Here is a 72089-nt window from a genome sequence, read left to right as displayed (position 1 = left end):
TGGAAAGTGTGCTGTGATAGAACTGTTTTGAAAGAGATTGGTAAGTGGTTTGGAAAACTGGATAAATAGATCAGATAATTGGATGAGCGTGTTCAAGGTCCCGTAACGGCCAGGAAGATAGCGTGAGAGGCGAAGTGTTTGTGCACCCTATTTTAACCACTAGTCCAGTGTGACAGAGACGTAGCTCATCTCTGAGTTCCAAAAATTTGGGATGGCAGATGGAGTCCTCTTATGGAGATAGCCTGATTAGCTGTCTCACCAGGGATCATCCAATACTTTCATATCTGAGCGAGATTTGTATGGTTCCCGTAATGGAACAAATGGTTTTGGTTCCCCGTAACGGGACAGATGGTTTTATGGTTCCTGTAATAGAATGGAAGATTTGGAAATGAAAATAGCATGCTAAAATTAAACTCTGGTATTTACACAACATAATTAATGAAATGTTTTATAGAGCATGCTAGTTATTGATATCCAGTTTTCACCAGTTTTACTTGTTTTCTATAAACGAGTTATGATTTCGATTCCCACAATTGTTAATTGTAAACTATTTTGATTATTATTCATATAGCGGTACTGCTGAGTGATTGATCCCTGACTCTTGCAAATATTTTGTATATTCTCAAATTACAGATGCTTAGGAGATTGGGTTGTCATAGAATTGGCCAGTTTCCAGTTCCTCCTATGTTATGCTCCTCTGAGTGTGTCGTGTCGGACCAGGTGTGGTCTGTGAGTTGCTGTAGAAAGTTAAAAATGTCAGATTGTTTTAAATAAGTTGGTTTGTAATATGTGTGTAACCTAAATTATACTTGAACCTGGAATAGATCTTGTGAAGGGGTTGTTTATATTGAAATAAAAGTGAGTTGATTACATTATATTTGTAGTTTAATATTGTTAGTGACGTCAACTCCTGACCCCGGGGTTGAGGCCGTCACAGTTTCCAATGGAATATGGGAGTTGGTTGATCTCTCTCTCTTGGGTGTTCTACTATCGGGTTCAAGCGGGTCTTTAAAATGAAGTGGAACCCTAACATCTCAATAGATAAGTACAAATCTAGACTGGAAGCTAAGGGTTTTAAGCAAAAGGAAGGAATTGATTACTTTGATATACATTCTCCGGTTGCAAGGATGGTAACAATCTGAATGGTTATACCATTGGCTTCCGTCGATGGTCTTATGATCGATCAGATGGATGTAGAGGTAGCTCTTCTTCATGGTGAACTTGAAGAAGAGATTTATATGGAACATCCTGAGGGATTTGTTGCATTTGGAAATGAAAAGAAGGTATGTAAGTTGATTAAGTCCATCTATTGCTTGAAACAATATCCCAGGGATTGGCATAAAAAGTTTGATGAAACTGTATTTCCTATCAGTTATATAATTAATGAAAGTGACAAGTGTGTGTACACCAAAATTAAAGGTGGTGAGTGTGTTATCTTGTGCCCATATGTGGATGACATCTTATTGTTTGGAACCAATATTGATATTATTAATGAGACAAAAGTTTATTTGAAAATGCACTTTGAAATGAAGGATATGGGTGAGGCTAGTGTGATTCTTAGAATCAAACTGATTCAGTCGACTGAAGGAAAAACTTTGACTCAATCTCATTATATAGAAAAATCTATACTTGAGATATATGCTTATTCACAGTGTAGAATCGCTAGTACACCCTATGATCCTAAATTTGCCCTTATCAAGAATACTTCAGGAGAGTCTATGTCTCAGTTAAGGAGTTTTCAGATTATTAGGATCTTGCAGTGTCTTGCTAACTGTACTAGCCCATATATTTTATATTCTATGTCTAAGTTGGCTAGATATACAAGTTGTTCAAACAGAACTCATTAAGATGCTCTTGATAGAGTACTTAGATATTTAAAAGGCAAAATGTACCTTCGTTTATACTATAGGAGATTTCCTGGTATACTTGAAGGGTACAGTGATTCAAGTTGGATAGCTAAGAAGTCTGTTTCTAATGGAGTCACTGGATATGTGTTCATCTTGGCAGGTGGAGCAATTTCATGGAGGTGAAGCAGACAGACTATAGTGACTTGGTATACATTTAAGGATGAGTTGTGTGAACTTGATGCCACGGGGACGGAGGATGAATGGTTACACAGACCTATGTCTGTGATACTTGTAGTAAACAAATAGCTTCCTGCTATTTCAATTTATTATGATAGTCGAACAACTATTGACAAGATTAACAGTAAAAAGCATAATGCTAAAACAAAGAGACACATATTAGGTAGACTCAAGTCTATGAGGGGTTTAGTGTCTGATAGGATTATATCTATAGAGTTCATAAGAACTTAGAATAATATAGCTGATCATTTGACTAAAGGACCGGAACTTGCAGTGGTCCTAAAGTCAAGGTTGGGGATGGGAATGTCAACCCATCATAATACATCAATAGTGGGAACCCAATACACATGAGAGGAGATCCTTCGAAGTGTATTTAATATGGTAATAATAAGATTTAAGGGTGAATTGGTAGTACCTTTGCTACATAGAAGATACTGTTGTATATGAGTCTATCCCCTGTAAACCTAGAAGGTATTGACCCTACTAGAAAAGCAAGAGTGTTAAAACTCTGAATGAGATCAAGTTATTCGACGAGATAGAAACAATATATCTCTGGAGATGTCCAGCTAAGAGAATTTAATTGTTTGGTCGCAATTAGAGGAAATTGTTATTCCTTGAAGCATTCGACAAACATGTTCGAGACAAGACCATTAATGTCTCAAAGCCATAGATTGGAACCATAGTCCTTGACTTTTCACCGTCTATGAAACATGGTTACACTAAATGGATTAAGATTCAAGGTAAAACATTTCATATGAATCCGGTAGCCATTGAAGTAGAGGATTTAGGAGGATTCAAACCCGGAAGGGTACTGACTCTGAAATTAAGTCATGATGAGAAACCCGAACGCATTTCTGTATGGATTTATGGGGGGTTGTTAGAATAATGGAATTTTAAATCATAAGTTTTATTATGTTCTTGATGTTAATTCCGAAATCTAATGATTAGAAGTTGTTCCTTGATATGGGAACTTAAAATTTTATGTATAAGTTTAAGATTTTTCTTAATGAAATTCATAAAGAAATTGAGTTAAAGCGGGGAACCTGAAAGAGTTATGAGATTTGTTTAATAATTAATTTATATTAATAATTAATTTAATATTATTTTAACTGGAAAAATAAGTTTATTGATATGTGGGCTACACTCAACTGGGCTTGTATGGGCTAAGCTGGTCAACTCTAATTTAATTAAACTGATCTAATATATATAATATTCTGTAACATCTGAGAATTTAATATTTTATTCTGTAACGGCTGAGAATGAAATATATATATTCTGTAATGACTGATAATTTAATAAATATATATATTTATTCCTTAACGGCTCAGAATTAAATATTATATTCTTTAACATCTGAGAATTAAAAAAATATATTTTGTAATGGCTGGGAACTTAATATATATATATACATAATGTAACAGCCGAGAATTAAATATTATATTTTGTAACGGTTAAGTTAATACAATTTTCAAGTTTGTCGATTACACTTTAATTTCTTGTACTATAAATAACGAAAGAAAATAGAAGGTGTAGATACAGAGAAAACACATCTCAAAAACTCTCTATTTTCTCTCTTCTACCTCTCTACTTTCTCTGCTGTCATAAACACAGTTAGTGGTTTTTTCAGCGACCGAGGTGATGGTTGAAGTTGAGTTTGTTGTTGCTGTGAACACCATGTTTGGAGCTATTCTATCCCAGAGGAGGCGTTGCAAGTATCCCAACACATCAAGTTGGGGCAATTATCTCTTCAAGAGCAGTCAGGGCTTTAAGCAAGGCCTGGCGACTCAGCTGTTTAGTTATTTCATTTGATTGTACCTGTTGATGGCCTCTGCTTTTTTATTTCTATATCACTTTGATAAAGCTATGGTTACTGGTATAATTTCTGTACTTTCTTTGATCTTATAGTTACTGATATGAATGCTTTTTACCTACATATTTTGTTTCGTTAATTATTTTCTTGACTTATCGTTAATTATTTTCCTGGCTTTGGCTTGTTAAATATTATATATAACTGCCTCTATGTTGCTGTAATAGTTATTATTTCCAACAGGATGAAGCTTTGGTCGACTTTCTTTAGTCTGTTTTGTTAAGTAACCAGTCCGTCTAAAACATTAAGGTGGTAGAGGAAGACCTGAACATGATCTTATACTATTTTAACACCCCCTCAATCGTACGATACTTTTCGTACCGATTTACAACAACAAATATAATCAATACCAATAACAAATATTTAAATTAGACAAATGGGGGTGGGAGGATTCGAACTTGAGTCATTTTCTAAACCGAGCTCTGATACCATGTTAAGTAACTAGTCCGACTAAAATCTTATGGTGGTAGAGGAAGATCCGAACAAGATCTTATACTCTTTTAAAAAGTTTTATGTTAAAACCGGCTATCACCTGTAACAGTCGGGTTTAGTTCTTGACTTCAGACCGCCACAGAAAATAATTTTTTTGAAATTATAGGAATATATGTACTTGTTCTGATACAACCGTTGTTTTGAGAAATCGGGTTTTGATGCGACCAATGAAAATCATTATCATCAAATCAAAACCATGAAAATTCGGCTGATTTATAATCCCGAACAAGAAAGCACAAAAATTCACCAAAATAAACCAAACTAATTATGGAGAAACTAAATAAAATCCAAGTAAATTGGAAGATTATTGAAGGCAAATAAAAGCTTAATTAATAAAAAGAAGAAATAAAGGATTTGACATGGAAGCTCCTCAATTTTTTTTGAGAAAGCTACTCAATGAAGAGAGAGAGAATTGCAAGTCTTACTATTACTTTTATATTTTTTTTCACATAATCGTGCAACCACAAAATATTTTATTATTCTTCAAAAATTAGTAGGGTTAAATATTTTGAAAATGAATGTACAGTATAGTAAAAAATAAGCTATTTACTCTTATAAAATTTGTAGATAGTGATAAAGAGTTAACAAATTGGACTGGAGCCACTCTTTTTAAAATACGGTAACAAAAGTGTAATGTGTGATCACAACTATATTGTTTACTTATTATATATTTTTTAGTTTAGGATAAGATTTACATATATATTGAATTCAATAAAGAAAGTTTAACGAATAAATTTGGCCGAGTATATAGTATGATGGTTCATGAGCACAATTGTAAGACTGTGATGGAAGAAGAATTTCATGGGTTTGCAAACATAAATGAGGTAGAGGAATATGAAGGAGGGGGAACGAAAGTTAGAAGAGAGGGTAAGTGACAGAGGTATATATAATGTTGTTGGTGTTTTTCATGTTTGATTAAAGTAATACTTTTTAAATTAGATTTTAGAACATAATATCATAATTTTGCAACATAAGAGATATAAACAAGATATTTTTATTTATATCAAACTGCTAATAGTTCATGCTGTAATATAACATTAATATAGATAGAATTACAGTTCCCTTTGACTCTTATGTTTGGCTTAATTATAAAAGTAACACTAGTAGCACAATAGCTCACTTTGACTCATATATTTGGCTTAAATAATAAATGCAAGACTAGTTATAATACTGATCGAGTAATAAAACCCTTTGTAAAACACAAAGATCTCCCTAAAACATTTCATCTACTTTCAACTTGTTTTCTTCTTTCTTATTTGTCCACGTTTGAACGGTCCACTCACATTATATCAACAAAGAGATCTGTCCTCTCCATACACCATATATGCCCTGTATAACGGTAAAAAAAGTGTTGTTGAAGGCCAAAAAGTGTAGTTGTACATAAAAAATTTACACCTTTTCCAAAAATCAGTTGGTCACCAATGTAGTTATAGTTTTAATTTTTAGGTTATACTGTCAAAAGTGAGTGTCTATGCTTACAATTCCCATTTATAGTAACATATGTAATACTGTAACCATGGACCTACACTCACACCACTATAATTTTTGCTACAACAAATTTGTGTTGTCAAAATATTTTTTCTGAACTCTTTTCTCATTGGTTACACTATATATATATATATATATATATATATATATATATGGTAACACTTTTTTATAAATATTATGTACATTTCCTAACAGCTTTATAAGCTTTACCAACACTTTTTAAAGGTTTTCCAACAAATATTATTTTACCATTTACATTATTGCGTACACTTTAAAGGGCTATACCAACACTTAATTAAAACAAAGAACAATATAACATTTGAAAATATCATTTCCCATTACATAATTTTCCAATATTTGCAATCATCCACAATTACAATTCAAGAATCTAAACATTCAAAATAACTATTGCCAACAGTACAAAGCAATCCAAAATAACTTAAAACCTTCTAATACGGAAAATAAATAGTTAAGTACCACGAAGTACAATTTTCAAGTTATACTACTACTACATAAAATCAAAATTATAACCGTGAAAAGTACTTCTCCAACATATCAAAATCTTCTGTCGATTTATCCAACACATCGAGCTTGATATTCAAATTTGGATTTATTTGACTCATCAAGGGTTTGCAGCTGAAACTGATCTTTTGTACCTTTTTGAAGCTGCGTATTTTATAATAATATATAATTAGAAAAATAAATAGTTGTCAATTCACTTGGAATCAATACATTACAGGAGAAGAAAGATCGATAAAGATACAAGTGATACCTTTTATGTATCCTCGTGTGTGCTGAATGAGTTCATTAGAAGCAGGGTAATATTGCATCCATACTTAGCATTAAGTGTATATGCCCACATAAAAAGGTCAATACCGCGAATAGTTAATTACAAAACAAGAACAAGGTGGAATATTTCAATAATCAGCATTAAAGACACACCTTGTAGGTGTGCCACTATCCACTACAAGAAAAAAGAGTAAAAGTGACCAAAAAAAGCGACCAACTATAAATTCTACCGAAAACGGTGGCTTTTAAGGTCAATCTCACATGACCAAAAACCGCGCATAAAATCGACCGATATCGGTGGATTTTGTTAGCGGTCGCTTTTAGTCGGTGGAATTTATAGCCGGTGACTTTTAGTCGGTGGCTTTTATTAACAAAAGCAACCGCCTATTTTTCAGCGATCGATTTTAAGGTTTAGAGATTTGGTGGGAAAATTGCTGCCAAATGAATCCTGAAATTATAAAACAAAAGCGACCGGATTTTGAGACTAATAATTTATGACGGATTCTGTCGTAAATTAGCACAAGATTTTTGATAAATTTCAATTTTTATAAAATATTATTTCATGATCCAGCCATATTAATGTCAACATTTATTTGTTTGGGTGATATTTCAAGAATTTCACTAATATATATATATATATATATATATATATAGATTGTCATCCATACGGTTGGATCGATGAAAAATATTTTTAAAATAATCGAAACACAAATTCAGAACTAAACAGTAGTTAGTTGTACTAGTCGAACCGATACTTGACTGTTAAAATGACAAACCAATTAATTTAGTTTGATATGAAATTTTGGTTATATCACTAATATATATATATATATATATATATATATATATATATATATTAACATTCATACGGTTGGATCATTGAAAAATATTTTTAAACTAATCGAAACAGCAATTTAGGATTAAACACTAGTTAGTTGTATTAGTCAAACTAACGTTTGACTGTTAAAATGGCAAACCAAATAAAACTGTTTTAATATAAAATTTTGGTTACATCACTAATATAAATATCAGTTGACATCCATATCGTTGGATCGTTAAAAAATATTTTTAAAATAATCGAAACACCAATTTATGATTGAATACTAGTTAGATATACTCGTCAAACATCTGTTTGACTGTTAAAATGGCAAAGCAAATAAAATTATTTTGATATGAAATTTTGGTTGTATCACTAATATATATATCTGGTGACATCCACATGGTTGGATCGTTGAAAAATATTTTTAAAATAATCGAAATAATAATTCAGAATTAAACACTACTTAGATGGACTAGTCAAACTGATGTTTGACTATTAAAATGGCAAACCAAGTAAAAATATTTTGATATGAAATTTTGGTTATATCACTAATATATATATATGTTGACATCCATACGGTTGGAACGTTGAGAAATATTTTTAAAATAATGTAAACATAAATTCAGGATTAAACACTAGTTAGCTACACTAGTCAAATTGAAGCCTGACTATTTAAATGACTAACTAAATAAAAATTATTAATATATATATATCTACTGACATCCATTCAGTTCGATCGCTAAAAAATATTTTTAAAAAAATCGAAACACCATTTAAGAAAGAAACAGTAGTTAGTTGTACTAGTCAAACTGAAGTTTGACTGTCAAAATGGCAAATCAAATAAAATTATTTTGATATGAAAGTTTGATAATATCATTATTATATATACATATATATATATATATATATATATTAAGACTAGTAAGTACTACTAGTCAAAGTAGTGTTTGACTGTTAAAACATCATACCAAATAAATCGATTTTTTTCTGAATTTTTTTCATATAATTATTATATATGAATCTTGACATCCGTATGGTTGGATCATTCATAAATATTTTTTAAAATTGAAACATAGATATGGGACTTAACACTAGTAAATAGTATTAGTCAAGAATTCCACGTTTATATACTTCTAGTACGCTATAATGTTTTTGAAAAATATTTATTAAACTAATAATAAAGTTGTTCTTAAGCTAATATTTATTAAACATAATTATATAGTGGTGAACTTCATAATTAACCTGATTTTATAGAGAAAATTATCATTTTTAATATATTACTTAGTCAATCGGAAGTACAAATAAAATTAAGGCCCGGTCCAATACAAAAAACCCTAGAAATTTAGGGTCTTAGTATAAAATCATCCCAACCACAGATACAGGCTTAAAGCCACCTCCCCGCCTCACATCCTACATCTCTCAGTCACCTCTCTTCACTCACATATCTAAACAATAGCCCCCTCCTCTCAGTTTTGTCTTGGCTATTTAATCGGGAGCTCGCGGCGCTACTACTAAAAAATGAAGCTCAGTTTCCATCAATAAGAAGATTCCAGAAGAAGTGGCAATCATCCCATCCATGCTTCTCGACAAAAAAATCTCCCGGTGGTGGCAAAATAATGAATGAGAATTCTATATTTTATTTTATTTATGAATTATACGATTAGTATATATTTGTTTTGTGATTGATTTATGTTTATTTTAGGATTTGGGGCTTAGTTGCTTTAGCCGGTGGTTGTGGAGTTTTTAGGTGTTGTTCATGTGTTTTTTACGGAGAAAATGTGTAAATCGCCAGTCCGTTGTTCTCCAGTGGGGTATGAATTGTTTTATTTACTGATGTATTTTCCGATGTATTTTCCAGTGAAAGAGAGCAGTGGTTTTAGTTACTTGGAATGAAACGCCCCTATGCATATTTGAGTTTGTACCAACTATTGGGCCTTGTATTTTGTGACGGCCCTAGTTATATTATCTTCTCCCTAACTGGACCAAGTAGTAGTTTTGATTGAGAATTCTACAATTGATAATTTGTTGTCTGTTTTTTTTTATTTGGATGCTTTCGTTTTTAAAATAGTTATTTCAACAATTTGATCGCAATTGTGGAACCTCATCCGATTCCTCGACGAGGTTTTTTTTTAAAATCGGTGTTTGTTAATTCGTAAGGATGAGATCGCATTTAATATCTTATATTTGACTCAATTACGATGATTTCAGTTCAAAAAAACCGTCGTAAATGGCCAGATTTGTTGTAGTGAATTGAGAATAAATGGCATGCTCTTGGGAATTTTTGGTTATAATATTTGACCATATAAAAGCCACCGATTTTGGTGTCTTTAATCTAGAAGCGGAAAGTTTAAATTTCAACGAAAATTAAAAGCGGGAGGTTCAAATTTTCACCAAAATGTTGAAGGGAAAAGCTGGAAAGTTGACCTGGAATAAAAGCAACCGACAATGCGGTCACTTTTATATAAATTCCACCACTGAAAATAATTCCGACTAGGTTAAAAGCCACCGAGAGGGAACGGTGGATTTTATAGCAAAATCCACCGATTTCGGTCGTTTATAACTAAAAGCAACCGATTTTTGACCGGTGGCTTTTAGCCTTTTTTTTGTAGTGATCATTTTCTTTGTCACTTCATTCTTTCTTACAGTACCTATATGTGAACACATTTATATTAATTCATCTTATCAATTGACTGCTTAAATCATAAAGAGAACCGAAGGATTGACACTTTACATAGTAATATGCATATTACAGAGTTCACTCAAACTAATCAATTTTTGTGCCGGGACAGAAGTTTTATTATCACTAACTACTCCTCCAAGCTGCAAGTAAAAATATAAACATTACAACATAAAGTAGATGGACAAGTGATATCAATCGAAAGATGATCACTATATTTGTATAAACACTACGGTTGTATTCAAATCAATTGCACGTAAATAAAAGTAATTGACCATAACTAAAATTGATGTCCTGGGTGTAAAAACCCGAATTTTTGACATCGGTAAAATACCCTTATAAATAGTAACCTTGTGGTTTAATAAAAACTTTTTCGACCACACCATATACAAGTTTTTAATTTAAGATTCCGAGTTGATATTGTGATTATACGTACCAAATAAGTGTATGTAAACGGTATTAGTTTTCGAAGAAAATGAACTTTGAAAAATGACCATATCTACAAACCGACAAAGAATATGAGAATCACGATACAATTATAAATCTAAAATACTACAAATTCAAACCCAAGTACGGGGCTTCAAAACGTAAAGGACATATAAGAATGGATTTACCCCTCGAACCACTTACAAAGATTTATTACAAAAGCGAATAAGCAACTAAGCAAACGTGTAAGTGAATAAATAAACATATCGAGCCAAGCTAATCAAAAAAGCTAGCTAGCCTAGTAGGAATAGTAACCTAGCTAGTACATAGTAACCTTGCTTGTGAATAGTGGCATGAATAGTAGTAAAAGTACTACCTAGCAAGTAGCCTTGATCATAAGCTATCCTAGGAAGATTTTGGAAGATTTAAAAATCCCAGGAGATATATACAAAGAATAAATATCATCATTTCATAATAAGTATCAAAGAAGCCAAGCAAATTCTCTCCCTCTCTTCAAGAAAAACATCATGCTGATTTTCAAGAACACCAAGGAAAGAAAATTCTAATCTCATGTTCTACTCATTCAAAAATCACCAAAATTTTAACCGAAGCTTCCTCAGATCATATACAAGGTACGTTCAAAATTTCATGGCTATTGAATTAGTATAGCATAGTCAAATCCTTGCAAAAAATTGTTCTTGAATAGTAACTCCGAAAATCTCTTTTTGTTTTCTTGATTTTCATGGCATGATCTAGGTTTCTTAAGCACAACCAAGCCCTACCAAGGTTCAACCATCAAGAAGATCACAGTCCAAGATTTCAAGAAAGGTATAAATCCGTACCCAAACTTTTTTCAAGGTTTAAGTTTCAAGAATATTAAAGATCTTAGTTGTAAACCTGGTATTTGTGGTTGATTTGTTATTTTCTTGATGATTAGTTAGTTAGTTATTAAGGTTAAGATTGTGGCCTCAAGATAATTATGTTCTTGAGAGGAGTAAGTTTGAAAATGATGGTATGGTGATTGATGATGGTTGATTAATGAATTAGAGCGAAAACGAAACCGGAGCCGCGAGCGTAATGTTGTTAAAACGAGAGAATCGTAATCATAAGTTTTCTGCAGAAATACAGAATGTATAAACTGTAAATTCTTGAAAAGTAAGACTTGAAAATGATATATCTTGTTTTAAGTATCGTTTAGGGGCTTGAATCTCTTATTTTCTATTTACAGTTCAAAATATAGGTCTATTTTAGTGAAAATAATTTACAAGACAAAAACTGCAATGAATTATGAATTTCGAAAATAGAAATGATCGACTTCAGAATAATCAAAAATTGAGAAATTTTTATAAAAAAGTTAGAAATAGAGTTTGTTAACTACCATAAAAATTTAAAGTAAAAATATTGATTTTTCAATTTTATAAAAATATCGGAGCCGAGGTCGCGCGGAGTAAAAACACCAAACACAACCCACTGCTAGAAAATCGGGGCTTCGGGATTTTCACCCCTGTTACCAGAAAACCATTTTAAAATAATCTATTCTAATTTTTTTCTAGATTGCGCCCACAAAAATGGTGCATCACTTTAGTTTACGGTTTCAGAGAAATTAATATTTTAGTAAAAGTGATATAAATAGTAAAACTCCATAGTTGACCAAACTTTTAAAATGCTTTTCATCTATTTAAATTCATTTTATCAAATTTAAAGTTTTATGATAAATATTACAAGCACTCAAGAAGCTCCTCGAGGTTGTTTCATATTAAAATATTAATTTTTTAATTTATTAAAAATGTTTGAGTGCAAGTCGCGTAATAGTAACATTCGGTAAACTCAACTCTAGAAGACTACTTTGACCGTCCGTTTCGACCAAGAATTTCGAGTCGGTCAAATATTAAAAATTATGAAGTATTGTACTTATTAGAAATATAAGTCGATGATGGGATTAGGAATATTGATTAAGATTATGATATTTGTTGATTTTGATTCACAAAATATAAGAAGTACATTGTTTTATATTAGTGAAAGTGCTCTCTACAGAAGTCAACTCTTCTAAAGCATCTATTAAAAAACCACCTTCTTTGGAATTAAAGATATTTGTTTATTCTTAAGTGGTTTACTGGAGCTCTTCTTCGAATTTATCCATCATCATCTCAGCAGATTTAGCTCCTGATAAAAAAAGAATTATTTTTGGAAGTTACACAACCGCGCAAGTCAAGTCGTGGATTGACGATTTCAAATATTGGGGATATAATCTATTCTTTTGGTACATACATGGCATGAGGACAATGTCACAAGCACTTCTGATGAGAGGAGAAAGCTGAATCAAATTATGAGGGATGTGGTTCCGAAAAATATAATTAAATTACCATTACGAGACGCGGTGCGAAATTTTATATTATGGTGTAAAACTTTCAAGTAATAAATATTTTGGTTGAATCAGTTGCCTTATTTTTGCATTCCTGGAGTTTCAACAATTGGATCGTCCTAAATTTTAGAGAGCATCTTGCTCACTCTGATATCTAAGTTTTGAACGGTGGAGATCATATTTGAAACCGATATGATTATAATCCTAAAAGAAAGTTGAATCAAATTGCTCAAAAAAAACTGGCGAAAACCAACTTTCAGGTCAGTATCCTAACTACTACCTTATAAAGTTTTCATATTACTACTAAATATATATGTGTTTGGTTCGTGATATAAAGTTCGACACTACTAAATACATTTGTTTATCTACTAAATAATTTTGTAGAAATAAATAATAATGAAAAAGTATATAAGATCGTCATGGACAAGTTTTAAAGTTATATTTGATTGTTATTCTTAATCTTGGGATTGATCCTATTTGGCTAAAGAACCAAAACTTGGTTATGAAATATCAAAAAGTATAGATAAATTGACATGTTGAATTAGATTACATAAGACCTACTTATATACAAGAATATTAAAGGCACTTTCATATTTATGATTTATTTCCAATTATCTTATTCCTAGTAAGCACATAATTAATTTAATAATGTTTTCACTCATGCTTGCAGAATTGAGAAACAAGTAGGACCTGATCATGCCATGAAGTATGTATGTTCGATAGTTTGAAAGTTGATGATAGAAGAAGTTAAAGTTGAACGATGTCGAGGGTTCTGCTGCGGAGGCCATGCTTCTGCACCTAAGAGATAAAGCCTTTTACGAGTTTTCTCATAGTCGAAAAACATAATTAAGTTACATTGTTGGAGTTTTTCTTTTTGTGATAATTCTAGTGTTCTAGAAAAATTTGAAATATAATAGAGATCTACATTATCTATGGAACTTAGTCAATGTTGTGTTTTGTAATCAGGTGATTATGCAAAGTGGGGAAGTGAATTTTTTTTGGTTCCAAAAAAGAATAAAACAAATAGTTTGTTTTAAAATTCAAAGAAAGATATTTACACACTTGGTGATGAAAAAAATAAGATTTTTGAAATGTAATGAAATTTACCTAGCTGGTATATATAGATTTTTAAATACCTATTTCTGGTCGTTTTATATCGATTACGACGAATTGCAGTTGATAGAGTTAGTCGTTATAATAAGCAACTAAATTGGTACTAATCGGTCCACAAACTGTTTTTGGTTAAGACCAATAACGACCAATATATACATACTCTTTCTCAAGAATGCTATCATTTTTGTGATAAATATGGTCGGTAGTTTGTTGAATCCATTCGGTATTATTATCCGAAAATGATTAAATTTAGTCGTTATTAGTGTAGATCGGTCGAAATTTTTTGCAGAAATTTTTCCCACTGTTGCAATTAGCCCTCCCCATACACAAACATGTACGGTACCCATAACAAACACATTGTAATAAGATTCAACAGTATAAACGCCAATAACAGTCAACAAAAATTATATACATATAACCAAATATTTCACCAACTACTTTTAATGATTGTATCTTCAATAAAAAACCATATTAAAAACAAAATATTTTAAGAAAACCAAATTTACACGTGATTCAAACCAACAATAAAAATAAAAGTATAATAACCAAATTAAATACTACTAATCAGCGCCATATTCCCCTTTCGCTCTATTTTCCCCTTTCCGGCCACGCTCCTCCTCTTCAATATGCTCGCCATTCTCCTAATCCCGGTTTTTGCTACTGGTTGTTCTGTCATCATCCCGAGCCCTTATAGCCTAAAATATATTTGAGGATAAAATTCCTCAAAAGAACATAATAAAACCCAAGTTGAGAAATTATAGGATTTTACATGTTGGTGCTCCGCCTCTTACTTTTTTCAGATTGAGTTGATTAAGGTCCAACAAAACAGGTTAGCTCTCCAAGAATTATAGTGGATAAGCTGACGGCACCACCTCGTCCATTATTTTTATATCAAGAGTGGTCTTGGCAATGACATTTACATTCACGTAGCTTGGCTCCTAATAGTAGTGAAATAGATTTGTTGCTCCATCTTCCATTATATATGGACCATGTTGAAAAAATAACTTTCGGCACAATAGATCCGACAGCTGTTGAATAGAAGATCCAGCGTAATCTCCACATCGAGCTCTATGATTCACATCAAGATCGAGGAGCACTGCCGATGCCGAAAATCTTAAAATACCAAGCATCTCACTTTTGGAAGGTCTCATCATTTCCGGTGTTACTGCCTCGAGCCACCATTAGTTAAGTATAGCTATAACAGGGGATTAAAGTAATCATAGAACACCGTGATGAAGGGAAAGAACTTGGTAGTATAATTTGAGCTTTCAATCTATTGCTTAAGTGGTCAGAATCTGGTTTTATGCAATTAATAACGAAGGAATACATGAGTTACTGTTAGTAACTCAAGGTATCTGATTTTCAATATGTGATTATTTTTGTGTTTAGCAGATAAATTACAAAGAAAATGAGAGATTATCCTACCGATGGATAGATCAAAAAGAGAAGTCCGGGGAAACTAGAGAGAAAAAGTTAGATGGAAATGGATTTCCTTTTTTTGATAATTGTCAACACCGTACAAAGATTACAGATGCAAATTTAGCACACATGTTATGTTATGTGTTGAGCGTGTACTTTATCTTAATATTATCCATATATTTTGGTTATTTTGTATTGGTTTAGATTTTATTTTATTAAATATTAGATATAAATGATTAATAATAAATGAAGGTTTGGAATTTAAAATTTTAGATTTAAAATTTAATTTGATTAAAAAATAGATTTTATGGGCTAGTTGCGCAGTCTACACTATTTAGGCCATATCTAGAATTCTACAAGTCCGATTCTAACGATTTGATAACCCATAGAAAACTTATGAGAAGAGCTATCTTTCACAAGCAGTCTTGAATTTAAGGTCCAACCAAATTAGCCCAAAATCTGAGTCAAAAAGTCAAATATGATTTTTTACTTTCTTAGAATTTAATTATAATTGGGAAATCTCATTTTATTTGCATTAAATAATTAAAAAGACTTTTATTGGATATTTTATTGATAAGAGAGGCAAGACCTAATAAGTAAAGACGGAGAAAACACAGAAGTAGAGACACAAGTGAGAAGGAGATGCAATCAACAGAGAAGAATTTAGTCATTGAAGACATTCAATTGGCTTTGTTTTCTCTTATATTTTATTTATCTCTTCTTATAAATTTGTGTTGGTTTTCTTGATATACTTAAAGATATTTGTTATGAACTAAACGTATATGAGTTAGGATTTTTTTGGAAACCTTGTACATGACTGTTGGTGTCTTGATAAGAACTACTATATTGAAGTTCACATCTTATTTATTCAAGTAGTTTTGATGCCAATACATGCTATTACTTGATCAACTTTAGTAGGTTAAATAGGAAATTATAATATGGAGAGCATTACAGTTAATTGATACAATATTTGAATCGTACATTATTATATCTTTCGATATTAATTTTGTGATGGTATAAACATATATATCCTTACCTTGCATAGCAATGTAAATTAACGCTTAACTATATTTTGAATGTTAAATTGACCATAAACATATGTTAGTTTAATTATAATTTCTATACCATTGTGATTTCGAGACAAATCTATGATAGTTTAATATTTGGTTAGTGAATTGTGACCTTATCGTAGTATTACACTCCTTTATTGTCAACATGAAAATATTAGGGGAAGTAATTTTCTTGACTCAACTTCTGGTATTTAAAAATCCTCCAATCGCTTTGCTAATATAGTTTAGTTAGTTAATTTAATAAATTAATTAGTTTGGTTACAATTATCGTCACCCATTATTATGTTCAATAACCAAATTATTTGGTAATAATTGTATTTATGCAAACTGACAGTCCTTGCAGAACGAAATCTGGTATTTACTACTATATTATAATACAGTAATTACTTGTTTGTGATCGTGTACACTTGCACATCTAGATTTTAAGCAACATTAACAATAGATATGGAATCTATTGTTTGTGAAATCCAACGATAATTGAGGTGGGTATTCTCTATATGCGATATATATGATTTATGATTTTAAGTATGATGCTCGAGATCCTGAAATTCTTTTCTTGAAATATAGAATATCTTCTATGGCAAAGGTGGTCGAGTATTTATACAGGGAGGGAATAGAGCAATGTGGCAACCGACGAGTCCATCATGTAGCCAAGTTGTCCTTCTAGTTCAGATTATATTTGCTTTAATGTTAGTCAACCTTTGGTTCAACCTCCCAATTATTCATAAATCGATGAAGGAGATTTTCATGGAACTCCATCAATGGACTATGACTATTCCTGTTTGCAACAATCTCAGCAACAAGAGTTTGAGTATGGGAAAGAGCATTTGTAACTTCAAATATATGCAGATGAATCTATGGAAAACTCTATGGTTGATGTTCTAGTTTCTGATAAATTAGAGAATATCTCATATGAAGATCCGTTGGAGCAGCACATGAATGTTCTCAATTCTGAACATGAGAAAAGGAAAGGGGAGGGACATGTAATCTTAGCGGACGTTGATTCATTAAATACAAAAAGTGCATTATTTTGATTCATTGAAAGTGCAGAGGACGAGTAGGTAACAACTAAATTGAGTCACAATCAGGGTATCGGTCTGGGGCATGTGTAATTGGGTCTATAAGACATATAAATACACCTAAGATAGGGGGTATTCAGGATATACGCCTAACACCAAAAAGTGAATACCCCGGATCGAACAATGGTCGGGGCTAAAAGAGATTTACGGGTTTGAGATCAATCTGTGTTTTTGGGGACTAGATAAAATTACCCACAATTTTAGATCTACGAAACATATGGTAAACAAACATGTTAACATTCAAGCAATAACCGATCAATTGATGTATACATATTATGAAAAAGAGAGAAGGTTGATGGTCCTTGGAAAACAGGGCTGATTCTGACCAGTATTCTGACCAGTATTCTCTATATCAAAAATAAACAACAAAGCAAATAAGGACTACACAGATTCTAGCATGCATATTGAATTAGGCAAGATAACTAGTGAATAATAAAATCGATACTAAGCATGCGAATAGTTAAACTTTCATCCATCTATGTGAATATGTGGGAATGTGTATGCATATATGCGTGTATACCTATATATGGGTATATGGATGTGTGAATTAGAGAGTCACACAGATATGGGGATGAAGGGTTCTACCTTTCGAACGTGGAGGAGAAATCTTGGTTAGGAACTTTGAGCTTGGACGGAGACTTGCCTCTTCTACGATTTCTCTGGGATTAAAGTCGAACGGGTTAGGGGATTTTCTCTCTTTTCGCACTACTCTTTCTCTCTCTTTCCTGTGTTGCGTGTTGCTAATAAAAAAATAGATATAGTGGGATGTATGAGTTTATATCTACATGTAGCAAAATGGTTATGCAAACAAAACTATTAATTATTACATGAATATAGATAGATTTAGAGGTTTAATGATGCCTATTTCCCAGGAGGGAGAGTAGGCTTAGGAGTGATCTGGTGTATTTTTAAATTTTAAATTAAGAATCAACTATTTACAAAGGTTCGGGGGTAAAAAGGAGTTATTGATTTGAAATGACATGAATTTAAATTTTATAATAAAATAAGGAAGATTGTGAGAGTTAAAATTATCATGAATGTGTCTCACAACTAGTCGAAAAATGAGGATTTAAGGAATAAGGGTCAAGTGGATAAATGGGAATTATCCCAAAATCCTCTACCATTGGGGCATTTGGAATCATATGTAGAAGATTTAGAGATCTATGACATGATAAATAACTGGATAAAAACTTAAAAAGATTGGTTAATGTTGATCTTCATTTCCATCCAGGGACTTTTTCCCGGGTTTCCTTTTAGAAGGATACCTGGAATTATACCTGTTAGAGGTCTCATGATAATTTCCTAGGCTAGGTAATGAGAAACTTATAGGTTCCCCAAGCATACAATGACTATGGGCAACCGGGGGATAGTTGTTGTGCCTGAAATCGGCTTTGGGCTAGATTTATGGTCCATTGGGAGATTTATGGGTTGTTAGGGTGAATTGGAAATTCTGGATGGCAAAGTAGAGGTATTGGACCCGAATGGACTAGTTTGGTGTGAGTATATAGGTGTTGGTTAAGGCCTGTTAAGAGGGGTATTAATAAGGGGCAATAAGGACGGTCATTTAGTGACTAGCTAATATCCCAGGATCCCCATAATATGCTAAGCCATAGGGGTATTCAAGAAATAATACTTAGCCGGGCTATTATGATAACAATGAGAGGCATGTATAAGCCGAGTTTTAGTTGGAAACAGACTTTATAGCGGGTCAACTAGAAGAAAACAATTCCTTGTAATCTATATCTTCTTATAAATGGATTTATATGATTTATGTATGAGATATACATATATTTGGTGGATAAACACAATAATATCAAAGATAAATGAGGATTAGTGGCGTGTTAGGAGTAGGAGTCTCTTGATTTAGCCTAAACCTAGCTGGATAAGGATTGAAGGCAGTTATAGGCTTGGGTAACACGCAGTTAGCCCATTGAAATGGAGTAATAAGGCTATAGAACTACAATGGACTTGATTCCTATAAATATAGGATATGCAGAGGTTACACACGTATTGTTTCTACTCATTATCAAGTAGAAGCACTCTGTGAGACCGTTTGAGCATGTCTACGGCTTAATATGAATTATTCAGTCATTATATCTAGAACACCTTGCAAATTGAGTCCAACCACAATTTTGCTTGCCACCGGATTACGACAAGTCGTGCGTATACAGTTATTATGAATAGACCTAATATCGGGGCTAAATCTCAGCATATTTCCTAAGGAAGTTGTAGAAACAATTTAACAATAAAATAATTTAAAATCAAAATTATTTTAGATAAGATATTAACCTTATCAAATGAACAAAGATTAAGTGATATTCACAATTAGTTAATATGTGGGAATTAATTTGAATGAAATAAACTAGGAATGCAACTATTATTACTAATGAAATGAGAAGAGGACAGTGAAGATATAACCGAAAGGGTTTATAAAATATATAGGATATGGTAAAATTTAGGGTTAAGTTGTACAAGTTTTAGGTCCAAATATAAAATGTTTGTTAAAACCAAAAGTCTTACATAAAAGAATGGGATAAAATTTAGGGTTAGGTTTTACATGTTTCAGATGCAAATATAAAATTTTTGTTCCTTTAAAGGTCCTGGGCCGAACTTTCATATTTGGTCCGTTAAAGGTCTATCGCCGAACTTTTACATTGGGTCTTTAAAAGTCTCGTGCACAACTTTAAGAAAATATAATTATTTTTTAAAAAAACATTCATTAATATTTTTTTTACAATTTTTTACACAACCTTAAAACCATGGTAAGTTTTATACAAAATTAGTTTTAGTAAATTACTTATAATAAAATCTTATTCAAATTGAAAAATATACGAATATGCAAATTTTAACAATGTTTATTGTCATATTATTTTGAAATGTATTATTTGAACATGCCTAATTTTTTAAAAGTAGAAAAATTAGATCTAACTGTATGAAAAGTAATATAAGTTGAAATAGAAAATTATAAGAAAGCACCTAGATTAAAGTAAATATATGTTTATGTTATGCTTCACTACTTTTCATATAAATCCAATACTATTTATTAATAATATTAAAATTTTCAAGTTTTAGGCAAAATATTAAATATTTGGGTAAGTGTTGGACACCTTATAAATTTAGTACACATTTAAAAAGTTTTTATAATTGACAATTATAAATGTATAACATGTGTCTTATTCAAAATAATATTTAATTTGTAAACTCATATCATTATAAAATGTATACTATATAACTGGCTGAAAAAAATATTAAAGAAAAAGGAATCAAATTTGAAATATATTATTCACAATTTTTTCAATTAATTTTTAACAGGATTTTGTTCTTAACTTAAACTATGATTCACAATAATTTAAGAAATATTACATATTTTTTACATATACTCTTTAACAATAACAAATTCTAACTTGTGAAAATTTGGAGAAAAAAGCATTTTCAACAATCGAAGTTATTGTGGTGACAGGAGCATATTCATGAACCAAGTAATGTCCCATAACCATTTCTGTCAAACTAAATAAAGAAAAAGTGGTGTTTTAGAATTCAGTTTGAAAGTTTTAGTTAAGTTCTATAAGTAAGTTTGTAATGAAAATAATATTAATAATTATGAAATATGATATATAATTATTTTATTATGTTAATTATTCATATAACATAAATTGTATATTGATTAGTGACAAAAAATTATAATAACGAAAATTATGTGTTGTAGATTTTTGGAAGAAACTTAGCACAATGTACCGGGAAGTTAGACAAATATGGGTTACAGTTAAATTTGACTTCCTTCGGTCAATTTTATTTTTTTGACTGCGTTCGGTCAAATTTATAAATTTGACGGAATTCGGTCAGATTTGCTTTACGTTAGGCGGCAAATTCATAATTTTTCAAATTTTAAAATTTTTAGCGGCAAAATTCAAAAAATTCAAAAAATTCAAATTTTTAGGCGCCAATTTTAAAAAAATTCAAATTTCAAAATTTTTAAAAATTTGGTCAAATTTAATCGGTCAATTTTAGGCAGTCAAATTTGATCGGTCAAATTTATGTTACATTTGACCGATTTTGCTAAACTTGACCGGTCTAAAAAAGACCGACCCAATTCGGTCAAATTTAACTAAATATGACCACCGGTGGTCAAATTTAGCTAAATATGACCGAAAATTTTTGGTCAAATTTAGCAGTTTTTCTTGTAGTGATTTCTGCATATCACTTTGATAAATATAGAAAAATTAGATCTAACTGTATGAAAAGTAATATGAGTTGAAATAGAAAATTATAAAAAAGCACCTAGATTAAAGTAAATATATGTTTATGTTATGCTTCACTACTTTTCATATAAATCCAATACTCTTTATTAATAATATTAAAATTTTCAAGTTTTAGGCCAAATATTAAATATTTGTGTAAGTGTTGGACATCTTATAAATTTAGTACACATTTAAAAAGTTTTTATAATTGACAATTATAAATGTATAACATGTGTCATATTCAAATTAATATATAATTTGTAAACTTATATCATTATAAAATGTATAATATATAACTCGCTGAAAAAAATATTAAAGAAAAAGGAATCAAATTTGAAATATATTATTCACAATTTTTTCAATTAATTTTTAAGAGGATTTTGTTCTTAACTTAAACTATGATTCACAATATTTTAAGAAATATTACATATTTTTTATATATACTCTTTATGAAATACTGATTTGCCTTTCCTCATTCATTCCATTATCTCTAAATTATTTTATTTGATATTAATCTTTCTTATTTGTTTCTATTTTTGTTAGACTTTGTAGCTAGATATTGGTATCTATGATCCCCTCAAAAAGGAAATAATTTATAAAAATTAATTTTGTGAATTTTTTTAAAACTCACACGACCAACAAAAACCGTCTTCAGACCCTATTAAACCTTTGCCCCCTGTCTCTCCTCTCTACATCTCTCCTAATCTTTATATATTCAGTCTTCCTTCACTTCACTTCCATCTTCATAGATAAAGATATGTCAGCTCCTCCATACAATCCAGTGATAACGCCCAAAAAGGATGACAATGATTACATGGATATAAATGATGCCATTAATGCAATTGAAGAAATGTTGAATTACCAGTTCAAAGACAAAAGTTCCATTGAGATGGCTCTAACACACCCTTCCTACACAAATTCAGTATCAAAATCATATCAGCGCCTGGAGTTTCTGGGCGACGCTGTACTCGGATCAATGATAGCTAGTAATTCTTATCTTACTTATCCTGACCATGATCCGTGCCATCTTTCGCTTGTCACAGCAGCTAATGTTAGTACCGAGAATCTAGCTCGTGTTGCAATTCGTACTGGTCTTTACAAGTATCTACGCCACCATGTTGCAGCTATAGATGAAAAGGTACTTTGTTTATTAGGTTGTTTACATTTCAAATTTTATTGTTCAATTGACATAGGGGTATTACTGTTCTCCCATTCCTGCATACAGAATTGTTAGCATAATGAAATAATTGGATATTGAAAGATTTTGTATTTTTTTTTGAAAATTCAAATGCCAATTAATTTCTTTTGGTAATTAAATTAGAAAAATTATGGCACAATGAGGTATCATATGCATTTTTTGTAGGCGTATCTGCATTTTTCATATTGTTGGGCCTCAATATTGGGGTCATTAAAATTGAAGTCCGTTTACAGAATTAGTATTCTCTAAACAACTCCAACATTAACGCCCAACACATATGTTTATATTATTTATGCAAATATTACTAATGTGACTAGCTTTCATTATAAGGACAGGGATGTTGACCCCCAACACATATGTCTATAGTATTTTTGCAAATATCACTAATATGTATATGAGTGGTACAACACATTAGGCCCATTTGAATTTTCGTGTAACTATAAAAAAATGTGCATTACTTAGTTTACTATTTGTCAGAGCACTTATTTGTAGTGCTCAAAAAATTGTGATCTAGGTTAAAGAGTTTCACCAAGTAGTAAAAGAAGAAGAAAATACTGTTGTTTATGGAGGTGCAATGAAGGCACCTAAAGTTCTGGCTGACATTGTGGAGGCAGTAGTAGCTGCAGTATTTGTAGACCTGGGATTTGATTTCAAGGCAACATGGAAGGTATGTACTATTATTATTTTGAGATGAACCAATAAGTAGGATGTATATATAAAGAGGTAAAAAACATCTATAACATCTATAAAAAATATCTATAACATATTATATTTTGTATTTGTAGGTTGTTAGTAGACTATTTGAGCCTCTTATCACTCTTGATATGATAGAACAACAACCTCAACCTATAACTATGTTGTTCGAATTATGTCAAAAGAATGGACAACAACTTGAGATCAAGCAATGGAGAGAAGATGGCAGAAATTTCTCCAGTGTATATATTGACAACAAGTTGATTGATTCTGTATCATCAGATACAAAAGAAAATGCAAAACTTCATGCAGCTATGGCAGCTCTGGAAAAATTGACACATCACAAGAGAAAAAAGGATGACTATAGCAGCTTATTTGAAACCGTTAAGATTATAACTCCTAAAAGAAAGTTGAATGAAATTTCTGGCAAAAAAAAGTGGTCAAAACCAACTTTCAGGTCAGTATCCTAACTACTACCTTATAAAGTTTTTATATTAATACTAAATATATGTTCTTTTAATTCATGATATAAAGTTCAACACTCTACTAAACACATTTGTATATGTTTATTTTATGTACTTTAGCTCAATAATTTTGTTGAAATAAATAATAGTGAAAAACTGTATAAGATCTTTATGGACTAGTTTTAAAGTTATATATTTGATTCTTATTCATGATCTTGGGATTGATCCTATTTGGCTCCAGGAACAAAACTTTGGTTATGAAAAATCAAATTGTATAGATAAATTGACATGTTGAAGTAGATTATATAAGACATGTATCATAATATATGCAAAAACATTATAGGCACTTGCATATTTGTGATTTATGTCCATTTATCTCATTACTAGTAAGCACATAATTTACTTAATAATGTTTTCACTCATATTGCAGAGTTGAGAAACAAGTAGGACCTGATCATGCTAAGATGTATGTATGTTCCGTTAGTTTGAAAGTTGGTAATGACTCATTTTATAAAGAGGGAGAGCAGAAGTCAAAGTTAAGGGATGCAGAGGGTTCTGCTGCAGAGGCCATGCTTCTCCACCTAAGAGATAAAGCCTATTTATGAGTTTTTCATAGTCCAGAAACATAATTAAGTTACATTGTTGGTTTTTTTTTTATTCTAGTGTTCTAGAAAATTTTGAAATATCATAGAGAGCTGCACTATATGTCGAACTTAGTCAATGTTGTGTTTCGTAATCACGTGATTATGCAAAGTGGGGCACACTACAAGAAAACAATGTTAAATACAACTGATTTAAATTCGACCGGGATTAAATTCGACCGCAGGCGGTCGAATTCTTTGGACACGGCTAAATTCGACCGGCCTCGGTCGAATTCCAATGGTCGTATTTAAACAGTCATATTTATAATTAATTTTAACTGAAAACGGTTGAAATTAAAATGGTCGAAATTAAACCGGTCGAATTTAGCCCCTAAATTCGACTGCTAAATTCGACCAAAAAAAATTTCGGTCGAATTTAGCCCCAATAAAAAAAATGGATGGAATTCTCCCCAAAACTATTTATTTGGCACTCCTAAATTCAACTGATTTCTGTCAAATTTTATATTTAAAAATGGCAGGAAATTTACCCATACTTTTAAAATTTTCAAAAACAAAGTGAGAGAAATTTCCCGCCCTTTTCGAAATTATATTTCAATGAAATACGGTTGTATTTATAATTTTTAAAAATTATATTTTTTAATAAAAAAATTTATTTAAATGTCAGTAACTATTTTGAAATTATGAATATGGGAGAGAATAAAAGTTATCCAAATAAAAAAAATTAGTTAAATTTATTTGTTTAAAAAATAAAATTGATACTAGTTAGTTGTACTAGTCAAACAAATGCTTGACTTTTAAAATGACAAATCAAATAAATTATTTTGATCCGAAACTTTGGTTATATCACTAATATATATATATATATATATATATATATATATATATATTTATTGACATCCGTATGGTTGGATCTCTCAAAATTAATTTTTAAAAAAAATTGAAACAAACTCGTTGTACTACTCAAACTAATGTTTGACTGTTAAAATGGCAAACAAAATAAAATTATTTGGATCTAAAATTTTGGTTATATCACTAATATATATATATATATATATATATATCGACATCCATACGGTTGGATCGATGAAAAATATTTTTGAAAAAATCGAAACACCAATTCATGACTAAACACTAGTTAGTTGTACTAGTCAAACTGATATTAGAGTGTTAAAATGACAAACCAAATAAAATTATTTTGATCTGAAACTTTGGTTATATCACTAGTATATATATATATATATATATATATATATATATATATATATTGACATCCATACGGTTAGATCCCTGAAAATATTTGTAAAAATCAAAACGCCTATTCGGACTAAAAACTAGTTAGGAGTACTAGTCAAACTAATGTTTGACTGTTAAAATTACAAACCAAATAAAATTATGTTGATCTAAAATTTTGGTTATATCACTACTATATATATCCATTGACATCCATATGGTTGTATCGATGAAAATTTTTTTTGAAAAAAATCGAAACATCAATTCATGACTAAACACTAGTAAGTTGTACTAGTCAAACTAATATTAGACTGTTAAAATGACAAACCAAATAAAATTATTTTGATCTGAAATTTTGGTTATATCACTAATATATATATATATATATATATATATATATATATATATTGACATCCATACGGTTGGATCCCTGATAATATTTGTAAAAATCGAAACACGTATTCGGACTAAAAACTAGTTAGGTGTACTAGTCAAACTAATGTTTTACAGTTAAAATTGCAAACCAAATAAAATTATTTTGATCTAAAATTTTGGTTATACCACTACTATATATATCTATTGACATACATACGGTTGGATCGATGAAAAATATTTTTGAAAAAATCGAAACAATTGATTGTACTAGTCAAACTTATGTTTGAGTGTTAAAATGGGAAACCAAATAATATTATTTTGATATGAAATTTTGGTTATATCACTAACATATATATCTTTTGACATCCATACGGTTGGATCGATGACAAATATTTTTGAAAAAAATTGAAACACGAATTCATGACTAAACACTAGTTAATTGTACTAGTAAAAGTAATACTTGATTGTTAAAATGACAAACCAAATAAAATTATTTTGATATGAAACTTTGGTTATATCATTAATATATATATATTTATTGAAATCCATACGGTTGGATCCCTGAAAATATTTTTAAAAAATCGAAACACCAATTCAGACTAAAAACTAGATAGGTGTACTAGTCAAACTAATGTTTGATTGTTAAAATGGCAAACCAAATAAAATTATTTTAATCTAAAATTTTGGTTATATCACTACTATATATATCTATTGACATCCATATGGCTAGATCCATGAAAAATATTTTTGAAAAAATCGAAACACCAATTTATGACTAAACACTAGTTAGTTGTAATAGTGAAACTAATGTTTGACTATTAAAATCGTAAATCATATAAAATTATTTTGATCTGAAACTTTGGTTATATCACCAATATATATATTTATTGACATCCACACACTTAGATTCCTGAAAAATATTTTAAAAAAAATCGAAACACCAATTCAGGACTAACACTAATTAACTTTACTGGTAAACTCATGTTTGACTATTAAAATGACAAATTAAATAAAATTATTTTGAGCTGAAACTTTGGTTAAATTACCAATATATATATATATATATATATATAGCCTATAACCCGTGTGATGCACATACTGATTATAACATTTGTAATTTTATTATTTTTATAATTTATTAATATAAATTATAAAAAACAATAATTATATATTATATAGATTAACGAAGTTAAAATATTTACATATTATTTTGTAGGGTCAGATTCAATGGGTAACTCATATTACTAGGTAACTAAGTAACTAGTTATGATAGGTACACGTATCTGCCACACGTTCATCACCTTTAATGACACGTTTACACCTAAAAATTTTTAGTGCTTATGTATAGTTTTATCATGTACTTTTTATATATTTTTTTGTGTGTTCTTTTTATTTTAAATATTTATATTTTCATAAGGAGTGTTTTTTAAATTTTTTGTGCTAATATGTGTTTTGTAAATATATATTTTAATGTTCTATAATTATTTTTATGTGTGATATATTCTTACAAAGTGCTTTTCGGAAAACAAAAAAATATTTACTAGTTTTCTACATAAATATTTTTACACATTAGATTATAATTATTTTTGTATTATGGTCAATTATTTTTTGTATTATCCAGTTTTCTACACCAAAATTTTATATATTTAGTATCTTTTATTACATGTCCAGTATCAATTATTTTTTGTATTATATAGTTTTCTACTCCAAAATTCTATATATTTAGTATCTTTTATTACATGTCCATTAAAAATTTTACACGTTCTGTAACTATTTTGTGTCCTATAAATTTTTCTTTAGTCTTCAGTATTTTTTATATTTTACTGTAATTTTTTTAGTGTTATGTGTTTTATATTTAATTATTTTATGCACTGTAAAAAAATTTTAATGTTCGGTATTTTTTTATGTATGTACTTTAAATTTTTCTTTACTATTCTGTATTTTCTATTAAATTTTTATTTAGTGTTCTTCAATTTTTTATTTAGTCAGCCCAATAGTTTAAAATGGTGATGTACTGAGGTCTGCTCACTTAACGGATCTGCGCTCACTTTACCCACAGTTTAGTCCAAGTCTCTAACAAACATCCACTTAAAACCCTAAACCAACTCTACAAATATCATCCATACCTTTCCTTAGCCCCACAAGATCTCTTCTTAGTTTTCAGTTTTTATATTTTCTTCATTTTTAATTTCAAATCTAAAAGTTAAAGCATCTCGTGCAAATTCCTCTGTTTCGATACAATAAACAGAAGGAATTATGCTTAAACAATCATATAAAGATGCTAAATCAAACATACAGGCCCTATGGACTTGCATCTTCCTCTTTATCTCTCTGGATTTTTGGCATTTTCTCCTAGGTTCAACATTTTTCTATCTTGTTTTCAGTTCAATAGTATATATAAATTTTAATAATTTCTTGTTAATAAAATTAGAATACAGATATTAGAAAAGAATCTGAGAATACAATAGAAAAGAATCTCAGAATGAAACTACATATACTCAATTTGAGGAGGAGACTCAAACTGAGGAGCCAGAAACTCAAAATTTAAAAGATGGGCTTGTCGAGAATAATGTAGAAGAGACTGAGAAAGAAATTGTAGATGTTAGTATCAATTATGATCCTGGTATGTGGAAGAAAATTGATCAGTGGCTACAAGATTCTAAACTAAGAGATGCATTGGTTCATCTTAGTAATGTAACTCAAGACTCTATGATAAGGTGTGAAGCTAGAAGTTTAGTTGAAAATGAAATTGAGAGTTTTGAGTTTCTATTTTCTATGTGCATCTGGTTTAACTTGTTAAATATCATTAATGCAGTTAGTAAGTTCTTACAACTTGAAGATATTAATATTGATATTGCATTGTCAAGATTGGAAGAACTTATAAATTTCTTTAATGAGTTTAGAGAAACTGGTTATGACTCTTGTAAGAAGGAGGCAAAAGAGTTAGTTTTGGAGTTGGATGTGGAGCCTGTCTTTCCTGAAAAGCGAAAAATTTGTAGGCTTGTTCATTTTGATGATCTTGGGGTTACTACAGCTGATGATGATCAGAACTTGAGTGCTGAACAAAAATTCAGAAGGTATTATTTCTTGTATATTGTTGATCAAGGTTCTTTTCAACTCAAAGAATGGTTTAAACAGTTTCAAGATTATAAGGAAAAATTTGGGTTTTTATTAAACCTAAAGAAGCATTTATCTAGTGATGATGAGGGGTTAAAATCTTGTTGCATGAAGCTTGAGGGATTTCTTAGACATGATATGCGATATGATATTGTTGGCGCAAAGTTGTTTAACGAGTTACCAGTGCTTCGAATTGTAATACCCGATGAGATAACAAAGGCAATAGATGTGCTGAATTATTTAAGTTCTAGTTCAAGACAAATAAATTATCCAAATGCTTGGATAGCTTATAAAATCGGTGTGACCATTCCTGTTACAGTGCTAGAGGCGGAAAGGACATTTTCTAGATTGAAACTGATCAAATCTTATCTCCGCTCTTCGATATCTCAAGATAGACTTAATGGATTGACTTTATTGTCTATTAAAAGTGAGCTGACAAGTTCTCTAGATTATAGCAAAATTATAGAGAGATTCACATCTCAAAAGCCTAGAAAAAAGTTTCAAAATCAATAAAGGTAAACTCATTTTTTAACTTTATTTTAACATTGTTGTGTACTAGTAATGATGACTGTTCTATATTCATGATACTACATCAGTGGCTTGCAGGAGATTATTGCAGGAGGTTGAAAACTTGGATATTTAGCGTACAAGAAATTCATTATATTTACTTGCTACTTTAGATTCAAGTAAGTTTCCTTTTATACAATGAATATATCTTATTGTGATTTTTTGGTTATGAATATGGGGCACCATTTTTGAATCCCGCCTAGGGCACCCAAATATATAGGGCCGACCCTGGAGAGGATTATGTTATAATATTTGTTGGATTTTAAACGCAGCGGGGGCATGGCAAAACACTTTTACACATATAAAATCCAAATAAAAGCATATAGATCATGAATAAAAATTCGAGGGATCGAATCTAACCTTTAAAAATAATTCGGAGACAACGATCAGAGATCCTTAGCAGTTGCTCCTCAAGTGTGAAGCACTCCACCGGTATCCACCAAGAAAACGATGTTAAGGAGGAGGAAGGAGGTGGAGAGAATTGGGTTTTCCAAACTTTTTGGGTTTTGTGTGGGTTCTTGGGTTCGAATAAAAATAGGGTCTATAATAGTATATTTATAGGCAAAATTTTCAGATGAAATTTTCCCATAAATATTTTTATTATTATCCCATTTGTTATTCTCATTAATAATTAAAACACCTTTTAATTATTAATCCTTTTTTAAACACTTTAGAAATAATTCTCTCTCTTGATTTAATTTCCAAATATTAAATCCTTAATTAATAATATTAAGAACTTTTCTTAATTAATTTATAATCAATTAAATCTCATTTAATCAATTATTAAATTTGCCAATTAATTATTTATTTCATAAATAAATAATTATTAGCCATTATTAATTAATTCCTCCACCATTAAATCATTCTCTTTTTATGGTGTGACCCTGTAGGGTCAATATTAAGCCAGTAGTAGAAATAAATAATAATAAAACTATTTTATCATTATTTATATAAATTTTCTAATTTATTAAATATGATTAATTAATTAATCACATTTATTCTACATCGTGAGGGATACTTCTCAGCATATCGCGACTATCCGGATAATATGAATTCACTGCTTAGAATACCAAGAACCTATTCAGTGAATAGTTACCGTACAATAAACTCCTTCTACCCTACAATGTCCCGATTAAATACAAGGCATGAATCTCGTGTCAAGCCTATCTAATTCAATCACTTTCCTTACCATTTACTATGCGTAGTTCTATGCAAATTAGAAACTCCTTTCTAATTTTATTTACTCTGGCCAGAGATTCCTGAACTAGCATAAGTGGATCAGCCTTGAACATTCGCTTCCTTCACTGGAAGGGGTAGATCCTTTATTGATCATACACTATCTTCGTGTACAAATTCCTATACCCAGAAGAGCCCTAATAATTATCCCTGGAGACTAAGAACTAAACCAAAGCATAGTTCAGTGTTCACAAGATGACTATGATGACCTCAAGTCTAAGGATACTTGTACAACTATCACTATGTGAACAACTGCTGACACGTGAGTGAACTCCATCAGTTGTTCAGCTGTGCGAGTCATATTCAGTAAACTTATTCCATAATAAGCACCTACATACTAGCTATAGTGTCACCACACAAATGTCTATGAGAACAGACATCCTTAATAATGAAGCAAGCATAGTATGTACCGATCTTTGCGGATTACTAATTACCAGTTAGTAATCCTATGACCAGGAACTATTTAAGTTTAGAGTTATCATCTTTTTAGGTCTCACTATTATGATCTCATCATAATCCATAAAAAGCTTTACTCTAAACTATGGTATATCTTATTTAAACACTTAAATAGATAAAGTCCGTAATAAAAACAAAACAAGTCTTTATTAATATCAATGAAATCAAAACAGATTACATAAAAGTTATTCCTGAATCCTAATACATGATTGGACTTAGGACATATTCCTTTCAATCTCCCACTTGTACTAAAGCCAATCACTCTGGTATCTAATACCCATCTTGTCTTTATGACGATCAAAGTGACTTTCATAAAGTAGCTTTGTGAGTGGGTCTGCTATGTTGTTATGTGTGTCAACTCTATTTCAATACAATACAAGTAATGTTACCGCGCTCCCACTAACCTTTTTGTAGACGCATGGTTCATCTTCGTTTTTGATAAAATCAAACTCTTTGATTGTCTCATCAAAACGAATGTTCCATCTTTCGAGAAGCCTGCTTTAAACCACATATGGTTCACAGCAGCTTACACACTAGGTTTTTATTTCTCTTGGAAAGAAAACCATCTTGATAATTGTCAGATCTCATAGTCGTAGTAAGCAGCATTCACAAGCAAAATCCGAACTGATTTTAACAGGGCTACAGGTAAAAGGTTTCATCAAAGTCAATCCATTGCCTTTGTTTGAATTCTTTTGCCACAAGCCTGGCCTTAAAGGTCTCCACCTGGCCATCTGCTCTAATCATTCTTTTGTATCCCGTATACATAGATTTCTTTCCGAATTTCATGGCACTATGCCATTTCTCTGAGTCAACACTACTCATAGCCTCATTATAGGTCACAGGGTCGTCATCATCAATGATCAACAACTCATTGTCATTCTCAATGACAAGGCCATAGTACCTCTCAGGTTGGCGAGACACTCTCCCTGATCTATGAATGGACTGTTCCACAAAAGGTTGTTCAGTCAGAACACGTGTTTCCACTTAATTTGTAGTAGTTTGTGCTTCTTGAACTTCATCAAGTTCAATTTTGCTCCCACTGTTTCCTTCAAGGATAAACTCCTTTTCCAAGAAGGTAGCATGTCTGGATACAAACACCCGATGATCGGTGTAAAAGTAATACCCTAAAGTTTCTTTAGGATATCCCACAAAACTACATTTTACGGATCGATATTCCAGCTTATTTGGGTCAACTTACTTGACATAAGCTGGACATCCCCAAATCTTAACGTGTTTAAGACTCAGTTTCCTTTCTTGCCATATCTCATACGAAGTTTGAGGAACATATTTTGGAAGGCACCTTATTCAGTAAATATGCTGAGGTTTCCAATGCATAACCCCATAGGAATATTGGAAGATTTGCATAGCTCATCATGGACCGAACTATGTCTAACAAAGTTTGATTTCTCCTTTCAGATACTAATCTGGAGGAGTCCACTGGGAGACTATACCATTTACTTTGAGATAATCCAGAAACTCTCCATTCAAGTATTCACCACCTCGATCTAATCGAAGAGTTATAATACTATGTTTGGTTGTTTCTCCACTTCATACTTATATTCTTTGAACTTTTCAAAGGCCTCAGACTTGTGTTTCATCAAACACATATCCGAATCCAGATCTATCATCTATGAAAGTAATGAAGTATGAAAATCCACCCATGGCTTGCGTAGACATTGGTCCACATACATCTGTGTGTACCATTCCTAGCAAATTTGCAGCCCTCTCTCCATGTCTACTAAATGGAGACTGCAATGTCACTATAAAGTGAGATTTTCATCATCCCTTTTCTTTTATTAGTTTGTTCAATTTGAAATAAATTATGTTACATACATACAGACCATTATTGAAAGCACCACGTCCATAAATAATATTATCTCTAAGAATAGAACATTCATTATTCTCAATAATAAATGAAAATCCAGCCAAGTCTAACATGGGAATAATATTCCTCACAATCGAGGGAACAAAATAACAATTATTTCAAACAATAGTCTTGCTCGTAGGCCTATATAAATGAAATAATTCTAAATCTTCAGCAGCAACTCTTGCTCCATTTCCATCAGTAGAATCACCTCCTCTTCCTTAAGAGTCCTACTTCTCCTTGGTCCCGACAACAAATTGCAGATTTGAGAACCCCAGGCGGTATCTAATACCCAAGTAGAAATTTGATTCAATGACATATTCATTTCTATCATGAACATACCTGAATCAGAAGCGGTAGTCTCACTACCCTTCTTCTTCTTCAATTCTGTAAGGTAAAACTTGCAGTTCCTCTTCCAGTGTCCTACCTTGTTACAGTGAAAGCAAACAACTTTGCTCTTGGGGTCTTCAGCTTTTGGTGGAACCGGCGTTTTCTCACCTACTTTCTTCTTCTTGGAAGGGTTCCTCTTCCTTTTCTTAGGATTGGAACCTTCACCAATTAGAAGAACATAACTCTTCTTAGGGGGGAAATTCGATTCCGCAGTCTTCAACATGTTGTGGAGTTCAGGCAGGATGACATCCAACTTATACATGTGAAAGTTCATAACAAACTGCGAGAATGAACTCGGAAGCGATTGCAAGACCAGGTCTTTGCTCAGCTCCCCATCCATGACAAAACCAAGTTGTCCAAGACGTTCAATCAAATTGATCATCTTAAGTACATGGTCATTAACAGATGATCCCTCAGACATCCTACAACCGAACAGCTTCTTCGATATCTCATATCGAGCTGTCCTCCCCGCCACATCATACAACTCTTGTAGATGCATGAGGATAGTGTGAGCATCCATATGCTCATGTTGTTTCTGTAGCTCAATATTCATGGAAGCTAGCATGATGCATTGAACAACATTTGTATCATCTATCCACTTATGATACACAACATGTTCATCATTATGTGCATCACTAGCAGGTTCAGTAGGCTTAGGTGAGTCAATCACGTATTCCAGCTTCTCAATCCTGAGAACAATTCTCAAGTTTCGAAGCCAGTCAGCATAATTAGGACCAGTCAATTTGTGAGCATCTAGTATGCTCCTGAGTGATAGTGCAGAAGACATAACGTACAAAGTAAATCTGTAAATGATAAACACATAACAACACTTAGCAAATATTCAATTTCATTTCAAAACACTATATGAATCGGGTCTTTATTCATAAGTGGCTCCCACTAGTTTTCCTAATTTATTCAACCCCCTACATGAAAAATTAAGCATTCATAATGCTAGTGGGAATAGGGATCCTACATTCCATTACACAACCCCGGCTGTGGCACGAAACGCCATGTAATGTTCAATAGGCAGACAACTCTTGTCAGTTACATCTAATATTATTCCCTAATCAAACTTTAGCCTCTTGAATAATTGAGTCACGGTTGTGGCATGACAAACTCAATATTCTAAGTCAAGTCTAACCCTACATTCCGTACAATTGAATCAGTCCCCAAAGGCCCACGGCTGTGGCACGTAACGACCTTTAGATTCTTATTCAATGTACACATCTCTATATAATAGACAAGTATTTCTTATTTCGAAATCAAAGCCCTCGGCTGTGGTACGAAACGACAATGATTCAAAAATAAGAACTACTTTCTACCTTGTTGGAAGGCTATGACCGACACAAGCCCGTTGTGCTATTGGCCAATTACTACTTGATATTATTTAATTTTAGAGGGATTATATTACGTTACAATCATAATCATATTATAAAGAGATTCTTCCTTTTAAATTAAATATTTTAAATCAATAATCAATAATCAGATGATTCCCAGATCGGGTGGAGCATTGTCAAGAGGTGTCACTTAATAACCCTTTCTTACAGATAGAAATCTGTTGTTAACAGAATCATCCTTTCTCTCATATCGAAAATTCATATTCAATTACGTGTTTCATAAACACAAGAATCTCATGATTGTATTCATAATATTATTATTAAGGTTATGAAACAATTTCACTATACTAGGTTGTCTAACAAACGCCTTATGTTTATTTAAGTTCACCTAAATCTATCATCGCATGATAAACTAAGCATATATCACATATATAAACATGAATAAACATCAAGGTAGGCATGTTACATCATCTAGCATATTGCTCTAAGCATTATACATCTCTATGTATCACATGAAGCATTTAAAAGCAATTAAAACAGTCAAAAACAGCTTTAAACACTTCATGGAAATATAAACAGTTCAAAACTTTTATATAAACTAAAATTGATCACTCCATTAGATCCTTCTCAGAAAAACGAATCCAACGGTATATTGCACGCCTAAAACGGAGTTACGAAACTCCCAGAAAATCAATTTTAATGTAAACAGTCGGGCTGTAACGCATTACAGGAACGCGTTACAAGCCCTGTAACGCGTTCCGGTGATGTGTTACACACCTTTTAAGCCATTTAAGGGTGTAACGCATTCCGTGAATGCGTCACAGGTGTGTAACGCATTCCCGGAATGCGTTACACCCCTTTTTTTTTTCTTTCTCACCAGCCGCCTTTTCTCTCCTCGAACAATGTGCCGCCGTACTGACATTCTCTGCTTTCTTTCTCCGTGCCAACAGCACAGTAATAGTAGCAGAGCAGATATATATACATACATGCTTACAATTCATATATATATATATATATCTTTATTTAATTATGAATTTAATTACAAGATCTTCAAAAATTCATAATAAAAAATCTATACATCGTAAAATTATGAAAAAAATACCCAGACGATCTACAACACTTATAGAACCCAGATCAACATTCAAAATTATTCAGAGAAACGATTTCTCATCAGACAAAATTAAACCATGATATAACTTGTAAAAATCATAATTAATTCATACAAGCATATAAAATTCTGAAATTTTTACCACAGATCTATATGCATACAACCTATGCTCTGATACCATTGTTGGATTTTAAACACAGCGGGGGCATGGTAAAACACTTTTACACATATAAAATCCAAATAAAAGCATACAGATCATGAATAAAAATTCGAGGGATCGAATCTAACCTTTAAAAATAATTCGGAGACAACGATCAAAGATCCTTAGCAGTTGCTCCTCAACTGTGAAGCACTCCACCGGTATTCACCAAGAAAACGATGTTAAGGAGGAGGAATGAGGTGGAGAGAATTGGGTTTTCCAAACTTTTTGGGTTTTGTGTGGGTTCTTGGGTTCGAATAAAAATAGGGTTTATAATAGTGTATTTATAGGCAAAAATTTTAGCTGAAATTTTCCCATAAATATTATTGTTATTATCCCATTTTTTATTCTCATTAATAATTAAAACACCTTTTAATTATTAATCCTTTTTCTAAACACTTTAGAAATAATTCTCTCTCTTGATTTAATTTCCAAAAAATAAATCCTTAATTAATAATATTAAGAACTTTTCTTAATTAATTTATAATCAATTAAATCTCATTTAATCAATTATTAAATTTGCCAATTAATTATTTATTTCATAAATAAATAATTATTAGCCATTATTAATTAATTCCTCCACCATTAAATCATTCTCTTTTTATGGTGTGACCCTGTAGGCTCAATATTAAGCCGGTAGTAGAAATAAATAATAATAAAACTATTTTATCATTATTTATATAAATTCTCTAATTTATTAAATATGATTAATTAATTAATCACATTTATTCTACATCGTGAGGGATACTTTTCAGCATATCGCGACTATCCGGATAATATGAATTCACTGCTTAGAATACCAAGAACCTATTCAGTGAATAGTTACCGTACAATAAACTCCTTCTACCCTACAATGTCCCGATTAAATAAAAGGCATGGATCTCGTGTCAAGCCTATCTAATTCAATCACTTTGCTTACCATTTACTATGCGTAATTTTATGCAAATTAGAAACTCCTTTCTAATTTCATTTACTCTGGCCAGAGATTCCTGAACTAGCATAAGTGGATCAGCCTTGAACATTCGCTTCCTTCACTGGAAGGGGTAGATCCTTTATTGATCATACACTATCTTCGTGTACAAATTCCTATACCCAGAAGAGCCCTAATAATTGTCCCTGGAGACTAAGAACTAAACCAAAGCATAGTTCAGTGTACACAAGATGACTATGATGACCTCAAGTCTAAGGATACTTGTACAACTATCACTATGTGAACAACTGCTGACACATGAGTGAACTCCATCAGTTGTTCAGTTGTGCGAGTCATGTTCAGTGAACTTATTCCATAAAAAGCACCTATGTAATAACCCCCAAAATTTTCAACTTTTTGTAACCCTGGTGAATAGTGTTTTAGCTGAATGAGAAAACTTTTCATGCTACACTATGTAGGGGTTCTGTTATGGATATTCTGGGATATTATTAGTACTCTATGTGGTATATAAATGTATGTAAAGATCGTCAGAATCCAATTTCCGAACACTTGGATTTTTCCCGGAAATCCACTAGATACGGAGAGAATTGAGTATAAGGTAACAGGATAAAAAAGATTTAAAATAAAGGATTATAATAGAGGATCATACAAAGGAATATAATGTATTGAGAAAGGTTAAGGGAACCTAAGTAATAAGATCCCGGGTATGATCCTTCAAACGATAAACGAAAATGAAAGTTAAGCGAACCATATAACAGATCAGCGGTCATTAGGCAAACAATTAGGAAGTTAATCAAAGGGATTAGTGGGGATGATGTCATCCAACCAATAGAAAGAGGACAAGGAGGGGAGGATGACATCATGAGGATGACACAAGCATGACATGGGAAGGAAGGAGGTGTGGTGGCTTTTTAACCACACAAATTCAAGGGCAACAAGGTAATTGACTAAATCAAACACAAAAACAAAACAACCAAGCCAAGAAAAATCATTTTTTCATCAAAATCAAAAAGAACCAAAGCTTGTTCTTGAAGAGCTCTCGGCTTTTTACTATTCAAAAGGGAAGGAAATTCAAAAATCAAAGATCCAAGCTTCCTAAATTGGTGAGTTAATTCCCTAATCATCTTCATGCTTAGTTAGGGCTATATCATGAGTTTAAGCCATCAATTCCTTCTCCATCTTCTTCATTTAATCAAAGAAGAAGACTATGAATAGTGTTTTCAAGTTTTTAACTTGAAGTTTTTCTTGTTTTCCTTGAAGATCCAAGCATTCCTAAGACTTCTCAAAGCTTCTTAAGGCTTCCTAGCTCCTTCCACCACTTCAAGGAAGGTATACCATCTCCAAACCCTAGATTCCTATGTATTATAAGATGATTTTGATTAGTAGGATGATATTGTAGCTTGTTGTTGTGATTAGAGTTTGGGAATTGAAATGGTAGTGAAATGGAATGGTAAATGTTGTGGTTTTGATTAAAAGAACTTAAGTATGGTTAAAGTTAAGCTTAGGCAAAAGTATGAATGTTAAAATTGAATTGGTTGGGGTTGTTATGATGTGATAAGGATGGATGTTGGTTGTATGTTGGATGTGAGGTTGAATTGGGAGGGTTTTGAATGGTTTAAAATATTGGAAATCGCGTAAACATAGCCGTCGTAACGTCCGATTTTCTTTGGACTGTTTTTGTGCATAGCATTAGGACCCGAGAACCCCCTGCTAGATTATGACCACTGCCATGTTTAGATAGCTCATGTTATGAGCTTCGTTTTGATATGTGGTTCGTTCGATTCCGATGCACGGTTTAGGAGAAACGACCGTTTCAAGTAACGGCGTTTTGCGAACGAAACTTTTCCCCTCGCCTTACTTTGAAACAGAGGTTAAAGACCAAAAAGGGTTAATTAATGCATGAAAAATTTATGGTAAGTGTGTTAGGCAGTTGGTAAGACACTCGCGAAGGAATCGCCTTAAAACTCGTAAAGGTTAAATTATTAAAAATGGTGGAGCCGAGGGTACCCGAGTGACTTAAGCAAATCGGTAAGCGCAAAACAAGCGTTAGAGTCTAAGTTAGTTAAATAATAGATTTACAAGTGACTTTGGTTTAATTCCAACTTACTTGTTGTTTATAGGTTACCAGACTCGTCCCGAGCCTTTTATCACCCCAAGTCGCTCAGGCAAGTTTTCTACCCGTTATAACTGTTGTTGTGATGAATATATGTATTTGCATTATCTTGCGATAGATGCATGTTGGTTAATTAGCAAATGTTGCAATATATTGAAGCATGATGCGATGGTATATATATATGCATGCCTGTTTCGTATTCTTTCTATAAATATATGTTGATTCAGTTGATAATACCTATGCTAGAGGATAGCGGTAACTTGCATATACCCTTAGTATAGGGACCCAAAAGTTGGAAATATTTTCTAAAACCGGGAGTCGAGGATCCCGAGTAGATTTTGTATATATGGATATAAATATATATATATATACTTATATATATATATATATATGGTCATAGTTTTCAAAACTATTAATCGAATAAGGTTTATTCGATAACTTTAACTTTATTTTATTATTGAATATTATTTCGAATATTATTCGAAGGCGTATGACTCCTTTATATTAAATGAATATTATTTTGAATATTCATTCGAGGACTTATGACTCATTTTATTTTATTATCTGAATATTATTTGAATATTCATTCGAGGGCTTATGACTCAGTTTATATTATTTAATGAATATTTTTGAATATTCATTTGAGGATCTATGACTCCGATTATTTGCTGAGATTTGTTCTTTATTTTATTAAAGAATAAGGTGTAAATAATCAAACTTATTTTCGATTATTCAAATAAAGATAGTACTTTCATATAAGTATATCTTTGTTATTTAATACTCGTTTCAAGTATAAGTTTTAAAACTTCTACTTCAATTATTTTTATAAAGATTATTCTTTATGGGAATATTATTTAAATAATAATATTCAGTCATTTTCTAAATATTCTGGGGACTGATTTACTTCATTAAATCAGCTTTACTCCAAACACTCTATAAAGTGTTTTCGAGTCTTCAAAATGATTTTTAAAAGTTAGAGCGGATCCCAAAACTCATTTTTATATTTAAGATCTTCCATTTTAAGGGGATTTAAATACTCGCTCAAAACCTGAGGGATCCGGCTCTGTGGTGTATTTTATATTCGCAACACGGTTGCAGTTTTGGGTAAATGACTTGATTACTTACCCAACGTTCGGGAAGTAAGTCCATCTATTGAGTCGGCATAAGCAACATGGGCTCAGTGGGCGTCCATAATAGTGTAAGTGGCTCAGTGGGAGTCCATCAAATGCATAAGTGGCTGAGTGGCAGTCCAGCATAAGGTCCTATTGAGACCAGGGTGATGACCAGTGGGGAATTCGTCCATCTACTAGTAGAAAAGGTTACTTATGGGTATCTTTGCTTGATCAGCAAGATATCTGGTTTATGCCAAAATTCTTTTCCTTTCCAAATTTATTGGATATTGCAATTATGTTCATACTTTACATGACAGAGGTTTTCAGGAAATTGTATAAAGAAGATGTATATGTGGATATATATATATATATATATATATATATATATATCAGAACTTAATGAAGTATATCATGACTTCATTTCCTTTAATAATATTTCAAAGATTTAATCTATTCAAATCTTGTCTTGTAGTCTCATCTATGTGATGAACTGTTGAAAACTCTTAATACTTTGAACAGTGGTAGTTCAAGTAGCTTAATAAATGATATAAGTGTAGGGAAGTATTTGGTAACTTCATCCCTTGTTTTTACTTATATCTAGTAAGTAATTATCTTACACTTGATAAAAGATTCTAGTAAGTATCCATTTAGATACTTTTATTATTGTTATCACTACATATTATCTTGCGAGCTGTCAGGCTCACTCTTGCTTTATTTTTTCATCACATAACAACAGTTAGGAAAGATGGCCAGACTCCAGCAGACCCAGCGCAAGCGCGTGGGAAGCGTCCCGCGTCTTCCCGATGATGTTGTAACTGCTATAGCTGCAGAGGTAGATCTATTGTAGATCAGACCATCTACTTTTGAGAATCAATTATGTATAATTATAACTTGTGGCAGATAATGGCAATTAACTGTAAATTTATCAAGTAATCATTTTGGGTTGTAATAACTTTAAATTGTGGATTCAAAGACTTGTACTTATTGTGGTGTGTGTTAGTGTGGGGTCACAACATAAGGTTATTTTTATTAATTAAGTGAAGTGATATTGTGGAAAGAAAGACCGTGACGACCCGGATCCCCAACCCCGGATTTGGGGGTGTTACAACCTACATACTAGCTATAGTGTCACCACACAAATGTCTATGCACTAGTACAGAAAAGACCTAAGGCGTCGGTCAAAAAAGGCCTAAGGCGTCGGTTTTTTAGCGTAGTAAATGCAGGGGACGCTGTAGGTAAATGCCTACAATGTCGGTTAAATGGTCGACGCAAAAAACTGTTTAGCGTCGGTTAAATAACACACGCAGAAGGCAAGAAAACTGACGCTATAGTTTTACAAACAGTGTCGGTCAATTAAACAACCGACGCTAAATCTTAAACCTGTTGTGTCGGTCTTCTTAAAATGCCAACACTATTGTGCCTATCAATTGCGTCGATCTTCTTAAAATGCTGACACTATTGTGCTTATCAATTGCGCCGATCTCACTAAAATGCCGACGCTAAAAGTTGAAGAGCAAATGTGTCGGGTCCTAAAATGCCGACGCCTTAGGTCTGTAATTTCATTTTTTTGCCTGATCAAATGTTTTTTCCTGATCAATTTTTTTGCATTTGTTTTTTCCTGATCATTTTTAACCTGTTTAATACACATATTTAAAACAGAGGTACACCGAAAAATTAAAAAAGGTTCACAAATTATATTAAAATAAATTTAGAATTGTTCATAATTTTAGTTTACAGCCCAATATTTACAAAAATTCATCCAAAACTAATGTTTTCATGACAAATCCCTCAGACTAACTCGATTCTTGATGATATCTAGACTCCTTGTAATTGTTCTGCACTCTCTTCTTGTATCTCCAAGTACCATGCCCTGAAAAAAGAAGTTTATATTAGTACATAAAATCATATATGCAATAAATTATTCAACAAAACATGATTTAATGGCAATATTTATTGTGAACATGAATTAATGACATGTACTGAAAAAAATTACCTGACTATAGACATTCAAGAGTAAAAAATTGAGCCCAAATCTCTCGTATCTCGCTAATTTCCTTTCTACCATAGCTTCTAGAACCAAGACCCTACCAAAAATTTAACATACTTCAAATATTAGTACTTGATTTTAAAAATTGTAAACCAATATTTACGATATTTTAGTTTTCTTACCATTTTCCAATTCATGTTTGCATTTTTTTGAGAAAGCATGACAATGTCATACATGTACCTCATCACGAAAAAACCGCATTCTGTGCCTCCTTTTTGTTGGGGACACTACACATAAACAAACAAGATTCATAAATAATAACTAGAAAGAGAGGAGCATATAATATAAGTGAAATAAATAAACCAAAGTAAGTTATACCCGAACCTCGGTGTGATGCCAAATAAACTCTTTTCTGTTATTCTTCAATACACCTTGAGGTACATATAATTTAAATTCCCTGTAAAATACGTATACTTTCATCACATCACTTATAGGACTAGGTTCTATGTAGTAATTATACAACATGAAATTTGAAATTTTAACATACATTCGTGCAGGTGTGGTCAACCGTATCTTTCTTTCTTTTTTCAATGAATCAAACACGTATATAGCACTTTCATTGAGACAAAAAAGTAGCAACATCCAATGATCTCTACAATAAAAACATATATAATATATTAGCCGGAATATAATTATATAATATATATAGCATGACAATTACTATGATTTTATTCTTACTCTTGGATGTAAGGGGCTATGATATAACGTTTATCCTTATTATCAACCAAAAGACTTGTCATGTAATCAGTTGCTTCGTCCTTGCGTTTTTGCTGCTCATGATTATGTGGTATTGCTAGTCTAGATGGCAACATGAATGCAAACTTATCGTCCTTCAATTGCTTGCACAACTTGCTAACATACCTACAAATATCATTTATCACAATATATATGTGTGCTAATAGATTCTAAAGTGAATTAGGAAGAAAGACTGAGTCTTACTTTACAAACAGTTCCACAATGGGTATGTTTAACCAACTCATTCTCAAAAATTGATTGACATCTTCGAGTGTGATATATATTGGACTATCTTCATTTTCCTCAAAAACGAATGCATCAGATTTTTTAGAAGGGGGCCTCTTTTTGAGTAAGAAGCTTAAACCTGCACAGTGATCACTCGAATTTATGTCATCACCAACTACTTGAGGGCTTTGCTTCAGGGGAGTCACCGACCCTTTACTTTCAACCTTTGATGACTTTTGAATTGGCGTCATCTCTTGGAGTTTTTTCTTTTCCAATATAGGATCCTAATCAAAGACATATTTATTGGGTTATATTTAATGGAAACTTTTCATAATTGAACCAAACAAGATATACCTGTCCCAACATCACAAGGTCCTTCGGCCATTGAACAAAGCTACCAGATGCATTTCCTATTGTCTCGTGTTCGTAACATGGAACAGGAAGTGGAGTAAGTTGGTATTCAGTTATAACATCATCAACTGATACTCTAACATTCTGAGGGGCAATCGGGTTATTATGGATCATCTCTCCCTGATTGGTTGGGAAAAGAGTCCCTCTAACTGCAACAATTTTTCCTCTTTCTACATGTATTACACATAGCCGACAAAGTGTTGGAACCTGCAATATTCAAAAGAAATTTTCATTAGAAAGAGATTTTTATATCAGGTTCAAGTCATGTCTTTTGAGAGCACAAAATAATTCAGTCGTATAGTAAGTACTATATGTTTGATTCACTGGCCCCTGTGAATCTTAAGTAGGAACAACTTTTTTTGACGGGTTCAACCCAACTAATCAAGAGATTTAATAGTCCAAAATTATGTTGACAGTACCTTGATAGTTGAGAAATAATCTTCCTGATCCACCGAGTGACAACTACTTCGAGCATTATCAACTTTTCGGGCACCATCATCATTTACAAATTGATCAGCCTCGAGTGACACACCCATCTGCTTCAACTGATTGAAGATGCCTTCCAATTTTGAATTCATCATTTCCTCGCACTCTTTCTCAACTTTCTTTTTGATTTCTTCCGTAATGGTGGCCAATTTATCTGTCGATACAAGACCACTATGTCTCCTTGGCCCTGACTTAAATACATCTTTTATTTTCACGCCTCCACCAACGCCTCTAACACGTCCCCCGTGCCCTTTATTCCCAAGTGCACGTGCTAATAAGTCATCATGGCCTTGTGGAGTCCATGAACCTTCTGATGCTTGATTGTGTAACTCATTCTGTAAAATAAATTCATTAGAAACACTTCATTTCACAAGGATACCCCTGCTGATTTTAAAAAGTATAGTGAATTACCATGGTCAGGCACACATCCTTTGTCTTCTTATTTGGAAAGTAATGACCACCTTGTCCATCAGCTCTTGCATGTGCTCTAAGCCAATCAAAACCGCGTCCAGTACGCTCAGTTGATAGCATTGACAGATTGCTGCAATCAGGATCATTGAGAGAAGTGATGGGGTCATCAATATACCACTTTCTTCTTTTTGAAGCATATCCACTAGGCCCCAGGTAATGAACATGTTCATTTTGTTTCTGACTTTCTTTTGCCTTTTCGCTTATTTCCTGTTTAATAAAGATAAAAAAGTTTCATGTTAGTCAAAATTAGTTAATTCAGATGAATATAAAAAAGATGACAATGATGAAGAAGAATGTGATGCTGGTGAAGAATTAGCTACAGTGATGAATTTAATTTACAATAGAAACTTGGACATTATATTCTGTTAGCTAAGTGTCAGCTTTTTATGACGTTGTATTTATATCTACAGCAGGAGGAGCCATCGTTGAACCACCAACATTTCAATCTTATGAATCCAGTTTGATTACGAAAGGGGAAGAAACAATAGATGATACCACATCCAGTTCAGTTTTATATGTCAGACTTGTCTCAGTGCAGCAAATTCTACTTTCCGAAACTGTAATTTTGCAATCCCTTGTTTAATTTCATTGTTTTTTATTGGCAATGTGAACTAGTAAACTGCATCTTTACAAGACTGGGTAATTACTAGGATTTTTCAGGTGGGTATAGACAAGATTTGTTGGATGAGAACTTCTCTGAGTTGCTTAACAGTTGCACTGATTCTCATTATCAGTAAGCCTTTTGTCAATGAGATATTTTACTAGGATTTAAGTTTGGGTTTCAGGAACATATTTTACTAATTTCTAATACTATTTTGAGAATTTGTTACGGTAAACTAATTTCTAATAATTTAAGTTTTATTATTTTGAGAATATTATTTTCAATTTCTAATATATCCCTGTTTATGAATTTGTTACAGTAAACAATGAAGAAATTGCTCCAGAAAAAAGAGAGTTGCACTTTTAAAAGGTTAGATTTTATAAATAATTTTTTTCGGTGCATCATGACTTATAAGTAGATTATACTAGAGTTTTTAAAGAGAGTATTATGCTAACTAATCAAGTATATAAAAAAGATTAATCAAGTTGTTGTGATAATTAATGAATTTGAATAACACTTATTTGAGTTTATTTGTTTCTTTTATCTTTTTAAGTAGAGTTAAGTTTTGGTTAGTATATAGTTTTCACCTTAATAAAAATTAGCCATCGTTTGCAGAATCTAGATGTGTTATACTTCTTTATAATTTATATTTTATCAGACATGCCTACTTTCAGGAATTGACATTGAATTACCTTAAACTCTGCAGTCTCACGTCTCTGTTTGAATGTTTTCCACGTGTCCTCGGTATTGAAGCTGTATTTTTCACACGGATCCTTGCCTTCTCGAAAATAATTCTGAGTCAGCTTTCCCTTGAAATCTCTCCACTGCTTTCCTGCTCTTTCTAACACGTTCTTTTTCCGTGAATCATACAATTTCCACCGGGTCTGAACATAATGAGTAAGTTATAAATTACTAATAGTTAAATATTAGCAAGCAGCCAAAGAATGTTAAATACAGTTGAAGTCAAATGCCTTATCATCTTATTATACCTTAATATCTTCCCATATTGCATCTTTCAAGCCTTGATTTACAAGGTCCCAACTCTCGATATTTATATCAACTTGGAATCGAACCACTGATCCTACATAAGTCCTAAAATCTTTAAGCATATCCCCAATTGGCTCACTATATTCATTGAAAGAAATGCTACAATCCAAATTCTATTTTGCGATCCTTCTTTTTAAGTCTTTGCACAACGTTGGACCTCTGCTTCTTTTCTTGACTAATTCTTCAGAACTTTGCTCCCTGTCTTACTCTCTGTCTTCCTCTCTGTTTTGCTCCCTCCTAACTTCATCTTGATCCATTAATCTTATACCTGTAACATAATAGGTTAGGAAATGTAAGAGCTATTACATATGGTACATATGGTACATTAAGTTATTGCACCTGTAAGATCAAATATCATGTATAGTTGAGATTATTGCAACAGTGTCTAAAAAGCTGATAATTGATACCATTTGTTTCAGAAACCTATGAAAGTTGAACAATTTAAAGTAATTACTCGTATGTGAAAGAGTGAAAGTTCTCTAACTCATTACTGGATATGGTCCATAAAACTTCATTACTACTGAATCATTTCAATTTTGGATATTAACTATATTTTTCAATCTATGAGCAAATCTTTAGTTTTTTGACAGTTTTGCAGATCAAGGTTTGATATGCCATGTAGAATCAAGGGACGCTGTTACAAAGTACTTCTGAGATGGATGGACTGTGATAGCTCGCACCTGTTGATGATTGCATAAATGATTAAGGAAAAACAAATAAGTTCAAAGAGAGACTAATTTGATAGTATCAAATTATTACATTTCTAAATGATAATACAAACACATTACTTGTAATAGACTAAAAATAACTACTATAATGCCTATCTAGATAATCAACTCTGTAACATTTATAGTGCATGACACTGCAAAACAGTTTAATGACACAAATAAATGAAGTTTGACTTACCTCTGCAGTGTGATGGTCTACTATATCTTTGCACTTATAGCTCCCTTTCTCAGACCTTTTCTACACATGAATAGTCTGCAAAAGAATCACCAGCTTAGGCTCTTATATAATATTAAAATACCAAGTCCAACTGTGCACATGGACAAAATGAGAACCAGTTCATCACTAAGACCAGTCCAGGCACATTATAAGGAAATTCTAATTACGTCGTATTACAAGCCCAAGTTAAAAATTACTACAAAGTTCATATAATTAAGAAGGGAAGAACAGGAAAGAAAAAAGAATTAACAACCTATTAGTATTTATTAGAACCAGAAAACTATGGCCATGTTATCAAAATTTATATAAGTAGAACTACAAGTTCACACATAAGTAAAATATATATCAATCGAGTTTCTAGTACATCAGTGTTTTCATCTGGCAATAGTATCCGATTAACTAACTTTGGTATGGTATAATCTTCGCATTAAGTAAAAGTGAGTCTAGAAAGGAATATCAACTTCTGTTCTCCAGGCAATATTTTTTCAGGACTTGCAGGTTGGAAATGTTGAACTTAACGTTTTAAAGTAGAATTACTTAAAAAAAAATCAACACTTCTGCACACACTTTGTGTCCACTAAATGAATAAATTGAAGATGAATTTGTCAGAGTTCTTCTGTTCTTCTGTTCTTAATTATAGGGTAGAAAATTACCTTCATTGGCATGAAGGTATTTCAAATCATTATTGATGATCAATCCATACCCCTTCGTCATGGTCATTGCGTGCATAACTTATATACGTACTATCTTCTATAGATGTGGTTTGTAGGCCAATTGAGAAAGGGGGGTTCTCGTCAAATTGATTATACTCTTCCTCATCTTCGACATTATCAACTCCAATAATACGTCGCTTACCTTGAAGAACAATTGACCACCTCACATCAGCCGGGTCTCGAATATAAAAAACTTGTCTGACCTGTGTTGCAAGTATAAATGGATCGTCCTCAAGACCAAACCGATTGAAGTCAACCAAAGTGAAACCTGACTCATCTACTCGAACACCACGACGGATATCAAACCATTTACATTTAAATAGTGCAACTTTGAAATCTTTGTAGTCAATCTCCCAGATTTCCTCAATCACCCCATAATAAGACTTTTTTACATCTCGTGATGCAATAGAATTGCCTCTTTCAAATTCTGTTGAAAAAGCTTCTACAGATATTCCACTATTTTGCACGGTGTTCTTATTATCTTGATGTTGTGTGTAGAAACTGTACCCATTTACATCATATCCTTGGAAAGAACTCAGTGCCATGTTTGGGCCATAAGCTAACCACTTCAGAGTATTGGAAACTTTTGAAGGACTTTTTGAATATTGAGACATCACTCGATCTTTAAACCATTTCACAAAAGATCGATTATGTTCATTTGTAACCCACTTGCCACCGTTAGAGGGATTCTTTCGTCGAATCTCCAGTATGTGCTCTTGTAAGTAAAGATTAACTTCTGTCATGTGTTGTAGAACAAAGAGATGGGCTCTATCAAGCATTTCAGCACCGGGAGTGATCATTTTATGTTCTACTGTACCCTGACCGTCAAGTCTACCTTCATGACGAGATCTCGGAATTCCAACTGGATCGGTAGATGCTAGATAGTCCGTGCAAAATTCAATAGTCTCTTCAACCGAATACCCTTCAACTATGCTTGCTTCAGGATGACGCCGATTTCTCACATATGCTTTTAAAATGCACAGAAACCTCTCGAAAGGATACATTTGACGCACATACAAAGGACCATAAATTTTTATCTCTCTCACAAGATGAGTCACTAAATGCAGCATAATGTCAAAGAATGAATGTAGGAAATACATTTCAAATTCACAAAGTGTGACTATAATATGAGCTTGCAATTTATCCAAAGTCAAGGGATCGATGACCTTGTTACATATAGCATTAAAGAAGAAGCACAATTTCGTGATAACCACTCTCACGTGCCTCGGCAATATGCCTCGAATTGTAACCGGTAGAAGATGTTGCATTAGCACGTGACAATCATGTGACTTCAAACCTAGAAGCTTTAAGTCTTTCATTGAGACGAGGTTTTTTGGATTTGAGGAATATCCAGATGGAACTTTGACACTTGATAAACACTCACAAAAGCTTATTTTCTCTTTCCTGGACAAAGTGTAACAAGCGGGAGGTAGATACGCACGTTTACCAGATTGTTGTGGTGCTAACTCAGCTCGTACACCCAGCTCTTGTAAGTCTAGCCTGGCTTTCATCCCATCCTTCGTCTTACCAGGTATATTCAATAGTGTCCCAATAATGCTTTCACAAACATTTTTTTCAATATGCATAAAGTCAAGGCAATGTCTCACTTGCAAGTGTTCCCAATATGGTAGATCCCAAAATATAGATCTTTTCTTCCAAATACTATTCGGAGTTGGCTTTTTATACAGCTTCCCAAGAACAACATCAATGTCTTTAACTCGTTCAAAGACCTCCTTCCCGGTTAAAGGAAAACGAGCCACTCGAGTCTCGATAGTCCCATCAAAATCGTTTTTCCTCTTACGATAAGGGTGAGTAAGTGGAAGAAACGTGCGATGACCCATATATATATTTTTTTGCAGTTCTTCAAATGAAGATCAATCAAAGCATCTTCACAAATCGGACATGCTTTAGCTCCTTTAATCGTGTAACCTGAGAGGTTACCATAGCCGGGAAAGTCACTTATAGTGCAGAAGATCATGGCACGCAAATTGAAATATATCTGACTGTATGCATCATACATCTTCTCACCTTGATCCCACAATAACATTAAATCCTCAATAAGTGGCTGAAGATAAACATCTATATTATTTCCAGCTTCTTTAGGACCAGGGATTAACAATGTCAACATGATATACTTACGCTTCATGCATAGCCAAGGAGGCAAGTTATATATCATTAGAAGAACCGGCCAAGTGCTATGTGTAGAGCTTAGAGTGCGATACGGATTCATGTCGTCTGCACAAAGCCCTAGTCGTAGATTTCTAACTTCTCCTCCAAATTCTGGGAATTTACCATCAATGGTTCTCCATTGCGGAGAGTCAGCCGGGTGTCGGAGCATTCCATCTGATTTTCTCCCTTCCACATGCCACCTTACAAGCTTTGCATCATTGGAATTTGCAAAGAGACGTCTAAATCGTTCCACTATGGGTAAGTAGCGCAACACCTTGACAGGAGGCCTCTTGTCATTAATAGAAGAATTATTTCCATCCCGCTTATATCGGGAGGCTCCATACTTTGGACATTTGTGTAAATGTTCATGCTCCTTGCGAAAGAGCACACAATCATTTGGACAAGCATGTATCTTGTTTACATTCATACCCATTGGACATAATATCTTCTTTGCCTCGTATGTGGAAGTGGGAAGCTCATTTTTTACAGGAAGCATTTCTGCTAAAAGTTTTAGCATTTCAGTGAAACTCTTGTCACTCCAACCATTTTTTACTTTGAGTTTACACAACTTCAAGGTTGTTGATAACCTAGTAAATTGAACATTGCACCCATGATAGAGAGGTCTTTTAGAATCATCAACCAAGTTCTCCAGAACTTCTGGTTGGTGCACTAGGATTTCTTCAACATCTTGGATCATCTCTTCAACCTTATCATTTTCAGCATCATCTTCTTCATTACGAGGCATACTGTTTCCATAACTTTCATAAATTTTGCTAGAAGTCTCAGTCTTGCTAGTGTGTATTCCCTCCCCATGCCAAATCCACTTCGTATAATCTTCCATGAAACCACGGTGAAATAAATGATCACGAACAGTGTCAATATTAGGATACTTTTTCAGATTATAACAATCACGACATGGATATGTGATCTTGTCTTCTTTTCCATGTTCGATCTGTTTCATCTTTAGATTTTCTACCGCACATGCAATGAACTCATTAACACCATTAACATAGGCATGCGAGACCCGTGGTATTTTATACATCCACGTGAGACGATCCATGTTCTCTTTCTATCAAAAATGAATGGAAGAAGTTCAGATTATATTAAATTAATTTTGTAGCAGATTTTATATTAACATTTTATGCAGGGATTTAGGGGGAGCTGTTAATTCTCCTAAATAGGTTATAATCATAAAAAATGGGGAGATTGATACTCCTTTCATTTTGATGAGCACAAACAGGAAGAACAACAAGCTATTTGCTTCATATTTCTATATAAAATAGCATACTGGTTTCTGTTATGTTAACAATTACAGGACAAAGTAGCGTGCTGATTGTAATGTTTCAGATTCATTTTAGCGTGCTGATTGTACCTGACCGATGCAGCCTGCCAAGAAAACTAATATGCAGAACTTAACAGAAATCACCCATTTACAAGCATATATAATAAACCTATCTAGTTTCAGAAGAGAAAATAAATCGCTCCTGCAAACCATAACTGAACAAGGATATACCAGCCAGTTAAAATTTCCAAAGCCTTACGAGATGAATTATTGGGACCTACAAGATGTTGTCTTCTTTTAACAAAGTGCTCCTGCAAACCATAACAGAGTTTGAGAACCAGTTTGCAGAATTTTAAAGCTGTCATTCACAAAGAGCTACACATTCTTACAAGTTTAATATCAAACTTTATGAACCAATGACAATGTAGCGCTCTCTAAATAAAAATTTACAGTAAAGCTCTCTAAAAAGGCAAGCTTCAAAATTAAAAACCCAGATCAAAAAGTACAAAACTAACAATCAAAAGCATACACTCCGTAGAAGTATAGTTTTGGAAAGTCAAAAGTAAAACAAGTCATTTGCTAGCATTTGAGGTTGCACACCTTGAACAACAAAGTTTAGCTCCTTGAACAGTAGAACAAGGTTTAATTTCATATTTGTATAAAGACAGCTATTAGATTACTTTCTATTCCAAATCCAACGATATACTGTACTAGGTTTTGTCTATGATTAACACTGTCAGAAAATCTACATAGCAATTCAGAAAGAGTGTGCAGGTCAATTACAAAGTGTAATACTTTATATGGCTAGTTATTATGTCAAATTAAATTGCACAAAAGAAGTCACATATCTTTACTTTGAAGCATAATCATATTAATCTGATTCCGTTTTTGTTCACAACCCATGATAATGTTTATCTTACACTGTTCAGAGGTTTATTTGTCGGTTAATCAGTGAAGCTTATCATTAATAACTGGATTCCTTGGATAAGATAAATTTCTCAAAATTTTGTCAAAACTTCCTAATTTCTCAGTACTGCTTTTCAGGTATCCACTTGTTCTGATAGCAATGTACAACGTGCTGGATTTAGTTGGTAGATATGTTCCTCTAATAGAATTTATCAAGTCGGAATCTCGAAAAGGCCTCATGATTGCGATATTATCCCGTTTCTTGCTTATACCTGTATTTTATTTCACTGCGAAATATGGTGATCAGGGGTGGATGATATTACTTGTTTCTTTCTTGGGATTAACCAATGGTTACCTAACTGTGTGTGTCATGACTATAGCTCCTAAAGGATAAAAGGTAAGCCAACCAGACAATTGCTTGAAGTGTAACGAACTTGAGTTTTTTAATTTTACGTATTAGTAACAAAGTGTTCATTTTCAGGGTCCAGAGCAAAATGCATTGGGAAATCTTCTAGTTCTATTCCTTCTGGGCGGTATATTTGCAGGTGCTGCTCTGGACTGGTTGTGGTTAATTGGCAGCACGACTCAATTTTAAAGAGATAATCGCAAACAAGCTTGAATGACGAATGTGCTGAAACCAATATAGACAACTTATTGGTCACAAAGCTATAAACAACTATTGTATATCAGCAACCTAGTGTTTATTTTAACTGTTCTCATTTCCTTTGTAAATTAGCAGTTAGAGATTTAGATCGGGAAAGTAAGTGATAAATAAAGATGCTAAAATGTTTTACGTTTCCAAATTGCACAGTAGAAGTTTCTCAACTTTTTTCTTGATGAGTATGTTTGACCTGATCATGATGTAATCTATAAATTAGAGAAAACTCTTACATTCGACCTGTAAAACGAAATGACACAGAGGAAATAGTGAAGCAGCAGCAGCAGAAGCCGTTAGACTCAGCAACTACAATGAATTTCAAGTGTTCAAACATTAATTGAAGGATGAGCACAAATATTTACATTACGTTATTGAGAACAAACAAACAAAGCAGGTAATTAACGGTTGCGCACAGAGCTCGATTTTCACATTCTACACAAGTAAACTGAATTTCTATAATATCAAGTCAATTCTTTATGTTTCAATTACAATGAAGTCAACGAACACATTTTCGGAAAAAACACGAAATGATCAGAGTCACTTTGTAAATTAAACTTATCTGAATCTAAAATCAACTGATACAATCAATCAATCAAATTATAATAAATTGAAACTCAAGAACATTAACATAAAGTAAATGATGTATGCTGGATAAATTCAATCGAAACAAAGCAGATTCTGAAATTTACAGATTCATATACACATGTGTGTGTATATATATGTATGTATGTATATAGCAAATAGAAACTGTGAAAGCAAGTTGGTGGAATACCTTTGTGAAGATTAAGCAGCACCCTCTTCGATTGTTTAAGCAGCAGCAGCCAAAACCCCACAATCGAAACCCAATCGATTCCCCTTTCTCAGAGCCAACAATCGAACCCTAGAAATCGAAGAAAAATTTTAGTAGCAGGAGATGAAAGGTTTAAAGTGGAATAGTAGCAAGCGATGAAAATTTTAGTCACCCGCGTATGTTTACCCGCGTTTGTTTTTAATTTTTTTAAAATTATTTCTTCTTACGTCGGTTAAAAAGAAAACCGACACTGTATATTATCTAAATAGCGTCGACTAAAAAAAAGACCGACACAATAGCAAAACCAACAGCGTCGGTCTTTTGACCAACCGACACAGAAGACCAACTAGCGTCGGCATTCAACTTGACCGACGCTATTTTAACTCTGCAGCGTCGGTTAATTGAAACGACCGACGCCTTTAGCTTTGAAAAATAGAAAAAATGCATCGGTTCTCTATTTAACCGATGCATTAGGCAGTAAATAGTGTCGGTTCTCTATTCAACCGACACTATAGGTACGACTCCTAAAGTGTCTTCTGTACTAGTGATGAGAACAGACATCCTTCATAATGAAGCAAACATAGTATGTACCGATCTTTGCGGATTATTAATTACCAGTTAGTAATCCTATGACCAGGAACTATTTAAGTTTAGAGTTATCATCTTTTTAGGTCTCACTATTATGATCTCATCATAATCCATAAAAAGCTTTACTCTAAACTATGGTATATCTTATTTAAACACTTAAATAAATAAAGCCCGTAATAAAAACGAAACAAGTCTTTATTAATATCAATGAAATCAAAACAAATTACATAAAAGTTATTCCTAACTCCTAATACATGATTGGACTTAGGACATATTCCTTTCAGTATTGATATTTGAAGATGCTCTATGATGAATGATTTGCTTTAACCACACTGAAGAGATTTGTGATGAGTTTGTAAGGTTATGATCTTGTTAGAAATAATGTTTCAAAGAGATTAATATTTTCACTTTGAGAATGTTAAGCTCTTCCTTCATTAAACTTGGTGGTTTGAGCAGCAGTGAATGAGTAATTATAATTAGATCTGTTTTGTCTGATGTGTGTAGCTGCGGGAGTACTAGCAACGTCAAGGATGCAGATTCACCAGAATCGTCAGCGTAGACAAGATGTTTGATGCAATGCTTGGCTGAAAAGAAAGAGATAGGTTTTAGTATATTGTAATAGTAATTATCAGATTTTTTGAGCCATTAAATTTGTTTGTTGACACTGTTTTTTTATACATTTGTATTGTATTAGTTGCAGATAATATTGTGTAGAATTCCGGTTGTTGAAATGATACGTTCCAAGGTGTTCTAGTTTGGTTAGGTTGAAATTATAAATTGGAATTGAGCAGCATTCTGCCGTTTTTTCAAAAATCTGTTGTTAGTTTAAATTGATAGAATTCGGTTGAATTTACGTTGCAGCAAAAAGTAGTTGAAATTAATTTTTGATTATATACGGTAAAATTTAATATTTTGGCGGGTTATTTAAATTTTTTTAAAAAATGTAATTGTTTGGGCGGGATTTTTAAATTTTTTTCAAAATATTTAATTATTTGGGCATGATTTATAAATTTTAGGTGAAAAATTAAATTCGATTGTCCTCGATCAAATTTTTTCGGTTGAATTTAAGCGGTCGTAAATATTCGATCATAATTAGCCAGTCAAATTTACTTAAATACGACCGAACTCCTAAATTCGACTTCCTTTATTACAACCGATTCAAAATCGGTTGAATTTAGTTAAATTCGATCGCACACGATTGAATTAAGCTAAATTCGACCGATTTTTTTCGGTCGAATTTAGCCATTTTTCTTGTAGTGGCAAGCAATTTTTTTTTAGGTTCCTAAAAAAGAATAAAATAAATTGTTTGTTTTAAAATTAAAGAAATATATATACATACTTGTTGATGAATAAAATAAGATTCTTGAAATATAATAAAATTTTCCTAGCAGGTATATATACAATTTTAAAATACATATTTCGGGTCGTTTTGTATCGATTACGAGAAATTACAGGTGATAGAATTGGTCGGTATAATAAGCAAACAAATTAGTAATTATGTGTTCCAAAACATTTTTTGGTTTAGACCAATAACGACCAATTTATACGTACTGTTTCTCAAGAATGCAGTCATTTTTGTGATAAATATGGTCGGTATTTTGTTGAATCCAGTCGGTATTGTTACCCGTAAATGGTTATTTTTGGTCCTTATTATTGCAAATCAGTCAGAATTCTTTGCAGAATTGTTTTATCACTGCTGCAGCAGTTAGCCCCTCCCCCTACCGTACCCATAACAAACACAATATAATAAGATTCAACAGTATAAACGCAAATAAAAATCAAAAAAACTATATACATATATAGAACCAAATATTCCCCACCTACATTTAATGATTATACGTTCAACAAACAACCAAATTAATAACAACATTTTTCAAGAAAATTAAATGTACACGTTATTTAAACCAATAATTAAAACAAAAGCATAATAAACAAATTTAAATACTACTAATTAGCGCCATCTTCCCCTTCACGCCATTTTCCCCTTCCCGACCATGCTACTCATTTTCAACATGCTCTCCATCCTCTTTATCCCTGTCCTCACTACTGGTCGTGGTGTCATCATCCCAATCCCATATAGCCTAAAATATATTTGAGGTTAAAACGCCTCAAAATAACACAATAAAGCCTAAATTGAGAAATTTTATAATTCTACCTCTTGGTGCTCCTCCTCATACTTTTTTCATATTGAGATGAGTAGCATCCGACATAATGGTCAGGTCTCCAAGAACTGGAATTGAGAAGGCAGCGATAGCACATTGCATAATGTTTTGCATATAAAGCACGACTTTGATAATAACATTTACTTTGTCATACGTTTGCTCCTAATAGAATCGATATGGATTTGCTGCTCCATCTTCCATTATATCTTGGACCATGTTAAAAAAATAACTTTTGGCACAACAAATCGGGTATCTAATGGCTAAAAGATTCGGCATCATCCCTAAATCGAGCTCTATGGTTCGCATTAATATAGAGGAGCATTGTATATGACAGAATTCTTAGTAAACCAACCATCTCATTTTTGGGAGGACTTTTCATTCCCGAGGCAAATGGCTCGAGCCACCATTCGACATTAGAGTGTGCATGGAATCAGAGTACATTGTGATGAAAGGGAAAAATTTAGGTAGAATAATTAGGGCTTTCAATTTATTTCTTAACTTGTGAGAATCTGGAATTATACAATTAATAACGAAATAATACATGAGTTATTGTCAAGAACCCAAGGTATCTGATTTTTAATATGTCAAATATTTTTGTGTTTAGCGTATGAATTAAAAAGAGAAAGAGAGACTATCTTATCGAGGGACGAATCAAAGAGAGAAGTGTGGTGGAAACTAGAGAGAAAAAGATTGATGGCTAAGGATTTCCATTTTTTGGATAATAGTCAACATCCTACAAAGATTACAAATCCAAATTTAGCACACATGTTATGTATTGAGCATGTACTTTATCTTAATATTGTCCCTATATTTTAATTAATTTTTATTGATATGGATTTTGATTTTAATAAATATTAATGTTTTACTATACTTATAAAGGAGTTATAATAAAGAAAAACTTGGAATTTAAAAAATAATTTTTGAAAATTTGATTATGGGCCAGCTACGCAGTGTATACTATTTCGGTCAAATATGGAATTCTAGAAGTCCAATTCTAACAATCTGACCATTCAATAGTCGATGGAAATCTTATGACAAGTGTTTTATTTCAGAAGTGGTCTTGAATTAAAGGTCCACAGAAAACTGTCAAAAATCTGAGTCAAAAAGTCAATTACAGATTTTCTCTTTCTTTCAATTATAATTGGGAAATCCGTATTTGCATTAAATCATTATATGGAGTTTTATTAGATATATTATTGAAAATAGAGACCATACCTAATATATAGAGAGGGAGACATGGGACAACTAGCACAAAGGAGAAGCAATCAACGGAGAAGAATTAGCTATTGAAGGTATTCAATTGTCTTTATTTTCTCTTATCTTTTATTTATCTCATATTATGAATTTGGGTTGGTTATCTTAGGATTATAAAAATATTATAACAAAATTAAGAAATTATAAATTATAAAGATTGTGCCAAAAAGTGATATCAAAACCTACACACATATATTTGATAAAATAGATATCTTTTGATATTATTATTTGAAAATATATATAATTTAAAATTATATGCATAGTATTTAAATTAAATTGGATAAAAGACTTATTTGTGATTTCGATTCAGATTTAATAGAGAATTATAATATTTTAATTAATTTTTAAGTGAAAAAATATTATCTAATATTATCACACAAATTTATATATTTTTTGAAACAAGTCGAAGTTGAAATCGCGTAATTTGTTACAATATTATAAATACGGGGTTCACATTGTAATAATATAAACATACAAAAAAATTATTCCAATTTTACCCTTGAAAATTGTTAAAAGAGGTGCGATATGAAACGAAATTTAAAATTGAGGGATGCATTTCGCCAAAATTAAAACTTTAAGATGAAACCCAAAAAGTGAATATCTATAAGGGGTGCAAAGTGCAATTTACTCAAATAAATTATAATGCAAAACTATATAAATGGTCATGGAAAATTTTTGAAGTTATATATTTGATTGTTATTCTTAATCTTGTGATTGATCCTATTTATCTCAAGAAACAAAACTTTGGTTATGAAAAATCAAAAAGTATAGATAAATTGGCATGTTAAATTAGATTACATAAGACCTACTTATATGCAAGAATATTACCGGCAGTTGCATATTTATGATTTATATCCATTTATCTTATTACTAGTAAGCAAAAAATTAATTTAATAATGTTTTCATTCATGCTTGCAGAATTATGAAACAAGTAGGACCTGATCATGCCAAGATGTATCTATGTTCGGTTAGTTTAAAAGTTGGCAATGACTCATTTTATAAAGAGGGAGAGCAGAAGTCAAAGTTGAATGATACCTAAGGTTCTGTTGCGGAGGCCATGCTTCTGCACCTAAGAGATAAATCCTATTTATGAGTTTGCTCATAGTCGAGAAACATAAATAAGTTAAATTATTGATTTTTTTTGTGCTGGTTCTGGTATTCTAGAAATTTTTTAAAATTTTAGAGAGAGCTGCATTATATCTGGAACATAGTCAATGTTGTGTTTGGTAATCAGGTGATTATGCAAAGTGGGGCAAGCAAAATTTTTTAGGTTCCAAAAAAGAATAAAATAAATTATTTGTTTTAAAATTCAAAAAGAAAGATATATACACACTTGGTGATGAAAAAAATAAGATTTTTGAAATGTAATAAAATTTTCCTAGGTGGTATATATAGATTTTTAAAATACCTATTTTTTGGTTGTTTTTTTATCGATTTAGACGAATTCAAGTTGATATAATTGATCGGTATAATAAGCAACCAAATTGGCCCTAGTCGGTATTTTGTTGAATCTAGTCCGTGTTGTTACCTAAAAATGGTTAACTTTGATCGTTATTAGTGTAGATTGGTCGAAATTCTCAGATTTTTTTCCACTACTGCAATTAGCCCTCTCCGTACACAAACGCGTACGGTACCGACAACTAACACATTATAATAACATTCTATTATATAAACGCCAATAAAAGTCAACAAAAATTATATATACATACACAACTACTTTTAACGACTATACATTCAACAAAAAACAAAATTAATAACAAAATGTTTTAAGAAAATCAAATTTACACGTGATTCAAATCAACAATTAAAATAAAAGCATAATAACCAAATTAAATACTACTAATCAGCGCCATCTTCCCCTCTTGCGCTATTTTCTCCTTCCTCGCCACTCTCCTCCTCTTCAACATGCTCGCCATTCTCTTTATCCCCGTTCTCCCTACTGGTTGTTCTATCGTCATCCCGAGCCCTTATAGCCTAAAATACGTGTGAGGTTAAAATGCCTCAAAATAACACAATAAAACCCAAGTTGAGAAATTTTAGGATTTTACATGTTGGTGTTCTGCCTGTTACTTTTTTCATATTAAGGTGATTAAGGTCCGAAATAACCGGTTAGCTCTCCAAGTTTAATAGTGGAGAAGGCGGCAAAACCATCTGGTGCATTGTTTTACATATCAAGAGTGGCCTTGGAGATGACATTTACTTTCATGTACGTGGGATCCTAATAGTACTGAGATAGATTTGCTCTTCCATCTTCCATTATATCCGGGACCATGTTGAAAAAATAACTTCCGGCACAACAGATCTGATAGCTGTTGGATAGAAGATCCAGCGTCATCGCCACGTCGAGCTCTATGATTCACATCAAGATCGAGGAGCACTGCCGACGCCAGAAATCTTGAAATACCAACCATCTGTTGGGAACCACGGACTTAGGGTGTTACTACGTTTTAAGATAAAGATTACGAAAAGAGGATTACCTTGTTAATGGTTGATTCCACGCTCTTCTATTGTATTCTCAAATTCCCTTGAGCGAAGTGTGACCTTCGTCTTCTCAAGTTATCCTCTCTTATTGCTCCTTGGTGGCTACAATATGTTTTCACACAAACCCAAGCAAGAAGAGAATAAGAATATATATAGGCTACAATAGGGACCATGGATAATTAGGTTGGGCCTTCTAATTACATCTTGAGCCTAGCCCAATGTAATTAAATATTAATTCAATCCACTAAAGAATTAATATTTGCACTACCTTTCCTAATACCGTAATTTAATTAATTCGGTTCCAATATTATTTGCTTATTAAATTCCCCATGTTTAAAATATCATATGTCCATTAATTAAATAAATTACTGATAATTTATTTAATTAATATCTTTTATCCTTGATCATCCACTCAACCTTTATTTAATTATGCCAGAATAAATTCCACGTGAAGGGTTTCACATAATTAAATCTTTTTGAGCTTTCAAGGGGACATCATTAACCCGAATATTATCAGGACATGGATTCCTTCAATAAATAATATCCACCATGTATATAATTCCATCACCCAAAATATAATGATATAATTCAAAAGAATTATTTCATAAATAAATCAAAGCATGTAAATAATATACACGTGTCAATTACTATTTCCGGATTAAGAACCTAAACATTAATAATAATATAGAATCTTAGTTCTCCTTCTTAATCAGTATTAAGGGAACAATTCTAAATTTGATCCTTTTCAATATACACAAAGTATACTAGCATTATTTATTAGTCAATATAAACTAATCTAAATAATACTACAGCCATACCAGTGGATTGTCCAACACTACCTGTGCTGTGAATCTTATTATATTATATAACCGTATTTAACAATCTAATATTCTGTATCCCATTTGATACTAGATTGTTCACAATATATAATATTAGACAACATGTAAACATTCAAATGATTCTCAAATAAATAGGCCAGAAATAAATGTACATACTTCAAATAAATATTTTCAGTACACACTAACAATCTCCCACTTATACTCAAAATATTCTATGTGTACATCAATGTTTATTTAATCCACTATTACATAAAAATCTATGTGTCCATCCATCTGACTCCTATCGCTTCCACATGCTTGTCAAAAACCTTGGCTGGGAAGCTCTTTGTGAAAGGATCTACCCGGTTGTCTTCTGATGATATATGAGCCACAACTATATCCCCTCGCTTTACGATTCCTCGTATGAGATGATACTTACGTTCAATATGTTTATCTGCTTTGTGGTCTCGCGGTTCCTTTGAATTTGCCACAGCACCAGTGTTATCACAATACACCATCAAGCTCCTAGGCAAATTAGGTACCACATCTAAGTCCAAAAGGAAGTTCCTGAACCATACAGCCTCCTTGGCAGCCTCAGAGGCCGCCACGTACTCGGCCTCCATGGTGAAGTCTGCAATGTATTTCTGCTTTACACTCCTCCATATAACGGCTCCACCTCCCAAAGTAAAAACATATCCCGAGGTTGATTTCCTCTTATCCCTATCCGATTGGAAATCTGAATCAGTATATCCCAAAGGAAATAGATCTGAGGCCTTGTAAATTAACATATACTTCTTAGTCCTTCTCAGGTACTTGAGTATAGTTTTTACTACACTCCAATGTTCCTGACCTGGGTTCGACTGATATCTACTAACCATGCCTACAGCAAAGCAGATGTCAGGCCTCGTACATAACATAGCATACATTAAGCTTCCACATGCTGAAGCATAAGGAACTGCTTTCATGCTCTCTATATCCTTAGGTGTCGAAGGACACTGCTTCTTAGATAGAGCAACTCCATGCTTAAAAGGTAAAAAACCTTTCTTGGAGTTCTGCATGTTAAAACGAGCTAATACTTCATCAATGTAGGGCTCTTGAGATTAAGCCAACATCCTTTTCTTGCGATCCCTTATAACTTTGATCCCAAGGATGTATGCCGTTTCACCTAAGTCCTTCATGTTAAATTGTTTGAACAACCATGCCTTTACTGATGACAACATCTCAATATTGTTTCCAATGAGTAAAATATCATCTACATATAGTACTAGAAAAACCACTGCATTACCTTCACTTCTCTTATACACGAACGATTCACTTGGACTTTCATCAAATCCATATGACTGGACTGCCTGATCAAAACGAATATTCCAGTCTCTAGAAGCTTGTTTAAGTCCATAAATAGACCTCTTAAGCTTACATACCAGATGCTCTTGGCCTTCCTTAATGAATCCTTTTGGTTGCTGCATATAGATGGTTTCTTCAAGACGTCCATTAAGAAAAGTTGTCTTGACATCCATTTGCCAAATCTCATAATCGAGATGAGCTGCTATAGATAAAAGAATACGGATTGACTTAAGCATGACTACCGGTGAAAAGGTTTCCTCATAATCGATACCTTCTTTCTGAGTATACCCTTTCGCAACAAGTCTTGCTTTCCAGGCTTTCACCTTTTTATCTAATCCCCTCTTTTTCTTGTAGATCCACTTACATCCAATAGGTTTTATACCTTTGGGTGGTTCCACGAGCTCCCAGACCTAATTAGAATACATTGATTCTATCTCAGATTCCATCGCCTTTTGCCAAAGATCTGCATCGTTGTCTTGTACTGCCTCTTCGTATGTACGGGGATCATCATCATGTTCACCAGGGACCAAGTCTGAAGACTCTCCCAAAAACATGAATCTACCAGACTGTTGACCAACCCTCCCACTACGACGAGGCACTGGTGCGGTATTAGTGACAGGTTGTACATTATGTTGTGGTTGTTCTACTTGTACTACAGCTTCATGGGTATTATTTGTCCCTCCCACTAGTTCCTCTAAAATGACACTACTCATGGGTTTGTGATTCATTATATATTCCTCCTCTAAGAATCTTGGATTGGTGCTAACAATGACATCCCGATTCTTCGGACTATAAAATAAATATCCTTTCGTTCCCATGGGGTAGCCTACAAACAACCTTACTTCTGTACGAGATTCTAACTTAGTCACGTTCTTGTTCAGCACATGTGCTGGACAACCCCATATTCGAATATGTCTTAGACTCGGTTTATCCCCGGTCCACAATTCTAAGGGGGTTTTAGGAACCGACTTAGAAGGTACTAAGTTCAGAAGATAAGCTCCATCTTCCATTATATCTTGGACCATGTTAAAAAAATAACTTTTGGCACAACAAATCGGGTAGCTATTGGCTAAAAGATTCGGCATCATCCCTAAATCGAGCTCTATGGTTCGCATTAATATAGAGGAGCATTGTATATGACAGAATTCTTAGTAAACCAACCATCTCATTTTTGGGAGGTCTTTTCATTCCCGAGGCAAATGGCTCGAGCCACCATTTGACATTAGAGTGTGCATGCAATCAGAGTACATTGTGATGAAAGGGAAAAATTTAGGTAGAATAATTAGAGCTTTCAATTTATTTCTTAACTTTTGAGAATCTGGAATTATACAATTAATAACGAAATAATACATGAGTTATTGTCAAGAACCCAAGGTATCTGATTTTCAATATGTCAAATATTTTTGTGTTTAGCGTATGAATTACAAAGAGAAAGAGAGACTATCTTATCGAGGGACGAATCAAAGAGAAAAGTGTGGTGGAAACTAGAGAGAAAAAGATTGATGGCTAAGGATTTCCATTTTTTGGATAATAGTCAACATCCTACAAAGATTACAAATCCAAATTTAGCACACATGTTATGTATTGAGCGTGTACTTTATCTTAATATTGTCCCTATATTTTAACTAATTTTTAATGATATGGATTTTGATTTTAATAAATATTAATGTTTTACTATACTTATAAAGGAGTAATAATAAAGAAAAACTTGGAATTTAAAAAATAATATTTGAAAATTTGATTATTGGCGAGCTACGCAGTGTATACTATTTCGGTCAAATATGGAATTCTAGAAGTCCAATTCTAACAATCTGACCATTCAATAGCCGATGAAAATCTTATGACAAGTGTTTTATTTCAGAAGTGGTCTTGAATTAAAGGTCCACAGAAAACTGTCAAAAATCTGAGTCAAAAAGTCAATTACAGATTTTCTCTTTCTTTCAATTATAATTGGGAAATCCGTATTTGCATTAAATCATTATATGGAGTTTTATTAGATATATTATTGAAAATAGAGACCATACCTAATATATAGAGAGGGAGACATGGGACAACTAGCACAAAGGAGAAGCAATCAACGGAGAAGAATTCAGCTATTGAAGATATTCAATTGGCTTTATTTTCTCTTATCTTTTATTTATCTCATATTATGAATTTGGGTTGGTTATCTTAGGATTATAAAAATATTATAACAAAATTAAGAAATTATAAATTATAAAGATTGTGCCAAAAAGTGATATCAAAACCTAGACACATATATTTGATAAAATAGATATCTTTTGATATTATTATTTGAAAATAAATATAATTTAAAATTATCTACATAGTACTTAAATTAAATTGGATAAAAGACTTATTTGTGATTTCGATTCAGATTTAATAGAGAATTATAATATTTTAATTAATTTTTAAGTGAAAAAATATTATCTAATATTATCACACAAATTTATATATTTTTTGAAACAAGTCGAAGTTGAAATCGCGGTGTAATTTGTTACAATATTATAAATACGGGGTGCACATTGTAATAATATAAACATACAAATTTTTTTTTCCATTTTTACCCTTGAAAATTGTTAAAAAAGGTGCGATATGAAACAAAATTTAAAATTGAGGGATGCATTTCGCCAAAATTAAAACTTTAAGATGAAACCCAAAAAGTGAATATCTATAAGGGGTGTAAAGTGCAATTTACTCAAATAAATTATAATGCAAAACTATATAAATGGTCATGGAAAATTTTTGAAGTTATATATTTGACTGTTATTCTTAATCTTGGGATTGATCCTATTTATCTCAAGAAACAAAACTTTGGTTATGAAAAATCAAAAAGTATAGATAAATTGGCATGTTAAATTAGATTACATAAGACCTACTTATATGCAAGAATATTACCGGCAGATGCATATTTATGATTTATATCCATTTATCTTATTACTAGTGAGCAAAAAATTAATTTAATAATGTTTTCATTCATGCTTGCAGAATTATGAAACAAGTAGGACCTGATCATGCCAAGATGTATCTATGTTCGGTTAGTTTAAAAGTTGGCAATGACTCATTTTATAAAGAGGGAGAGCAGAAGTCAAAGTTGAATGATACCTAAGGTTCTGTTGCGGAGGCCATGCTTCTGCACCTAAGAGATAAATCCTATTTATGAGTTTGCTCATAGTCGAGAAACATAAATAAGTTAAATTATTGATTTTTTTTGTGCTGATTCTGGTATTCTAGAAATTTTTTAAAATTTTAGAGAGAGCTGCATTATATGTGGAACATAGTCAATGTTGTGTTTGGTAATCAGGTGATTATGCAAAGTCGGGCAAGCAAAATTTTTTAGGTTCCAAAAAAGAATAAAATAAATTATTTGTTTTAAAATTCAAAAAAGAAAGATATATACACACTTGGTGATGAAAAAAATAAGATTTTTGAAATGTAATAAAATTTTCCTAGGTGGTATATATAGATTTTTAAAATACCTATTTTTTGGTTGTTTTTTTATCGATTTAGACGAATTCAAGTTGATATAATTGATCGGTATAATAAGCAACCAAATTGGCCCTAGTCGGTATTTTGTTGAATCTAGTCCGTCTTGTTACCTAAAAATGGTTAACTTTGATCGTTATTAGTGTAGATTGGTCGAAATTCTCAGATTTTTTTTCCACTACTGCAATTAGCCCTCTCCGTACACAAACACGTACGGTACCGACAACTAACACATTATAATAACGTTCTATTATATAAACGCCAATAAAAGTCAAGAAAAATTATATATACATACACAACTACTTTTAACGACTATACATTCAACAAAAAACAAAATTAATAACAAAATGTTTTAAGAAAATCAAATTTACACGTGATTCAAATCAACAATTAAAATAAAAGCATAATAACCAAATTAAATACTACTAATCAGCGCCATCTTCCCCTCTTGCGCTATTTTCCCCTTCCTCGCCACTCTCCTCCTCTTCAACATGCTCGCCATTCTCTTTATCCCCGTTCTCCCTACTGGTTGTTCTATCGTCATCCCGAGCCCTTATAGCCTAAAATACGTGTGAGGTTAAAATACCTCAAAATAACACAATAAAACCCAAGTTGAGAAATTTTAGGATTTTACATATTGGTGTTCCGCCTGTTACTTTTTTCATATTGAGGTGATTAAGGTCCGAAATAACCGGTTAGCTCTCCAAGTATAATAGTGGAGAAGGCGGCAAAACCATCCGGTGCATTGTTTTACATATCAAGAGTGGCCTTGGAGATGACATTTACTTTCATGTACGTGGGATCCTAATTGTATTGAGATAGATTTGCTCTTCCATCTTCCATTATATCCGGGACCATGTTGAAAAAATAACTTCCGGCACAACAGATCTGACAGCTGTTGGATAGAAGATCCAGCGTCATCGCCACGTCGAGCTCTATGATTCACATCAAGATCGAGGAGCACTGCCGACGCCAGAAATCTTGAAATACCAACCATCTGTTGGGAACCACGGACTTAGGGTGTTACTACGTTTTAAGATAAAGATTACGAAAAGAGGATTACCTTGTTAATGGTTGATTCCACGCTCTTCTATTGTATTCCCAAATTCCCTTGAGCGAAGTGTGGCCTCCGTCTTCTCAAGTTATCCTCTCTTATTGCTCCTTGGTGGCTACAATATGTTTTCACACAAACCCAAGCAAGAAGAGAATAAGAATATATATAGGCTACAATAGGGACCATGGATAATTAGGTTGGGCCTTCTAATTACATCTTGAGCCTAGCCCAATGTAATTAAATATTAATTCAATCCACTAAAGAATTAATATTTGCACTACCTTTCCTAATACCGTAATTTAATTAATTCGGTTCCAATATTATTTGCTTATTAAATTCCCCATGTTTAAAATATCATATGTCCATTAATTAAATAAATTACTGATAATTTATTTAATTAATATCTTTTATCCTTGATCATCCACTCAACCTTTATTTAATTATGCCAGAATAAATTCCACGTGAAGGGTTTCACATAATTAAATCTTTTTGAGCTTTCAAGGGGACATCATTAACCCGAATATTATCAGGACATGGATTCCTTCAATAAATAATATCCACCATGTATATAATTCCATCACCCAAAATATAATGATATAATTCAAAAGAATTATTACATATATAAATCAAAGCATGTAAATAATATACACGTGGCAATTACTATTTCCGGATTAAGAACCTAAACATTAATAATAATATAGAATCTTAGTTCTCCTTCTTAATCAGTATTAAGGGAACAATTCTAAATTTGATCCTGTTCAATATACACAAAGTATACTAGCATTATTTATTAGTCAATATAAACTAATCTAAATAATACTACAGCCATACCAGTGGATTGTCCAACACCACCTGTGCTGTAAACCTTATTATATTATATAACCGTATTTAACAATCTAATATTCTGTATCCCATTTGATACTAGATTGTTCACAATATATAATATTAGACAACATGTAAACATTCAAATGATTCTCAAATAAACTGGCCAGAAATAAATATACATACTTCAAATAAATATTTTCAGTATACGCTAACAATCTCCCACTTATACTCAAAATATTCTATGTGTACATCAATGTTTATTTAATCCACTATTACATAAAAATCTATGTGTCCATCCATCTGACTCCTATCGCTTCCACATGCTTGTCAAAAACCTTGGCTGGCAAGCTCTTTGTGAAAGGATCTGCCCGGTTGTCTTCTGATGATATATGAGCCACAACTATATCCCCTCGCTTTACGATTCCTCGTATGAGATGATACTTACGTTCAATATGTTTATCTGCTTTGTGGTCTCGCGGTTCCTTTGAATTTGCCACAGCACCAGTGTTATCACAATACACCATCAAGCTCCTAGACAAATTAGGTACCACATCTAAGTCCAAAAGGAAGTTCCTGAACCATACAGCCTCCTTGGCAGCCTCAGAGGCCGCCACGTACTCGGCCTCCATGGTGGAGTCTGCAATGTATTTCTGCTTTACACTCCTCCATAAAACGGCTCCACCTCCTAAAGTAAAAACATATCCCGAGGTTGATTTCCTCTTATCCCTATCCGATTGGAAATCTGAATCAGTATATCCCAAAGGAAATAGATCTGAGGCCTTGTAAATTAACATATACTCCTTAGTCCTTCTCAGGTACTTGAGTATAGTTTTTACTACACTCCAATGTTCCTGACATCGGTTCGACTGGTATCTACTAACCATGCCTACAGCAAAATAGATGTCAGGCCTCGTACATAACATAGCATATATTAAGCTTCCACATGCTGAAGCATAAGGAACTGCTTTCATGCTCTCTATATCCTTAGGTGTCGAAGGACACTGCTTCTTAGATAGAGCAACTCCATGCTTAAAAGGTAAAAAACCTTTCTTGGAGTTCTGCATGTTAAAACGAGCTAATACTTCATCAATGTAGGGCTCTTGAGATTAAGCCAACATCCTTTTCTTGCGATCCCTTATAACTATGATCCCAAGGATGTATGCCGCTTCACCTAAGTCCTTCATGTTAAATTGTTTGAACAACCATGCCTTTACTGATGACAACATCTCAATATTGTTTCCAATGAGTAAAATATCATCTACATATAGTACTAGAAAAACCACTGCATTACCTTCACTTCTCTTATACATGCACGATTCACTTGGACTTTGATCAAATCCATATGACTGGACTGCCTGATCAAAACGAATATTCCAGTCTCTAGAAGCTTGTTTAAGTCCATAAATAGACCTCTTAAGCTTACATACCAGATGCTCTTGGCCTTCCTTAATGAATCCTTTTGGTTGCTGCATATAGATGGTTTCTTCAAGACTTCCATTAAGAAAAGCTGTCTTGACATCCATTTGCCAAATCTCATAATCGAGATGAGCTGCTATAGATAAAAGAATACGGATTAACTTTAGCATGACTACCGGTGAAAAGGTTTCCTCATAATCGATACCTTCTTTCTGAGTATACCCTTTCGCAACAAGTCTTGCTTTCCAGGCTTTCACCTTTTTATCTAATCCCCTCTTTTTCTTGTAGATCCACTTACATCCAATAGGTTTTATACCTTTGGTTGGTTCCACGAGCTGCCAGACCTGATTAGAATACATTGATTCTATCTCAGATTCCATCGCCTTTTGCCAAAGATCTGCATCTTTGTCTTGTACTGCCTCTTCGTATATACGGGGATCATCATCATGTTCACCAGGGACCAAGTCTGAAGACTCTCCCAAAAACATGAATCTACCAGACTGTTGAACAACCCTCCCACTACGACGAGGCACTTGTGCGGTATTAGTGACAGGTTGTACATTATGTTGTGGTTGTTCTACTTGTACTACAGCTTCATGGGTATTATTTGTCCCTCCCACTAGTTCCTCTAAAATGACACTACTCATGGGTTTGTGATTCATTATATATTCCTCCTCTAAGAATCTTGCATTGGTGCTAACAATGACATCCCGATTCTTCGGACTATAAAATAAATATCCTTTCGTTCCCATGGGGTAGCCTACAAACAACCTTACTTCTGTACGAGATTCTAACTTAGTCACGTTCTTGTTCAGCACATGTGCTGGACAACCCCATATTCGAATATGTCTTAGACTCGGTTTATCCCCGATCCACAATTCTAAGGGGGTTTTAGGAACCGACTTAGAAGGTACTAAGTTCAGAAGATAAGCTCCATCTTCCATTATATCTTGGACCATGTTAAAAAAATAACTTTTGGCACAACAAATCGGGTAGCTATTGGCTAAAAGATTCGGCATCATCCCTAAATCGAGCTCTATGGTTCGCATTAATATAGAGGAGCATTGTATATGACAGAATTCTTAGTAAACCAACCATCTCATTTTTGGGAGGACTTTTCATTCCCGAGGCAAATGGCTCGAGCCACCATTCGACATTAGAGTGTGCATGCAATCAGAGTACATTGTGATGAAAGGGAAAAATTTAGGTAGAATAATTAGAGCTTTCAATTTATTTCTTAACTTTTGAGAATCTGGAATTATACAATTAATAACGAAATAATACATGAGTTATTGCCAAGAACCCAAGGTATCTGATTTTCAATATGTCAAATATTTTTGTGTTTAGCGTATGAATTACAAAGAGAAAGAGAGACTATCTTATCGAGGGACGAATCAAAGAGAGAAGTGTGGTGGAAACTAGAGAGAAAAAGATTGATGGCTAAGGATTTCCATTTTTTGGATAATAGTCAACATCCTACAAAGATTACAAATCCAAATTTAGCACACATGTTATGTATTGAGCGTGTACTTTATCTTAATATTGTCCCTATATTTTAATTAATTTTTATTGATATGGATTTTGATTTTAATAAATATTAATGTTTTACTATACTTATAAAGGAGTTATAATAAAGAAAAACTTGGAATTTAAAAAATAATATTTGAAAATTTGATTATGGGCCAGCTACGCAGTGTATACTATTTCGGTCAAATATGGAATTCTAGAAGTCCAATTCTAACAATCTGACCATTCAATAGCCGATGGAAATCTTATGACAAGTGTTTTATTTCAGAAGTGGTCTTGAATTAAAGGTCCACACAAAACTGTCAAAAATCTGAGTCAAAAAGTCAATTACAGATTTTCTCTTTCTTTCAATTATAATTGGGAAATCCGTATTTGCATTAAATCATTATATGGAGTTTTATTAGATATATTATTGAAAATAGAGACCATACCTAATATATAGAGAGGGAGACATGGGACAACTAACACAAAGGAGAAGCAATCAACGGAGAAGAATTCAGCTATTGAAGATATTCAATTGGCTTTATTTTCTCTTATCTTTTATTTATCTCATATTATGAATTTGGGTTGGTTATCTTAGGATTATAAAAATATTATAACAAAATTAAGAAATTATAAATTATAAAGATTGTGCCAAAAAGTGATATCAAAACCTAGTCACATATATTTGATAAAATAGATATCTTTTGATATTATTATTTGAAAATATATATAATTTAAAATTATCTACGTAGT

At 32.5% G+C, this 72089-nt stretch overlaps 3 protein-coding genes across 3 annotated transcripts; 2 read left to right on the top strand and 1 right to left on the bottom strand.

Annotated features, from left to right (window-relative positions):
• Positions 1-22681: 22681 nt before the first annotated feature.
• On the top strand, positions 22682-24884 carry LOC141659035 (ribonuclease 3-like protein 2). Its single transcript, XM_074465763.1, has 4 exons — positions 22682-23062; positions 23637-23789; positions 23908-24272; positions 24710-24884. The coding sequence occupies exons 1-4, from the start codon at positions 22682-22684 to the stop codon at positions 24882-24884; spliced, it is 1074 nt and encodes a 357-aa protein (XP_074321864.1).
• Positions 24885-29111: 4227 nt separating this feature from the next.
• On the top strand, positions 29112-30116 carry LOC141659030 (uncharacterized). The gene has a single exon (XM_074465753.1). The coding sequence runs from the start codon at positions 29112-29114 to the stop codon at positions 30114-30116; it is 1005 nt and encodes a 334-aa protein (XP_074321854.1).
• An 18450-nt stretch (positions 30117-48566) lies between these two features.
• LOC141659024 (uncharacterized) lies at positions 48567-51826 on the bottom strand. Its single transcript, XM_074465743.1, has 2 exons — positions 50626-51826; positions 48567-50458 (listed from the first exon to the last, which is right to left on the bottom strand). The coding sequence occupies exons 1-2, from the start codon at positions 51824-51826 to the stop codon at positions 48567-48569; spliced, it is 3093 nt and encodes a 1030-aa protein (XP_074321844.1).
• Between the last annotated feature and the right edge of the window lie 20263 nt (positions 51827-72089).

This window comes from Apium graveolens, chromosome 1 (genome assembly GCF_009905375.1).
Source record: "Apium graveolens cultivar Ventura chromosome 1, ASM990537v1, whole genome shotgun sequence".
Classification (NCBI taxonomy): Eukaryota; Viridiplantae; Streptophyta; class Magnoliopsida; order Apiales; family Apiaceae; genus Apium; species Apium graveolens.
The sequence above is the reverse complement of the archived record's forward strand: the minus strand, read 5'-3'. Positions and strand labels throughout refer to the sequence as shown.

Bases quoted from the DNA above. Each gene is read 5' to 3' on its own strand.
- LOC141659035 (XM_074465763.1), top strand. From the start codon at position 22,682: ATGTCAGCTCCTCCATACAATCCAGTGATAACGCCCAAAAAGGATGAC. The intron at 23,063-23,636 runs GTACTTTGTTTA...ATTGTGATCTAG, and splicing joins TTGCAGCTATAGATGAAAAG to GTTAAAGAGTTTCACCAAGT. The intron at 24,273-24,709 runs GTCAGTATCCTA...CTCATATTGCAG, and splicing joins TGGTCAAAACCAACTTTCAG to AGTTGAGAAACAAGTAGGAC.
- LOC141659030 (XM_074465753.1), top strand. From the start codon at position 29,112: ATGTGGAAGAAAATTGATCAGTGGCTACAAGATTCTAAACTAAGAGAT.
- LOC141659024 (XM_074465743.1), bottom strand. From the start codon at position 51,826: ATGGATCGTCTCACGTGGATGTATAAAATACCACGGGTCTCGCATGCC. The intron at 50,459-50,625 runs GTGAGAAGATGT...CTTCATTTGAAG, and splicing joins AATGTTATTGTGGGATCAAG to AACTGCAAAAAAATATATAT.